General features: G+C 44.7%; 9 protein-coding genes across 17 annotated transcripts in view; 5 read left to right on the top strand and 4 right to left on the bottom strand.

Moving 5' to 3' along the window:
- Window positions 1–1,849, top strand: part of acaa2 (acetyl-CoA acyltransferase 2) — a 4,498-nt gene extending 2,649 nt beyond the window's left edge. The window contains exons 7-10 of the mRNA XM_068704102.1: window positions 475–604; window positions 732–802; window positions 1,415–1,569; window positions 1,692–1,849. Of these exons, the coding sequence (XP_068560203.1) occupies window positions 475–604; window positions 732–802; window positions 1,415–1,569; window positions 1,692–1,773 (438 nt within the window). The 3' untranslated portion in view covers window positions 1,774–1,849. The remainder of the gene's footprint in view (window positions 1–474; window positions 605–731; window positions 803–1,414; window positions 1,570–1,691) is intronic.
- A 1,836-nt stretch (window positions 1,850–3,685) lies between these two features.
- Window positions 3,686–6,264, top strand: rpl6 (ribosomal protein L6). The gene is made up of 6 exons (XM_068703084.1): window positions 3,686–3,832; window positions 3,945–4,043; window positions 4,175–4,318; window positions 5,615–5,663; window positions 5,790–5,974; window positions 6,084–6,264. Exons 1-6 carry the CDS (start codon window positions 3,686–3,688, stop codon window positions 6,234–6,236), a joined length of 777 nt encoding a protein of 258 aa, XP_068559185.1. The 3' UTR covers window positions 6,237–6,264.
- Window positions 6,265–6,401: 137 nt separating this feature from the next.
- Window positions 6,402–8,853, bottom strand: dynll1 (dynein, light chain, LC8-type 1). Its single transcript, XM_068703085.1, has 3 exons — window positions 8,747–8,853; window positions 7,822–7,960; window positions 6,402–7,136 (listed from the first exon to the last, which is right to left on the bottom strand). The coding sequence occupies exons 2-3, from the start codon at window positions 7,951–7,953 to the stop codon at window positions 6,999–7,001; spliced, it is 270 nt and encodes an 89-aa protein (XP_068559186.1). The 5' UTR covers window positions 7,954–7,960; window positions 8,747–8,853; the 3' UTR covers window positions 6,402–6,998.
- A 2,841-nt stretch (window positions 8,854–11,694) lies between these two features.
- Window positions 11,695–15,720, bottom strand: polb (polymerase (DNA directed), beta). Its single transcript, XM_068704082.1, has 14 exons — window positions 15,517–15,720; window positions 15,153–15,210; window positions 14,957–15,023; window positions 14,716–14,790; window positions 14,572–14,630; window positions 13,475–13,524; window positions 13,301–13,352; window positions 13,159–13,213; window positions 12,994–13,066; window positions 12,845–12,915; window positions 12,661–12,747; window positions 12,503–12,570; window positions 12,190–12,329; window positions 11,695–12,095 (listed from the first exon to the last, which is right to left on the bottom strand). The coding sequence occupies exons 1-14, from the start codon at window positions 15,575–15,577 to the stop codon at window positions 12,001–12,003; spliced, it is 1,011 nt and encodes a 336-aa protein (XP_068560183.1). The 5' UTR covers window positions 15,578–15,720; the 3' UTR covers window positions 11,695–12,000.
- A 124-nt stretch (window positions 15,721–15,844) lies between these two features.
- Window positions 15,845–18,706, bottom strand: enkd1 (enkurin domain containing 1). Of its 2 annotated transcripts, XM_068703739.1 has the most exons (8): window positions 18,613–18,706; window positions 18,071–18,161; window positions 17,630–17,854; window positions 17,256–17,428; window positions 17,021–17,167; window positions 16,704–16,846; window positions 16,446–16,582; window positions 15,845–16,356 (listed from the first exon to the last, which is right to left on the bottom strand). In XM_068703739.1, exons 2-8 carry the CDS (start codon window positions 18,153–18,155, stop codon window positions 16,196–16,198), a joined length of 1,071 nt encoding a protein of 356 aa, XP_068559840.1. In that variant the 5' UTR covers window positions 18,156–18,161; window positions 18,613–18,706; the 3' UTR covers window positions 15,845–16,195. The 2 variants fall into 2 exon arrangements, with proteins under 2 accessions (XP_068559840.1, XP_068559841.1); XM_068703740.1 differs by lacking the exon at window positions 18,613–18,706 and having other exon boundaries at window positions 17,256–17,423; window positions 18,071–18,152.
- A 1,108-nt stretch (window positions 18,707–19,814) lies between these two features.
- vdac3 (voltage-dependent anion channel 3) lies at window positions 19,815–28,190 on the top strand. 2 transcript variants are annotated; one of them, XM_068703808.1, is made up of 10 exons: window positions 19,834–19,905; window positions 22,884–23,000; window positions 24,446–24,517; window positions 24,646–24,695; window positions 25,660–25,812; window positions 25,913–25,965; window positions 26,062–26,289; window positions 26,465–26,615; window positions 27,073–27,130; window positions 27,212–28,190. In XM_068703808.1, exons 2-10 carry the CDS (start codon window positions 22,886–22,888, stop codon window positions 27,301–27,303), a joined length of 972 nt encoding a protein of 323 aa, XP_068559909.1. In that variant the 5' UTR covers window positions 19,834–19,905; window positions 22,884–22,885; the 3' UTR covers window positions 27,304–28,190. The 2 variants fall into 2 exon arrangements, with proteins under 2 accessions (XP_068559910.1, XP_068559909.1); XM_068703809.1 differs by lacking the exon at window positions 22,884–23,000 and having other exon boundaries at window positions 19,815–19,905.
- An 80-nt stretch (window positions 28,191–28,270) lies between these two features.
- On the bottom strand, window positions 28,271–43,149 carry ikbkb (inhibitor of nuclear factor kappa B kinase subunit beta). Its single transcript, XM_068703806.1, has 22 exons — window positions 43,011–43,149; window positions 41,638–41,759; window positions 40,377–40,471; window positions 37,673–37,793; window positions 36,918–36,987; window positions 35,342–35,430; window positions 33,829–33,918; window positions 33,574–33,698; window positions 32,852–32,959; window positions 32,622–32,751; window positions 32,329–32,523; window positions 32,135–32,249; window positions 31,621–31,744; window positions 31,371–31,522; window positions 31,121–31,182; window positions 30,875–30,975; window positions 30,717–30,766; window positions 30,514–30,613; window positions 30,207–30,354; window positions 30,010–30,107; window positions 29,576–29,669; window positions 28,271–29,472 (listed from the first exon to the last, which is right to left on the bottom strand). Exons 2-22 carry the CDS (start codon window positions 41,737–41,739, stop codon window positions 29,413–29,415), a joined length of 2,229 nt encoding a protein of 742 aa, XP_068559907.1. The 5' UTR covers window positions 41,740–41,759; window positions 43,011–43,149; the 3' UTR covers window positions 28,271–29,412.
- Window positions 43,150–47,518: 4,369 nt separating this feature from the next.
- Window positions 47,519–58,924, top strand: plat (plasminogen activator, tissue). Of its 4 annotated transcripts, none has more exons than XM_068703760.1 (15): window positions 47,519–47,590; window positions 52,497–52,579; window positions 53,060–53,102; window positions 53,383–53,517; window positions 54,232–54,342; window positions 55,082–55,256; window positions 55,453–55,544; window positions 55,652–55,826; window positions 55,921–56,006; window positions 56,149–56,217; window positions 56,328–56,532; window positions 56,623–56,759; window positions 57,055–57,195; window positions 57,352–57,500; window positions 57,629–58,924. In XM_068703760.1, exons 2-15 carry the CDS (start codon window positions 52,523–52,525, stop codon window positions 57,794–57,796), a joined length of 1,743 nt encoding a protein of 580 aa, XP_068559861.1. In that variant the 5' UTR covers window positions 47,519–47,590; window positions 52,497–52,522; the 3' UTR covers window positions 57,797–58,924. The 4 variants fall into 4 exon arrangements, with proteins under 4 accessions (XP_068559861.1, XP_068559858.1, XP_068559862.1 ...); XM_068703757.1 differs by having other exon boundaries at window positions 53,060–53,183; XM_068703759.1 differs by lacking the exon at window positions 47,519–47,590 and adding an exon at window positions 51,173–51,292 and having other exon boundaries at window positions 53,060–53,183.
- Window positions 58,925–59,956: 1,032 nt separating this feature from the next.
- The window catches only part of si:dkeyp-117b11.1 (SH2 domain-containing protein 6), a 10,819-nt gene continuing 3,737 nt past the window's right edge, over window positions 59,957–67,038 (top strand). For 3 of the 4 annotated variants that reach the window (XM_068704055.1, XM_068704056.1, XM_068704053.1), the window contains exons 1-10: window positions 59,957–60,046; window positions 60,150–60,225; window positions 65,251–65,276; window positions 65,380–65,414; window positions 65,515–65,552; window positions 65,674–65,770; window positions 65,868–65,935; window positions 66,049–66,100; window positions 66,172–66,273; window positions 66,972–67,000. In XM_068704055.1, coding sequence (XP_068560156.1) covers window positions 60,217–60,225; window positions 65,251–65,276; window positions 65,380–65,414; window positions 65,515–65,552; window positions 65,674–65,770; window positions 65,868–65,935; window positions 66,049–66,100; window positions 66,172–66,273; window positions 66,972–67,000 — 456 coding nt within the window. In that variant the 5' untranslated portion in view covers window positions 59,957–60,046; window positions 60,150–60,216. Of the gene's footprint in view, window positions 60,071–60,149; window positions 60,226–65,250; window positions 65,277–65,379; window positions 65,415–65,514; window positions 65,553–65,673; window positions 65,771–65,867; window positions 65,936–66,048; window positions 66,101–66,171; window positions 66,274–66,971; window positions 67,001–67,038 lie in introns of all 4 variants that reach the window. The other variant, XM_068704054.1, reaches the window with a different exon arrangement.

The raw sequence follows: 67,038 nt of genomic DNA, 5'->3' as shown, positions 1-67,038 counted from the left end.
ACTCGCTCCGTTATCTTAAACAGCCTGGCTGAGAGCGAGCCTGGGAATTTAGGGAGCAGTGTTTCCCCACAGGACTTTTGCAATACCGTGGTGGGTGGACCTCGGACCCCCAAAGAGGGGCGGGGCTCAAGGGGCACGCCTCCCCCCGGAAGAACAGTTAAATGCATCAATCTAGCTCACGTTTTAAACACCCTGGGGCCTTGGGGGCTCTCACACTGTAAGCTCTGGGGGGGGGGGGGGGCCCCTAGTGGTTAGCTCATGCTATAATCACCCAGGGGTCTCTGTGCTGCCCCGAGGGCCCGGTCCACAACCATAATCCAACAGCGCTGTCTTAACTTCAGGTGGTCACTTTCTTTCTTTTTTTTTTTTGTGGTCTGTTTTACTTCATTTGAAAGAAATTTGAATGTAGTTTTTAAAGGACTGAGGACTTGTGTCGGTTCCACAGTTTGATTTACGGCCTGCTTTACTCTGCAGGGTGTCTCTGATGGTGCTGCTGCTGTGGTGATCGCGAGTGAAGATGCGCTGAGTGAACACAAGCTCACTCCTCTGGCCAGAATTGTGGCCTATCACGTTTCCGGCTGTGACCCGAGCATTATGGGAATCGGTAAGGGACACCACTTTGTTTTGGAGATGTAATTGAATCCCTTTGGACTAAATGGAATGAATGACTGTTGTGGTATTTGGTTATTTTAAAGAAATACTTTCACTCTGGTGTCTTTTCATCATCTTAGGTCCCGTTCCAGCGATCACAGAAGCTCTTAAAAAAGCCGGTCTGACTCTCAACGACATGGATCTTGTGGAGGTTTGTTGTCAGGGAAACGCCAATCTTTGTCACGTTCTCCATCAGATCGCGTCGTACATTTCGTCAGCGGTGGAAGAAGCACTCGGACCCTTTGCTTTAAGTAGAAGCACCAATACGCTGTCAAAAAAAACCAAACACATTTCGTTACAAGTCCTGCCTTTAGAAAAGAACTTAAATAAAAGTATTGTCAGCAAAATAGACTTAAAGTTGCAGAAGTAAAAGTGAAATGTGTGTGTGCACCTCTGAGTCTGTCCACGGCTAATCTCACACTCTGCTGCTGCAAACGGCAACATATTTTGGGTGCACAGTTCTGGCTGCGTGTTCAAGGACCTCTCTTGGTTTGCGGTCAGTCACAGTTTCCCAAAACACCTTTTCATTTCCTGTTTTTATTCCTGCCATTGACTGACTGACTCCTCACTCCGCTACTCTTGAATTGGCCCCCAGCCGGTAGGGGCCGCAAGTAGTGACAGAGTAGCCAGTTGTGGGACGTTCATTCGTTCGATCCCACGGTGCAGAAGTGGTTGTTGCAGACACACCTGGGGGAGATCTGCTCTCTACTAAGCGCACCGTTTCTAGTCGTCGTGTCACTGACGTCCTTTTTGCTCTGCGCAGGTGAACGAAGCGTTCGCCCCTCAGTATCTGGCTGTCGCTAAGGCCCTTGGACTGGATCCAGCGAAGAGCAACGTGAACGGTGGAGCTATCGCCATCGGACATCCTCTCGGTGCTTCCGGAGCGCGCATCACCGCCCACCTGGTTCACGAGCTCAGGTCATTTTGTCTTTTAGTAATTACAGTCGTTGCGGCGTTCGCCCCACGATATGTGGTTTATTAGTATCAGGTGCTACGTCTGCATATTAAGTGGCTTTAATGACGATCTTTGTTTTTGACAGGCGACGAGGAGGCAGGTACGCTGTCGGCTCTGCCTGCATCGGGGGTGGTCAGGGTATCGCCATCATCCTCGAAAAGTACTGACCCAAGAAGCGGCCCGTATCAGAAGAACTACTGCTGAAGAATGTCTTGTTGTAAAAAAAAAAAAAAAAACATTTCACGTACACATGAAATGTCAAATGTTACAGTTAATTAAACAAAACCGAAAGTGTAATAAATGTTTCAGTCCAGTGTTGCCTTGGAAGCCCTGTGAAGACAAAGAGCTACTGCACAGAGCTGTGTCACATTAACGTGTGTAGTATATTATTAACTCGTAGAGGACAATTTGTGTCGCATTATATTAGAGTCAAAAAGGGACTCTGAACTCTGTTTGCTTTAAGATCGTCGCTTATCACTCCATTAACGGGGATCATTGTTTCCAGGACGTATGTGTGTGTGACCTGTGATGGCTCCAGCAGCAAAAAACTGATTTTGTATATCTGCGTCAAAGAATTGCAATAAATAACATTTTCAAAAAAAGTGTGTGCTTTTGAAGTTTTCATGATCAGCCCTTGACAGCAACCAATGCTATTTTTTTTTCTACATTAGGAGGGAATTTTAAGATTAAGATTTTCTTGTTTTAGTTTTATTCTAAAGATAATAATCTTTACAAAAGTAGCTACCTTTTGATTGTTTTGTTATATATGCTCAAAATGTTTTTTAGGAAAACTGATAACATTTGACCGTAGAGAACGAGGTACTGAATGTACTGAATGGTATTTGATGTGAGACATTCATGTACTTAAAACATGTTTAACAAGTAGACAAAAGTCTGGAATTGACGTGTTAGAAAATATATTTTATGCTTTGCTGTCACTGAGATAGTTTAAGGATTTCAGAAAAGTACGACGTTACATTGTTGTCCTTTTACTTATGTTATTTTTATTAATTTAGAAGCTCTATGCAAGCATTACTGTTTTATTGTTTTATTTATCAGACAAAATAATACTATATAGAGATGAATGTGTTAACTAAAACAACTGGAATCTAACTAGAAAAATGTGTAATAATGTTATTTGTTAAAAAAAAAAGTCAATGTTGATTTTATTTCAAATTTACAGTGAGAATTAAGGGGAAATACACGCAGGACTACAAGGACCAACAACATCCTCGAAACGCGACGCAATTACGTCAGCGTCATCGTGCAGCGTCCTTATATACGTCACATCCCCGGATGTCGGTCTTTTTTCCGTAGCAAAGGTAAGACAGACTCGCCTTCGTGTTTCTGGTGGAATAAAATCTGTGTTCATCCGCGTTACAGAATAAAAATGTTGGTCTCACAATATCAGGAATCGAATCCTTGTATCGAGACGACACGTTAGCCGTCGTTATGGCGGCGATTCGTCCGTCGTGTGTCTGTGATAATGAACAGTTTGGTGAATCCGCAGTCCTAGGCCGCCGGCTAGCCTTCGTGCTGCTGTAACGCTAGCCTAGCTAGCTAGCTCATATAAACGTGTTGTCGTTAGACGCTGTGCTGTTAAGCCATACAGGTCCTCACACGTTACGTTCTCACTTAGAACATTACAGTTAAATGGTAAATTTGAGAAGTAAGTGGTTTGCGTATCGGTAAGGCGACCCGTGTGTGCTAATGTTGCTAATTGCTAGTAAACGTTACAGTTCATGCTTGTTGTGCATTGGCGGTGTCAATCAAACGCGTTTTACTTAAAAACGTAGTCGTTTGACGTTAACCCAGTTATGTTATCTTACTCTTTCCATGTTAAGTAACTTATTGTCAGTTAGGGACACTATTTTCATTAAGCAGTAGTAGTATTAATGTTAAAGTTAGTAGTGTCTGTGATACCAGAACCATTGAACTACAGCATACAATGCACTATCCAATCAAAGCTGGAGTAATATTTGTTATTAAATGTGTATTATTTCAAATAAAATCCATTGACATTGTTGCACACAATATTGCAGTAGTTTACTAACCTCTTGTTCTACTGTTCTGTGTCAGATGGCAGAGGGAGACAAGAAAGCTCCCAAGAAGAAGCACGGGAGCCGGAACCCGGTTCTGGCCCGGGGCATCGGCCGTTACTCCCGGTCCGCCATGTACGCCCGCAGGGCCATGTACAAGCGGAAGTCAAAGACCACTGAGACCAAGGTGAGGGCCCGGTCTGTGACGGCCAACGAAAACGATCGGTGAAAGGACGCGTGTCGCGCTTTCTTCGTCTCGTATTGATGATGATGATGACGATGATGCACTCTTGTTTCAGATGGAGAAAAAGATTAGGACGAAGCCTCAGGCGACTATTGTCAAGACAGTCGGAGGAGACAAGAATGGAGGCACTCGTGTGGTCAAGCTGCGCAAGATGGTAATATTTTAATTTTAGGGGATTATTGTGAGCACAAATGGCGACGGTCGGGTCAGTTCACGTCCCGTTACGGCCGATGGCGTACCGGGTTTTGAAATGCTAACGCGTGTCTTCGTGTGCTCCTGCTGTAGCCTCGCTACTACCCCACAGAGGACGTCCCCCGTAAGCTGAAGAGCCACGGAAAGAAACCCTTCAGCCAGCACAAGAGGAAGCTGCGCAGCTCCATCACCCCGGGAACCGTCCTCATCCTGCTCACCGGGCGCCACCGCGGAAAGGTGAGAACGATCTCGACGCTGGTAGAACGTTTAATCGGCTAAATATACCTGCAAACGCGATGCTCCTAGTTCTTTGGGTGAGCTCAGCGGGTGAATATGTATGATGGAACAGCCATCGTGTCACACAGGATACAAAAGTTTTACGATTAAAGTCCAATGTAGGGTTTTATTTATCTTCAAGGACTAAAACAGGATAATCTCTCTAACATTAGTTTGACAGATCTACAAGTATTGGTAATTATGATCTGTGAGCCATATGGACATCTCCATAAATATGTGAAAGCTGCGTTCTTGTTAGGTTTTTATTATGTAGGATTGTTGCAACAGGAACTCTTGAATGTAGTCAAACGGTTTGTTGACATCTAGTGTTTGTAGCAGAAGAGTCGTTATAAATTAGTGAAACGTTTGTGTATGAATCCCAGTATACACTAAAACTTCTTGCTGTCAAACTATTACTGTTTGGCTCTATAAACTACAACACTGATCGTTTTCCATTGCTTAGGAATGTCAAAACACAGCAAACATATTTTTCATCAACAATAGTTATTAGAGAACCAATACTGTTGGTTTTATTAGTCGCCCACTAAAACAAAAGATTGGGAGAAATGCCACCTCTGCATTTAATCTATTCATGAGACGCTTCATGCTAACAGACGTTGGCGGTATTCTGGCTAATTGTAATAGAGGTGCACTTGATTTTTCCTTTCTTAAATGAGCTACATGACAGTGCAGCTCTCAAGAGCCTCTGAGAACACTAATATCTAAGGCTATTGTGCCCCTTTAAAAAAAAAAAAAAAAAATCTTTATTCTACTTGGAAACACTATTTTCTAGCGACACATCTTTCTAATCGCACACCCTCAGTACCACAGACATTGTCCCTCTCTCCCACACTAACGCTACACGGATACGTTATGGAGGCATGCTAGTGTGCCCACACACACACACACACACACACACGCGCACACTTTGAGCAATAGCTGACCTAAATAATGTTTCAGCTGTGAATCTGAAAGGCAGTGTGCGCTCTTGGTTGAATCAAGTGTCGAGTAGCTGTATTTTTCCTCTCGTCTGTAGCTTTGGCGTCAGAGCGGAGTGCAGCTATTAAATTGTCACGCGTGATTGTGAGGTCGTTACGCGAGCGAGGCCTCGATGCGAGAGCGCCGTACTAAAGACAACGTGTGTGTGTGTGTGTGTGTGTGTGTGTGTGTGTGTGTGTGTGTGTGTGTGTGTGTGTGTGTGTGTGTGTGTGTGTGTGTGTGTGTGTGTGTGTGTGTGTGTGTGTTTTTGATCTGCAGCGCGTGGTGTTTCTGAAGCAGCTCTCAAGTGGTCTCCTGCTTGTCACTGGTAAGGATGACTGTTGTTGGTGGTTTACGTTGGTCAACATGTATGCACACTACCTGTAGTACGGCAAGATGGCCGTTTACTTCACTCCGTCTCTAATGGTTTTTATATTTTTTTGCGTACTTGCAGGCCCTCTTGCGTTGAACAGAGTACCCCTGCGTAGAGCTCACCAGAAGTTTTCCATCGCTACCAACACAAAAGTCGACATCTCTGGCATGAAGATCCCCAAAACTCTGAACGATGCCTACTTCAAGAAGAAGAAGCTGAGGAGACCCCGTCACCAGGAGGGGGAGATCTTTGATACAGAGAAGGAGGTGAACTAGCCCGGATGTTGTCTTAAATGCCAATGATAATGCTCATGCCATTTTTTAATGGTGTTTATGATCCGTGACTCACTGGTTGTCTCCTCGTCTCCGTCTGCAGAAATACCAGCTAACAGAGCAGAGGAAGGAGGACCAGAAGGCTGTGGACGCTCAGCTCCTGCCCCTCATCAAGAAAGTACCTCAACTCAAAGGGTACCTGCGCTCTTCCTTCTGCCTGTCTAATGGCGTCTTCCCACACAAGCTGGTTTTCTAAATGTGTTGTAATAAAGAGTACCACCGTACGATGCCCTCTCCTGCCTCCTTTGTGCGAATCAGTGCCTATAGATAGCTGAAGTGTTTCCTAGCGTCGCAGCTGCAGCCATCCCTGCAACATGGATTAAAATGCATTCTATACAAAGTATTTTGACAGAAACAAACGGCACATTGAACGTTTTTAATGTGTGAATTCATCAGGTTTTATGGCGTCCTGCAGATAAAACCATTCTTTGCAACTGAGATTCTGAAGTGGGTCTTAATGGTGCGGTTCTGGAAAAAGCTCACAGGTGCTGCCTGTGTGATGAAGTGAATAATGACTAACATATTGTAAGACTCCTGATGTGCCAGAGGTTCTATACCCCACGTTTGGCTTTCCAGACAAAGTGTCTGCAAATGTTTACCACAAAGTAATCTATAGACATGAAAACATGACTGGTATCTGGTCCTGGTAGAACTGTCCTGGTTTAAATTAATGTTTAATGGAGCGGCACAACGAAATGACAACACCAGGCATTTGGACCCAGACAGCTTAACAGCTACGCTTTAATTTAAAAAATGACATGTCTAATGTAACAACACAAAAATAAATACAAGTGTTTCATCTCTTTTAACATGGCCACGTTTTTATCCTCAAAAACAGAACAAAGTAGAAAGCAGCACAGAGAAAGGCAGCGGCCCCTTGCCAAGGAATGATAAGTGCCTTTAGTCGAATCAGTCAGTACTGTATTACGGTCAGCTGGTGTGGAGGAAACGCCGTCCCTCAGCCCGACTTGAACAGCAGGATGGCCACCTGACCCAAGTAGAAGTAAATGAAATGCTTGGTCTCGTGGGTCACGTAGCTGCCGAAGTTCCTCCCAACGATGCAGTGCCAGGTCGGGTTGTATTTCTTGTCAAACTCCTGCAAAGGGGAAGTAAAAAACACACAATTGTGTTCGTCAAACACTTGTGAAGCGACATGCTGGGAGGTGTGAAGAAAAGACGAGAAGACGTTGCTTAACGATCGCTAAGCAAGAGCTACAACTGACTATTGATTTAAATGTTACATCAACTAACAATGTTCTGCAGATATTACATTGTAGAAGGTATCAGTAGACTAGTTTCACCTCAGAACATGCATGTATTACTCTTCCAAGTTGAGACTAAATACTATGCGTCACTATTGAGCAAACCCAAAATACTTGATCACTCAATGATGCAGCCTAACTTGAGATGGATGATTTTATTGTGAGAAGTCTAAAATGGTGCCTTCATGGCAGCTCATTCGTTTTGTTACATTTAAATATATTAAATATATTTGCTTGATAAGCTACAGTATTTGAGCCTGAAGAGAACTGAAAGAAGAAACAAATATATATATGTTGCCAATTTTGCAATTATAGGAACTTGAACAATTGTCAACACTCAATCCAAGAGTGGAAACTATTACAAATAGTATCAATTATGCACACGCACTGTGTGTGTGGTCAGTGCGCGCAGCATAGCCTCACATCACTGGTTGCTGCTCGTTTCACTACAGAAAACACTAAGATTTTCCACGTCGGTCGGGTCGGTCGAAGTGACGGGAGACGCGTCGTCGTCGTTACCTTCTTGATGTATGCAGCGATGTCTTTCTCGATGTTGTACTTCTCCAGGGCCTGCGTGGCGCACTCCACGGCGTCCTGCTGCATGTCCTCCGACATGTCGGCGTTCTTGATCACTGCCTTTCTTTCAGACATGGTTGCCCTGGGAAACCAAAACACACCGGAGGATTATCATCTTCACGGACGCATTGGCGCGCACGCACACACACACGCGCGCACACACACACACGCACACTAGACTCTGGCCCCTGAGCATCCCCAACAGTAATCATCGATTGACTAACGCGAAACCCGTTTGGAGCACATAGCGTCACAGGCTTCGAGAATGAATAAATAAATGAACGGTTAATGGGTGACGACGTTATCATTACATAATAACTGACACATAATATGTGAACTGGCCGTTTCTACAAGTGTTGCATAACAACTTCCATCAGCGGAGAACTCGGTGGATGCGCGCTCTGCGTAGTTTCTATGGATACAAGACATTTGAGATGATCGTCTCCGTATTACCGGGAGGTTTAGGGATCCTTTGGCTCGCGAAAGCTGCTAAAGAAAAGCACATTTTTTACAACTGCCCGAGGCTAGAGAGCAGCGATTTAAGAGCCAGCGTCGCTTCGACACGCAGCAGGACCAAAACAAACACCGCATCTTCGTGCCTATAACGTAACGACTGCCGTTAACGTCATCTGAATCAAGCTACCACGGGGTGAAACATCGCCACTATTATACCGCATATTCAGAATGGCGAGCTGTTGATCCGCTAACGTTAAAAAAAAAAAAAAGCTCCATTACTAGCTGCTCATTCATCCCGCGGGAGGAAAAACACCGTCTAACAGTAAGCACGGATGATACCACTTCAACGACACTTACAACTGAACACGTTAACCACCGTACAACTTTCTACATGCCAAATGCTTCCATTTACCTTCTAGTCTTCCGTTTATAGTGTTTGTCTAGCTTTAAACAGACGACCGCTCCTGTAGTGACAACTCCCGCGAAGTGGTTGACACAAAAGTAGTGTGGGTGTGTAGGGCTGAGAGACCGCTGCCTCGGCCTGCTCCGATTGGCCGGTATTCTTGCACGGGGCGCTGCCATTGGCCGGTGCAGGTCTATCTTTCGGGTGTTTCTGCCCGCGTTTTATTTCAGACCGTCGTGCCTTGCGACACGATCGTTGCCGGGGCGACCACTGTAAATAACTTGCTTACGGGCAAAGTTATGAGCGAGATTATCCATGCCTACTATGTTCCGTGAGTCACTGGCGATAGACCGTGGCAGGTTATGGAGTGAATTTGATTTAATATGGTTGTGTTTCGCACACATTGAGCATACTAACTTTATTTTAAATTGTTTTATTTATTAATTATACTTTAAATAAAAATGTAAAATGTAAATAAAGTAAATGAAAACGCAGGTCGACCTCACATTAAACGATTTTTTTGCAAAAAGTTATAAATGACATACCAGCGTATTTCGAACATATAATCTCATTCTCGCATAATATATAATTTATATAGTGTGTATACGGTGTATAATTAATTGGTAATTTCATAATATGGTAGGACATAAAAAGTATAGTATAGCGTGCCATAAAAATAGTATTAAAAAGTCATAATATCATAAAAATAAAAAAAATATTCATAAAAAAGTAATTAAAAAAAGTCAAAGTATAGTGTGTCATAAACCAAGTCATAGTAGCACAAAATTGTTAGCTGAAATATTTGCTTCCTGTCTGGAAAAGGTTCTTCTTACTATCATTTTGCCAGAATAAACAGGCTTTTATTAAAAATAGATTTTTATTTTCCAGTCTTCACCGACAGAATAAACTAATGTATTCCTCGAACCCGATCTGTCAAGCCCCAGAAGTCCTTCTCTTGCTAGACACTGAAGGCCTTGGACCAGGTCCCAGGTTCTAGTGGGACTTTCTTTTCTCTGTTCTCCAAAAGTTTGGATTTGGGGGAAAATTCATCCTCATAGGGTTATGCTATTCTACGTCTCTCCTCTTGCTTTGGTCCAGACCTCTTCCTTCACATCGATATACTGAGACCAGGTTGTCTCCTCTACCCTTGACTATTTGTGCTTGTTATCAAATCACTGGCTATTGCCCTGCGCTCCATAAATGCCAGTGACGGGGTCCTGTGGGAGGGAGGAACAAAGTCTCATTATACGCCGATGATGTATTGTTATACATAACAAATCCATACCACAAAATGACCGAATGTCTCTTTTGAGGGGTCACGGTCGGGTCTCAGGCTACAAGCTGAATTTGTTACAGAGTGAAATATATCCTATAAATACCAAAGCAGGGTCTCTAGTTTACCCACCATGTCGAAAAAGTCAAATGAGCTCAAAGTGTTGAAAGTCATAGTAGAGTACAGCATGTCCAAATAAAGTCATACAAATGTATAGTACAGAATGTCGAAAAATGTCTAGTTTGGTAGATTGAAAATTTGTTTAAAAAAAGTCATAGAATAGAATTTCAATAAAGTATAGTATGTTCAAAAAAGACAAAATAGTTTGTTAAAAAAAGTCGTGAAAAAGTCATAGTGTATAGAAAAAAAGCCGTAGTATAGTATGTCATAAAATGTCATAAAAAAACGTCAGAGTATAGTATGTTTGAAAAACTCACAAGTCATAGTATATTATTTCAAAAAGAGTCATAGTGTAGTATGTCAAAAAAACTCATATTATAGTATGTCTCAGAAGCAATACAAAAAAATCATAGTATAGTATGTCTAAAAAAGTCATGAGAAGAAATCATAAACAGTCACAGCATGTCAAAATACTGCACTAGTATAGTCCTTTTGAGTCTTCTGATCACTCAAAGCTCTTTAACACAACTAGTCATTATTCACCCATTCATACACTGGTGGCGGGGGCTACCATGCAAGGTGCCACCTGCCCATCGGGACTCTAACTAATCACCATTCATAGACCGCAGGAACAGCCTGCGGGAGCACTTTGGGGTTACGTGTATGAAGGGAACATGGACATGGACTAGCAGACTAGTATAGTATGTCAAAAAAGTCATACTTTACTATGTATAGTATAGTATGTTGATAAGAGTAATAAACAGTATAGTATGTCAAAACAAGTTATAAAAAAGCCATTTAACATATTATAGTTATATAGTTGTATAGTATGTTGAAAATGTATGAACAAGTCTGAGTATAGTGAGTCATGTTGGAAATGGACATAGTTATAAAGAGTCGCAGTATAGTATGTCGAAAAATGCAAAAAAAATAAACGGTTTCATGAGGTCAGTGACCTTTGACCCCCAGATTCTAATCCGTTCAACCTTGCGTCCAAATTGACGTCTGTGTCAACATTTTTGAAATTCACTTAGTGTTCCCCGAGATATCACGAGTACAAAACGATCTCCGTCCACAGTGTTTCAGCCATCGTTTCCGAAATGATCTCCGTCCATACTACACGCCTGGAAACGAATATCACGTGACTCTTCACGTACACTGGGCATGCGCCGATGTAAACAGGAAGTAGATTGTTGTACATATGTACTATATACTGTACTATATACTGAAGTCACTATGTAGTACCTTGTAGTATATTATACAACAAACTCTTAAAATTTTAAATTTGATAGTTAAAAAAAAAGTGAAAATTGAAATAAATGAAAATTGTCATTGTATAATTTGGTTACCAATTTATTTTTATTTTCTCAAATATTTCCAGCAATACTTGCAATCCTAATCCTAATCCACCAGTTCTGTTACAGATTAATATCTGTATCAGAGTACACTGTAGTAGTATTTCAGTGACCCTAAAAGCACGGAAAATACGAGTCATCATTTTCACACGACCACATGAAGTCTACCAGTGTAACACTCGTATTCACGTAAACAACAACGGAGGGGGGAAAAAAAAACACTCATTTATTTAAAAAAAAATTAAATAAAACAATGACCTTTATGTCCCAAATTGTAGAAGAACACAGCAAATACATTGAAATGACTTTCATAGTCGCTTTCTTTTCAATAACATAGTTGAATGCTACACTAACACACACACACACACACACACACACACACACACACACACACACACACACACACACACACACACACACACACACACACACACACACACACACACACACACACACACACACGCTTCTGAGATCATTTCCAGCTGCAGCTTCAAATAAAAGTGTAAACATGTGCGTCACTGGCTGCGGTCCTTCGGCTCTCTGTATTTGTAGTGGATGTACTCAAAGATGTCTCTCTCACTGTCCACCAGCAGAGGCTCCCCTGCCACACCTGCAAACAGAGCCACAAAAGAGAAGCAGCGGATGTTAAACGCTTAAAAGCACAAACCATAGAAGAGCACACGTCACGTTTGACTGAGACTCACCGGTGACCCCGAGTGGCCGTATGGTGTACTCATTAAGAGTGAAGCCCTTCTCCAGCGCGTGGGTCCTCATGGTTTTGTTGAAGATGTCACTTCCAGTGAAATAGAGCACGCCACAGTAGTACTGGTCCTTGGGGATTAACCTTGGGGAAACGGAGAGCGGACCGTTAGAGAGCAGGCGCTTTGAAGAGTAAAGACATGGAAACACAGGGTTGTCCTCCATCATAACTGGAGCCTGTTTGTGTGTGTTGTAGTGGGTAGAGGCAATGTTTTCATTTAGGAGGACCGTAGAGCTGAGCAACAGAAAGCAGGGCACCTAATATCAATACGCCTGTGGAGGTATTCTTCCTCTTCTTCGTCACTCTGCTGCAGCTGGCACACTCCCTAGAAAACAAGATCCAGCGCAGAGTGAGCACAGTCACGCACATACTGTACGATCGTTGCACATGTGAAAGAAAGGAGCACGGGCCTCACCATGAACTTAGTGTCTCCTTTGGACAAGGTGTCGGTCACAAACCCAATGGACTCCAGATGTTCCACCACTGCATGGAGGAGCTTGGGCTGGAGACGATGAAGACGAATAGAACACAATATGCATATCAAGTCAAACTGCAGTTAGTAACGTGAACATTGATGCGTGAGCCACAGGAGAGTTTACCTGCTTCTGAGTCTCAGAGGTGTAGTCCGGGTGAGTCAGCAAAATATCGATATCACCACTCGACGCTGCGCCTGGAAATTAGGAACGTGTGAATCAATACGAGAGTCTGACCTGCCGTCATTAAGCGGGCGTCGACGCGAAGGTTTTACCTCTCCTGTAGCTTCCACAGATTGTCCCGATGTAGTCTGCACCGACCTCCTTCAGCTCTCCGACAATAAGAGTCTGAAGGAAAACACACGGCGTAAGAAAAACTCTCCGTAAAACAGCTAATAAGACGACAACAAAAAAAGAAAACGTAGATGCTTCCTCTTCACCTCCATCTGCTCCATTTCCGCACGTGGAATCCTCTTCTCAAACTCCTCAAAGTACCTGAAGGCAGCGAAATGAATCACGACACACAACTCAGACTTAAGATGTTCAGACAGTTTATTTTGGCAGAAATGAAGCTGAACTTACTTGAGTCCGATCTGTTGATGATGGTTGAGCTTGTGCTCGATCTTCTTCAAATCTAAAGACATTAACAGAGCATTTAAGATCTACAGTGAGCACTTGTGTTGAGCGTCGAATCAAACGTGAAGCACCGATAAAGATTCTTTTAAAACAATTCTAATAAAAAGAAACTTAACAAACCTTCTAATGTCTTCACCCCGTCTTCGAAAAACTTCCTGGCGGCCGCGGGGCTGAAGTCAAGAGAAGCAGTTTGTTACACAAAGACACACAAATAACACACAACACAACCACACAAACATCTGGAACCTATTGCTGCTTGCAACTAAATTCTGGAACCTATTGCTGCTTGCAACTAAATCATTTCCCCTTGCGGGATCAATAAAGTTACTATCTATCTATCTATCTATCTATCTATCTATCTATCTATCTATAAGCTCTTAGAGTATATCCACACTACTCCGTTTTCGTTTGGAAACGCATATGTTTTGCTCCGGTTACACTGAGCGTCCACACTACGCCGGCGTTTTGGAGCACCGTAAACGGAGGAGTTTAGAAACGATCCCGAAGCCGGATAACTTTGAAAACTCCGGGTAGCGTATTCGTGTGGACGGGCGGAAACGCATACGTTTGGAAACGATGACGTAACACCCGCGATCGACTACCAGGTTAACTGACAACTGATTGCAGGCATTGCTGACCTTGTTGTCTTTACTAGCAGCTGTTGTCCAGTTAAAGTCTGCATGTCTGAGGAGGAAACAGCTGTTATTGTAGCGATCAGTGAGCGGAGAGAGAGCGAGAGCGAGAGCGAGAGAGAGAGAGAGAGACCCACAGCGCTGTAACTAACGTTAAGTCTGAAAAATAAAACTTATTAAACTTTCCACGAACTGTATCTGTTTGAGTTTATAGAGGAAGATTTGAGAGAAGATCTTAAGTATCAAACACATACTTACGATCATTAAAGACTACTTTATTACTCTGGTTGCTTAGTTACAAAATACGACAATCTACTTCCTGTTTACATCGGCGCATGCCCAGTGTACGTGAAGAGTCACGTGATATTCGTTTCCAGGCGTGTAGTATGGATGGAGATCATTTCGGAAACGATGGCTGAAACACTGTGTGGACGGAGATCGTTTTCGTTTGAAAACGGAGTAATGTGGATGTAGCCTTAAAAGCAACCGGCGCAAAAGACGTCTGTCGCGGCAGCCAATCGGCTGTCGTCTCAGAACTAAGTTAGTCAGGTGTGCGCGTCGGTGGCTAGTGATTTGGTTGATTACCCAATTCCAGTGACTCTGGTGAGGAAATTGATAGAAGAGCTGGTGTCGTCGGTACGGATCTAGATGAAAAAACACAAGAGTAGCGCGTCAGTATTGTGTAATACATTTAAAAACATGTATGTGTCGCCACGCCCCAACGCTCACCTTTTCCAGTTTCCGTAGCGTGCCGGTTTGTAGGAACTCATCGATCTTTTCTGCTATTTTCGCTCCAACACCGTCCTGTTGACGTGCGAGACAAGCGTGAGGGTGCTGAACAAACGTAGTGCTGTTGACAAATCAGTATGCATCTGGACCCTGTGTCACCAGGTCAAACTTCCACATGTCGCGTGATGCGTTTCTTTAAATAAAAAAAAGGCATCAACTGAAGCAATTTTAATGCACGTACCAGTTTCTTGGCCTCTTCGCCATTTTTGATTTTGTTTGGGTACTTGGAGATGGTAGATGCTGCTTTCCTAGACAGGGAATAGGCACACAAAAAAACCACACGTTTCAATCTGAAGTGCCTTGTTTGGACATTATATTACATTAGGTATCACACCTGGCTGTCTCAACCCTCACCCTTTAAACGCCTCGCTGCTTACCTGTACGCGTTGTACTTGTGTATTGCCCTGTTGACGTTCTTCTCATAATTGGCCAGCTCTGGAAAACAGAAGTTAACACACACACACGTCTTACGGCTTCATATTCACCTCGCGCTCCTGCAGTTTATTGACCACAGAAGGCATTTAAATGTCAACTCTCTCTCTCTCTCTCTCTCTTTGAGCTATCAGAGCAGAGAAACTCGGGATAGTTTCAAGCAAACTCGAGTCACAAACGTTATCATTTAGCATATTTAAATGGCGTTACTTATGCAAAGATATTTGGATATTTTGGCTTATAAACGGAACCCGAGCGTCACGCTAGCTACTGTTAGCCGAGCGCAGCCGTCTTCTCTGCTGCACTCACCGACCAGAAAGTCAGTTATTCCCTCATTGGGGGATTCCTGTGGCGCTTTCCTCTTGCTCATGGTGTCTTTGGCGAGCTGTCAAGTGTCCGCTGTACACTTTGAAACGACTTTAATACGCACGCGTGGGAAGTTTAAAACGTGTGTAATCTCGGCTAGCCTCCAACCTAGCACATTAGCTTTAGCACAGGCTGAACAATGACCGAAAGACGTTGAGGGGGTAGGGGGGGCGGGGCGTGCGTCACACGTCATACAAACTCAGAGTTGTGACGTAGTAATTCAAAAATGACTTCTTCAGCACACTGACTGTGTCCACGCTGTACGTTTTAATACACAAGAATGTAAAAATATCCATATACAATGACTTCACAAAAAATATGCATTATTACAAAGCGCCAGCTTTACACACAGACTAAACCAAACACATCTCATCAATGACTCTCTCTTTAACTAGCAGTTATTAACATTAATGTACAGACAAGAAAGAATGCATATTGTTCAGTAGCATGTTTACTGCTCCGTAAAGCAGTTTATAATTTAATGAATGATGATGATGATTAAGTGATCGTCTGTTTTACAAGGTTCAGCGTTATGTCAATAGAAATGAATCTCAATAAAGCGGTGGATTTACAGGACCGTATCCTCCTCCTCCTCCTCCTCCTCCTCATCCCTCCTCATGTGTTAGGAATCTATTTTTACGTAAACTCTGTCCCTGGAGAATATTTTAACGGCCTCCTCGATTTCAGAGAGCCTACAATCGAGATGAGCCCGGCGCGCTCGAACGCTCAGACTGTCGGCATTGAGGGGGAGGGACAGCAGCTCCGCCACGAGGGAGCGATGGGCTGAGGAAACAAACGGAGAAAAAAAACAGCAGAATTAGAGAAGCACGTATTCACTATAGTAGTACTACTAAAGAGCCACAGAGACGTACTCTCTTTGAGGGACTTCAGAGTTTCCTGCCTCTCGCTCTCGCGCATCAGGGTGTGACCCGCTGGGACCGTAGGATCAGGTGCGTTCCTCCTCCTCTCCTCCGCCTCTTTGTGCCACTGCTCCTTCCTTTCCTCAAGGCTGAGTGCGTGTTTTCGTATTTAGTGAGAGGGAGAGCGGAAATGAGCAACGGCGGTAAAAAAAGTCCACCTGTGTTTTCACCAAAAAGCTGATTGTGAGTTGTAGGTGAGTGGGTACTCACTACTGAGGCACCTGTCCCTTGACCGCGCTGGGGACGGGCTTCTCTGGAAGGCTTGTCAGGGACTGGGACCGACGCAGCACAGTTTTTCCCGCCGACCGGGCGTTGTGTTTTACGAAGTCCACCGACTGGCCTTGCACCTGTAACTGCATCCACACACAACAACGCATGGAATCAAAACAACAACAAAAAAAGGAAATGTTGCAGATACACAACAAATTGAGGAAAGCTCTCGCCAGCTCTGCTCGTCAAAATCAATATATTATACCTCTTATTGTCTGATCATGTGAGTCTGTATGAATAAACATAAACATTCTCACTTGCAAGTTCTGGTCCCGGACGGAGCTGCAGGAGGCCGGGCGTCGCAAAGCCACAGGAGAGGTTTTGGAGTGCGACGCTGGCGGGGCAGAAGAAGAGTGGCCCTTCAGAAAGTTTTGACACTGTGGTTTAGAAGTGGGACTGGAAACCTGCACCAAGGAGACTGGGTTAGAAGCGAGCCAGAGGGAATACGGATGACTCGAGGACTTGCGTTCGTTTGCAGACTTGCTTCCTTGCCTGCAGCTGGACCATCACCCGGGACGGGACGTTCTGGTATTTGGAGGAAGTCCAGAGAGCTTTCACTGGAAGCGGGCGGGAGTGCGCTCTCTCAGCCTCCTGCTCCTTGCAGCGCCTCTGAATCTCCCTGAGCCGACGCACATTCTCTTTACCAAAGTCGTGCACCCGCTGCTCTGAGGGTCAAGCGTTACAAAAGTTGGTCTCACTTTTAAAAAATGTTTGTTGGGGCTTAGTGGGCTCAATCAAACTTTGACTCGTTATAACAACTTAAATATGGAAAAAGTAGAAATCATATGTGACATCTGGGACCGTCCTTCAAGAAAAAACACAGCTGCTCTTTAAGTTTACGGCCCTGAACAAATGGATAGTCTTACTCTGTTTGGGAACAGGGGTGATGGCGACACCGTCCAGTTTGAGCAGCTCCCCCACCACCCCTCTCCGTCCTCGTTCCAGAATGTGAGAGGCATTGGGGCCGATACGGGGAGGGCGCGCTGGGGTACGAGCGCTGTAGCAGCCGGGGTACAACGCGGGGTCTGGAGCGAGGGGCCCCGAGAGCAGGGCCACAGTTCCATCGTGGTTCCCCTCTAGACGGCCACGTGCTGGAGAAAGAAAGAAAAGAAACAAAACAGGCTAATGTTTGGAGAACAGCACGTTTGCCCCACATGGGATGGATCCTGGGCCTCATTTCTGATTAGCACTCGTGGATGTCAATAGACTTAACTCCAAAAGATGCAAGGTTTGTGGATGTGACCCCCCCCAAAATCACTGGGATCACTGCATAATGAATACAGCTGAGCCCCGTGACTGCATCGAACCTGAAGCAGGTCGTCTGTAGAACTGAGGAAGCAGAGAAGGATCCGGGGGGATTGGCCCGGATATTGTTGAAGGTCCCTCACACATCTGAAGCTGCAGGGGGGGGGACAACATCAACAACTGTTGAAAGTTGCTGTAGCAGCTAAGCAACAGTCGAACATACAACTATTTACAATGATGATTGGTTAGTGACAAGCAAGATATTAAATAACCAATAATTTACTGTAATAACTGTATTATGTATGTATATAACCAAATCACAGACTGAATGAATACGACTACGCAGAAGTGCAGTTTGCTTTAAGTTTATGTTTTGATAGGTTGGTCTGCGTGGTGCGTGAAATGAATACGTGAATGAATGAATCATTCTTTAGGTTATAGCTGTGAAAACACGCCGTTCGTGCGGCTAACGTACCGCTAGCTGGTTTGTTGTGAAGTTAGCTAACGTCACGAGACGTGCCTTTAATAATTAAAGTAGATTAAATACATAATTTTTTTTTTGTTTTGTTTAAGCTGCATAACGTTATGAAGTCAATCAGCGTACCTGTAATATATCTTCGTGTTTATCAGTTGAGGATTTTCTTCACGAGACTGATGACGCTGAGGTATAAACCGTATTAATGCTTGTTGCAGTACTCCTCGCCATGGCAACGGGGCACCTGCGCACAGAACTAGACGTGATAGAAGAGAAACAGTCACCCACTTCTATCAACATTTCATCCACATTTATCCAAAATAATTTAACTAATAAACAGTTGGGGGTTGAATATAAATTAGACACCGACCGAGCAGCCTACAGCGTGTTGCCCACTAATTCATAATCATTGTCAGTTAAAATTGTGTCGCATTATTTTGGTGACTAGCCTTAAAGGGATTACTGATAATTATAATAATAATAATAATAATAATAATACATATTCAATTATTAATAATACGTAACTCACAAGTTATGATTTAATGGGGTCACGCCGGCACTGACCTGAAGTTTACAGTTCTAGCAGGTGTATTTCTATAGTAATCCTGCTGGTGCCTGTATTGCTGGATATTTAGTTCCCCGAGTATTGCCTTGCAGGTTTACCAAAGACACATTAAATTAAGTACGACTGCCACACCTACACCACAACTATTACCCTGGAGTCAAAATATAACCATTTGATTGCTTGAGCTTTCTGGGGGAGGTAGTCTACACTGTACTCATTCTGAGATATTAATGTCTGCCTGACAGGCTCTCATCAGGGAGTACCAAATACATTCATTAGTGTTATTAGCTGGAGGTCATCGCCCTCGAGTGGTGTAAGAGTCTTATTACACCGAAACAAATGCAGCATTTCCACAGTTGTGTCTCACACTGTTGCTATAATATAATATAACATAATATATTATAACATAATATATTATACAATAATATATTATAACATAATATATTATAATATAATATATTTTTTATATATTATAGCCACTGCCAGTGTGAAACAACAATACACACACACACACACACACACACACACACACACACACACACACACACACACACATACACACACACATGCTTATATGATTATGTTATTATACAAATCAAACACCTTCTGAGCACCAAAGATCTTCTCAATAATTGTGACGGTGTCCACGTGTAAACATGTACGAACAGTATAACTAAGTATACTATATGAGTTGTTGTGTTTTTGCTCAATGTCAATTGCACAACGGCCCCGCCCTCGGTCGGAGGTCTGACTCGCGCCTGCCCAGTTGTGCGTAGTCTCCGCTTTCTCCTTCACTGTGCCCCGCTGCTCCGAACAGCGACCGTCAGACTCTTGCACGCTCCGCCCCACAAATAAAGGTAAGGAAACAACTGACTTCAGCAAATTGTTATTTTGAAAAAAACTTATGCTCTATATGTCGGTTCATTGAGCTGTTGTTAACTGTCGCTTCTGACTGTCGGTGAGAAATGAGTCACACATATAAAGGGTGTGCGTGCAGCAGCAGCAGCAGCAGCCGGGGTCTTAATGCCACTTCAGGCCTGTGTGTGTCATTAGTGTAAACTGTAAACTGGCTAAAAACCCTGAGGGAGTTTTGCGCAATGTATTTGCGTAAATGTGATGCGGAGAGGTGGCACGTGGGGGTCCCACTGTCATGTTGTCTGTTTGGTTTTAAAGTAGCATATAAAAGTAGCATATTTCACCACTGCGGCGAAACACCCAGAAAACAGCTGAGATTAGATTCTGCGTTTGAAAAAAAAAAAAAAGTTCGCTGTTGCAGTGATGGAAACAACTCCGCGCGGACAACCAGAAGTCTCGCGGACGCACGGGCTATGGACAACCAGAAGTGGACGCATCTGGACAATATAAGAATACTGGTCCACTGTATGTTACAGGGCCGCACATGTCTTACTTCACCGTCTTATCTGGATGTCTGGAGGGCACAAAGTCTACGAACGGCTTCTTAACAGGGACCGTTATCTTTGGCCACTGTGGCCATCTTTACGCACGCTCCTCCCTATGCAATTCCATAGTAGACAAAGAGCGGTGTAGGGGACACACGCTGGGTATTTATTAGGCAAATCAAGTCGAACAGTTTTCTAATTGACATTAGGTCATTTACCTGCTTTTTAAAGAGCTTAAAGACACTCTATATCCAGGCTGCTGCAGTGAGCACACTGGTAAACAAGTGCTCTCACACGTCAGTCTGAACTGTTGTCAATAACGGACCCCACTATGGGTCAAATGCATCCCTACCTCACGCTCCTTAAGCTATAAATTGTCTTAGTGTAACTTGACCGCGCTCGACCTTATCTCACAGCCACACATTCCTCCCGTTAGACACTTGCCTTGGTTTCACCTTATCTGAGGGTTCGGCCAGCGTCGGGCAACTGCCTGTTTACACGGTTCTATAGGTGCTTTTTTAGTTCAGCACGCTCATTAGCAAGAGGGAGAGTGTCAGGGTTCGGTCCCATACTGAACCGAGAAAGTCTCGCTGTTCTTCAACTATTGAATAAATGTCAACATGATTGCTAAACCTTTAGAAATTGCAAAGGCGTTGCATAACCAATACCAATTTCTGTTCAGACTATTACATTAAATTAAATAAAAAACATCCAACACACTGGCTTCACCTTCACAAATACAAGACGTTGACAATTTTTTTTACCAAATTTTGTAATATATATACTGTATATATATACAGTATATATAGGAGCAGGTCTCCAATAGATGAGGTCAAAATGTAAAAGTAATAACGTGTCAATACTAAATGACTAAAAGCACATACAACAGTGTCATCGCTGTGAGACCACCATGGACAAATAGCAGACTTTGTCCTGTTTTAAAGACATTATGTGTCTGTCCACACAGTCCACCATGTTGTTGCTGGCGTTGCTCTCTGTTTCCCCCCTCACTCACCGCTGTTGATCACGGGGTGTCATTGTGACCTTTGAGCTCTCAGTCAAGGCCGTTCGGCTGGCTGCTGCCCATAAAAGTGTAAAGGCCGGCGGCAGCAGCAGTGTGTGTGTTTGTGTGTAAATACAGTGTGACGAGTGAGTCTGTCTTCCTACGAGGTTTAATAGGTTGAACCCGGAGGAGGACGCATGCTGTGGCTCCTGGGGGGGGGGGGGGGGGGGGGGACCACACTCTTTTGATTGTGGGCCGCATGCAGAAACACGGAAGGAGTCACGAGCAAAACAACAGCAAATGTTTTCAACCTGATACACTGAAAGAAAAATAGCGATTCACCTATTTATCAAAATAACTGTGCAATACGGTGAAATGTTGGACGTTACAGTTGTTTCCTGGAGTGCCCACATATCACAAAAACTCTGTATCTGCTGCCCCCCCCCCCCCTCAGCCCTAGTCACATGTGCTGTAGTGTTGGGTTCACCTGGGCTAAATTTAGAGCTACGTGTTTGAGACTGACGGATGAAGGCCAGCAGGGAAAGGGTCAAACATGGAGTGCCAGTGTGGAGCGGAGCAGGAGAAGAGGAGAGCATCTCGGGTGAAGTGACAAAGACTTGCACCTGGTCGGCGAAAAATGTAGGTCAACCGGCAACCTTTTGACAAATGAACACTGAGGCAGCAGAGAGACGGACAGGACGGCGTGACACACGCCGTGGGGTTCACGGTCGGGTGTTTGCAACGTGAGAAGGATGGAGGTATTTATCTCGACCAATGAGAGACGGCGTCTCGACACATTTCTGTATTTGTAGTCTTTCTGACTCTTGTTTTTCAATGGCTGCTTTAAAGTGGGTGGGACTTAAAAGATGATGTCCCGATAGTTCAGCAACACGTGAATCAGAATCTGACGACAGCGGTGCAGGAGACCGATATTTCTCCCAGGAGTTGGTAGAGACCAAAATAGAGCTAAAAGAGAGAGTGAAACGTTCACCGGGTGACCGGAAACAAGACGAGCGGATGTGTAAATAAGCAATATCATCATAAAATATGTCAACGTCTGAAGGACTCTGCTCATGTTGCCTATAGGTGACATGTGACGGGTCGCTTTGACGTCTGGTTGCATCACAGCGTGCTGTTGGTGCAACACGCATGGACGCGTGTTCAGGTGGTGCCTTTCTTCTGTGCCCTTGTCAGGGACAGACGGGCTTCTATATTTCACCACATCATCGTTTTCCACCCTTAACGCCAGTAATCAGTGTTCCTTGTCTGATAATAAAAAGCCACCGCTCAGCCTTCATCGCGCTCAGAGCGCACGCGTTCATCACCTGTGCACGCATACGGAACAATAGCCCGCGTATCGTGCACAGCGCTGGACTTCTTGCCAAAAGTGTCCCTTGTTGTCCCCTCCTTGCGTTTCCCGTCCTCTGAGGAGACATGGCAGAGAAAGGAGAGGGGTGCGAGGTCCAGCGGGACGAGGCAGGAAAAGGCAAGCAGGCGGTGAACAAAGGCCACTGTGGGACATGTCAGCACCGCACACCCAAGGGACATGGTGAGTGGTGGACGGGGGGGGGGGGCAGACGACCAATCATCGGGGCCCCTGGATTGAGCTTTGGCCGCAGTGACGTTAATCTCTTGAGGGCCAAGATTTGCATGTGTGTGACATTTTTTTTTTCATCTTTGTCAATTCCAGTGTTGACAGATGTTTAGATTTTCTGAGGAAAAATTTGAGGTTGCATTACCAGAAGCAAAGTCTTCATCCTCTGCAAAATAAAAAAAAAAATGATTATGATTATCAGTTGAGGGAGCGATCAGGACAAAAGCACAGAAAGGAAGGCGAGTCACTAGTGAAACATTAAACCAGCTTTAGGTAATAAGTGATTCTAAATGTTCCAGCAGTCACCTGGTCAAAAATGTCTTCTTCTTCACACACACACACACACACTGAGCCAGGGGACCCTGATGACCGTCTGAAGCCGGTGCAGTGCAGTGGTGTGCAGGACTCGTAGTTGCTGACTAACCAAAGCTGCTGCTGCTGCTTAGGTTAGCTCTACCGCATTGGCTTTGCATATTTCGTAACACAACATACATATACATATATATATATATATATATATATATATATATATATATATATATATATATATATATCTTTTCCCACTCAAGCATAGCATAATGGGGTTGTTGGTCATGTTTCAAGACAGCATGGGTGGCTGTGTGATCGTTTACATTTGGAGTCCCTCTTCCTCTTAGGGAAGGCTTCATTAGAGAATCAGTCGCATTAGTTCAGCAACATCCGCTGCTTGCTAATGGACCGCTGCCAGGCAATCAATAGGGCTTACATGGAAGAGAGGGGGGGGGGGGCTGTAAATCACCCAGGCAGCCCCCTCCCCCCCAAAGATGGTGAGGGTCTCCCAACTGAGGCAAACGCCAGGTAAACATTCGGTAGAAAACGCTGTGGTGCTTTGTGTGTGAGCAAATATCTTATATATTACATATATACATATATACATATATATATATATATATATATGTATATATGTATATATGTATGTATGTTATGTACTTATGTTCATGTCCTCAGAAGTGCTCTCATTGCTCACCTTCCTCCATGTGTCCGCAAGAGGTTTTCAGCTTGTTGGTTGTTTGCAGCGTTTTTTCGGTTTAAAGGGGCATTCCACCGAGTGAGGCAGCACTGTCTGAACATTTCACGCGGTAGGGAACGAAAGGCACTATCGAGTTGCATTATGGGAAATGCAGGATCCAGGATTTTTTTTTTTTTCCCATGCAAGGGACTAAAAAAAAAACCCCCCAAAAAAACGTGATATTTCCTCTGCTGCCGTCAGTTATGACTGTTATTTGACAATCTGTCCTCCAGCTTTATGGAAGCGCATGAATCAGATGCTGGCGTATCCCTTTAACTGTGCTTTTTTTTTTTTTTTTTTGCATTGCTGTGAAGCGTGTGCTCTTTCATAACCCGCACGTCTGTTCCCTCAGGCACAATGGCCGTCCCTCCTGCATACTCAGACTTGGGGAAATCTGCCAAAGACATCTTCAACAAGGGCTTCGGTAACTCCACAAAGTTCTCACATCAATATACTTTGTGCGATTGAAGAGAGCATGCTTGTTTGCCCTGTGTCACTTGGATTGTTCAAGGATGTTGTTTTTCCACTCTTGTCCCTAATTTCCTTTCCCAGGATATGGAGTTCTCAAGCTGGACGTTAAGACCAAGTCCCAGAGTGGAGTTGTAAGTACGGCTGTTTGTCTCCGTCTATAAGCTTCGTCTTCACGGCCTCTCACTCTGAGAATTACCCAAAAAAATAAAGCGCTGACCCCCCACGGCCTTCGCTTCATGTCACAGTGTGTTTGCTGCCTGATGTGTGCTCAGAGGAACCTACACAGTCAGCAGATTGACACCGTCTGCCAGAGTTTACTACTTTTGAGTGCTTAGTTCGCTCCAGACATGTTGTGTGTCTGTGTTGCTGCAAACCTGTTGTTGCCGTGGTGAAACCATAATGAGCATTGGCATCCAGAGTTACCCACATGCCACAGAACTCAAACGGAAAAGTTGTAAATGTCTTCCCTCTGTGTCAGCTTTCTGCTTCCCATTTCCCCAGAGAGCATGTTCTCCTTAACTTTCTCTCTTTTCTCTTTTCTTTTCCCGCTTCTTCTTTGGATCTTCCTGTCAGATGGTAAGAGTGTGTGTGTATGTGTGTGTGTGTGTGTGTGTGTGTGTGTGTGTGTGTGTGTGTGTGTGTGTGTGTGTGTGTGTGTGTGTGTGTGTGTGTGTGTGTGTGTGCGTGTGTGTGTGTGCGTATCGGGACACAGGTGCACCGTCCAGTGTTGCGTGCACAATGGCTTTCCTCTGCAGCGGCAGCTCGTCCGAGCGACACCCTTTTTACCCCCCCGACTTCCTCCGCAGCGACACTCACAGCCAACCTCCCTCCCCCCCCCAACTCGGTTATCCATCTTAAAGTGTAGTTTGTCTGTTAAATAAGCAGACATGCAAACCTGAGAGGGGTTGTGCGTCAGAGGCAAGGCTTGCTCTGTCTTTTCTCCCTGTGTGTTTTCTCTCCCCTTCCCCGCTTATAGCTGCTGTAGTTGAGCTCTAATGTGCCTTTCTGCTCACCTTCCCCACCTCCATCTCCACCTCCATCTCCCCCTGTCATCACTTCATCCTCCCCCCCCCCCCCCCTTTTCTGTCCCTGCAGGAGTTCGCCACCTCCGGCTCCAACAACACCGACACGGGGAAGTCGGGAGGCCACCTGGAGACCAAGTACAAAGTGAAGGAGCTGGGCCTCAGCTTCAACCAGAAATGGAACACGGACAACACTCTCACCACGGAGATCACCATGGAGGACCAGGTGGAGTCCGAATGTCACAATGTTCTAAAACACAAAAGCATTCGCTTTCAGAGGGAGTATGATCAGCTCATGACCTCTTTGTGTGTTTGTCCTCCTGTAGCTGGCTCAGGGCCTGAAGCTCGGTCTGGACGCGTCATTTGTGCCCAACACCGGGTAAGAACAGCCCGAGTGGTTTTCAATGTCTTAATTAAATTAGTCAATGAATACAGATGTTTATAATACATTACCCATATCTTTTCCTTCCTCTAGCAAGAAGAGTGCCAAGCTGAAGTCCGGCTACAAGCGGGACTTTGTAAATGCGGGCTGCGACCTGGACTTCGACATGGCCGGTCCCACCGTCCACGGCGCCGCCGTGCTGGGCTACGAGGGCTGGCTGGCGGGCTACCAGTTGGCTTTCGACACGGCCAAGTCCAAACTGACCCAGAACAACTTCGCCCTCGGATACAAGGCCGGTGACTTCCAGCTTCACACCAACGTGTGAGTCACTGCGTCGCAGCGCGGAGAGAGAGAGAGAGAGAGAGAGGCAGGAAGTGGAAGTGACACATCGCATACGGGAAGCAACACAAAAGGAGTGGAAGCGCTCCCCCCCCCCCCCCCCCACCAGGAAGGAGACATCAAGTTCTCATCGCCACCTTTTTTTCTTGTGTTTCAGAAATGACGGCACGGAGTTCGCCGGCTCCATTTACCAGAAGGTGAACGCCAACTTGGAGACAGCGGTGCACCTGGCCTGGACGGCCGGCAGCAACAACACACGCTTTGGAATCGGAGCCAAATACCAGCTGGATAAGGACGCCTCCCTGTCTGTAAGCAATCACTCCGAAAACATCACGCACAGCTTGGACTCAACAACTGACGTTAACATGCTGCAGTTTAATTAATGTAGTGTAATTACAGTACATTACAGTCATTTAGCAGACGCTTCTATCCAAAGCGACTTACAATTCCGTATCTATCTATAGATCGTAGGCAGCAATTTTGCAATACGGGAGCAATTTTGGGGTTAAGCGTCTTGCTCAAGGACACATTGACATGAGGCTAGCGGAGCAGGAGCCGGGGATCGAACCACTGACCTGGTTGAAAGTTGGCCCTGCTCTCCACTTAGCCACGTTCACCCCTTGGCATCAGTTGTTGACTTGACGCTGCTGTATCCATATGTAATAATAAATGATGTAACCGGGTCCAGCATCCCATCCATCTGCTCTCCTGACGCTGCGCTCACGAGCGTCTCACCCGTCCATGACGTCTCCTTTCTCCTCGCAGACCAAAGTCAACAACGCCTGCCTCGTTGGAGTTGGATACACACAGACCCTCAGGCCAGGTTAGCCGATTGCTGGATTCATTCATTCATTTTTTTTGTTTGTAACGATACAAACGTAATTCTGACTCGTCCTCCCCGCAGGAGTGAAGCTCACGCTCTCGGGTCTGCTCGACGGGAAGAACGTGAACGGCGGCGGCCACAAAGTGGGCCTGGGTTTCGAGCTGGAGGCGTAGAGAGGTCAGCGGGAGGACGGACACGGGAGGGAGGAGGAACGCAACGCGGGACAAGAAAGAGAGAGAGTCCAGATGTGTGAAAAACGCAGCAGACCACGTCAACAAACACACACACACACACACACACACACACACACACACACACACACACACACACACACACACACACACACACACACACACACACACACACACACACACACACACACACACACACTCGTTGGCCTTATCCCTAAAAGCCCAAGCCAGCCTCTAACACCTCCAGTACTGTAGTTTCAAAAGAATCGAGCATTATTTTTGTGACGGTTACTTTTGAATGAAATCATTAAAACAGCTCCCACAGCCAACCTGTGAGCACACGACACCAGAACACGACACAGAACAGACACAAGTGCGCTTTTAAAAGAGCATTTGTGTCTTGAACGTATGTTTTTAAGCACCTTGTAGTTTCTGACTGTGTGGTCAGAATGTTTCTAGACATTAATGTGATTATTAGACGCTTGTTTTCGGTATATTGTGGTTTCGTTGCATGCTTTCGAGGCGAGAGACACGGGTTTGTTTTGATGCAACAGATGCAATAACAGTTGTGGAGAGTCGAGCGGAGGAGACAAAGAGCGGCGGATCCTCCTCGGGTTCAGTGGGCCGACTCCACCGTCTGACCTCGTTTCAACCCGCGGACCTTCGGTTCTAAATGTCGGGTTTTTTCAGGTCAAAATTTTGCAGACTCAGCGTCACCTCTCCGTCTCGTCTGGTGTCCTGTACCTCTTCGACCGTCACCACTACATTTCACTTTATCTGTGCTGTGCTTTGTGTAGAGAGAGTTAAGTCAACAATTAGGACCTCAAACTGATTTCATTGAATTCATGAATAAAGAATGTTAAACATCATCATTTGGAGGTGTGTATGCTTTTAAAATAAATAAAAAAGGTTGGAAATGTAAATGAAGCAAAGAAAACATCACTTGCAATGAAGTCAAATACTGTATTCAAGATGAAAAGAATCACTTTTCACACACAGACAAGATATCACAGATACTTGACATGTGTAACGTCTCTCATCACTTTGTAGGATCTACACAGGTAAAGACTACCAGCAGTTGGGATTATACCTACAATACACTGATTTAAATGTAAGGAGGTTAAAGCCAACTAAAAGGTTCATTTAGTTCGTTTTGTAGCAGTTTTCACAGTCCATCAATTTGACTATTTTTTTGCATCGTTTCAGCAAAACAAAGAAATGTTTTAATCTCACAGTTTAGACCATAAATCATCTCTTTTTAAAACTTAAACGAGTTCAACAGGAGCACTTCAACTTATTGCAGGGATACTGGGCTGCACTGTATTGTACAGGTGTTGTTGTTATTGTGTCCACCCTCTATATAATTAAGAAACAAAGATCACAGTCAGACAGTCGTCCAGCAGAGACTTATGATAGTCACTTTACAGTTATAAACGGCGTTCAATGATCGTCTTACTAAAATAACGTCCGTAATTAAAATACAGGTCCAGAGAGAAGCCGGATACATATTTACATTTAGGCACATAACACACATCTTAAAATAGAATATGGATTTTTCTGATACAACAAAAACATAGTTTCAAAATGTAAGAGAAATATTCTATATATATTGTCTGTCAATTTTGGTTAAAAAAAAGAACAGAAAATGTACATTCGTGCTTTCTAAATTTGAGGATTAAAGTATCTCTCCCTGTGTGTGTGTGTGTGTGTGTGTGCCGGAGTACAGTAACACTGCAGGAATGTATGTCGGTGGGATAAATGGTTTGAGTCATCTGGTTCCATCCGTGATGCCACTGAAGGGCAACTTTACCCCCAAAAACATATTTCATGTTTTGTTAAAATGACAAAATGAGTAAAAAAAATATAAGATCCAGCTTTAATAAATCCCGCTGACGCTGATCAAAGACGGGAGTCCCGAGTAGGTTTTTCCCCACTCCTTAATCTCATAAAGCAAATACATGCCAGCAGCTATATTACTCATTCACATTTCTTTCCAAAAAACAACTCCCACCACTTGCTCCGGTAGTTTGACATCCCATCCACACGGGGGCAGTAGAGCATCACGCGTACGCAAAGGATGAACCCCCAAATTCAGGAGAGGTCGCTGGAGAAGTTCTGCCTGCCGTCCAGCCACGTCCACTCCATCAACACCTGGGGCCAAAGCAAAGCGCCGTTACACATGAAAACATTTTTTTTTTTTTAAATGACCATAAACGACGCAGCGGCTCGGCGTCACGACAACGAGCGTCAGTACCTCCATGCTGCTCTGGGAGTCCTGGATGGTGTCGTGCAGCAGACTCTGGAGCCGCCCCTCGAACGTCCTGCTCTCCGCCACAAGACACTCGTCTCTGCGGACACACCCAAAGTGATTCATGCAGACTCACAACGCCGACTATGGTTCATCTGCGTATGCACAGGAAATGTAATTGTGCTGGGGGGGGGGGGAGATGATGAAGAGCGGTGTGTAGGAAGCTGAAGTAAAGGAGCGAGTTTGTAGGAAGATCGTCGGCATTAAAAACGGCCACAATTTTGACTCGAGTGGCCGGCAGATGTGTGAACGACGACGAGCGGCGTGGTGAATTAAAAACATTCAGAGATGTGTCTCTGGGTGCAGCTTAGTGTGTGTGTGTGTGTGTGTGTGTGTGTGTGTGTGTGTGTGTGTGTGTGTGTGTGTGTGTGTGCACTCACAACTCCTGCAAGCTGTGTCTGGGGGTCAGCAGAGGCGGCACCGAAGAGGGGGTTGGTAATCCATCGGGACTCCCACTCACCGGGCTGCGAACTTTACTCTGCACAAGACAAGAGTGAGTGAGTGAGTGAGTGAGTGAGTGAGTGAGAGAGAGAGAGAGAGAGAGAGAGAGAGAGAGAGAGTGCGAGTGCATCCTCACACAGGCCACTTTGAGCAGGTTCCAAAGCTCCCTCTGTCGTTTCTCCTGCAGACTCATCAGGACCTGCTCGCTCTCGGCCATGCTCTGGACCACGCCCTCCACCTTCGGCAGCAGCTCCATCACGCGCCGACGGCACACCGCGGTCTTACTGCGTCAAGCGCCGCGAAACACGGAGGCACAAGGAGAAAGGAACAGTTTGTGAACAGGGAAGCGCGTCCCAATCCCCGCGGATTATTCTAGACCTAGACCGTCTAGAAATGACTTTACACATCAGGAACCGGCTGGCTTCATTTTTAAAAAAAGGTACCTGAGGTGTGTGTAGAAGTCTCGGAGCTTCCTCTCGTAGAACTGCACGGCCTGAAGCACCAGGCGCACCACCTCCTGACTGTCCCCTGGGAGCCTCTGGTCTGAGCAGGGGGAGGGAAGAGAAGAGGCAGGTTTATTTTATTTTATTTTTACATGGAAACACCGTAGCGCTGAGTGTTACGCGGACGCGCGCTCCATCCAAACCTCTGGGCTTCTCTCTGAGTTTGCGGAACAGCTCCAAGGCTTTTCCTTCGCTGAGGAACGAAAAAAAAAAGGGGGAAGAAGAGAGGAGGGTTCAAAGGTCATCACTTGTTGTTTTTTTGGTTTGTTTTTTTCCACAGTGGCGTTCGGTAGAGACTCACAGCGTGTCCAGAGTCTCTCCGCTCCGCCACGGCTGCCGCTGCACATCCACGATGTCGGGCTGCAGCTGCATCATCTCATCCTCCAGCTCGCTCACCTTGGCCTAGACACCCACACAAGTTTTTGTGGTCATTTTTTTGGTCATTTTAAAGCACAAGTGGATAGTCCTTCACCTTCCACACACACACACACACACACACACACACACACACACACACACACACACACACACACACACTCAACCGTACCTGACCACAGCTGACAGCGGTCTGCTCCATCTCCCTCCACACGCCCATGAGTTTCTCTGACGCTAGAACATGTAAAAAGACTATCATTAGCCAGTGTTCTAGACACTTTCCATCCAAATTTAGCTATAAATAATTACGACTGAAGGGCAGCTCAAAAGCCGTTTTTGCCGGCTGTCGTGTAAACCTGCCCTCTATCTATCTACCGACGTGTTTTTTTTTGTTTGTTGTTGTTTTGTTTGTAACACAGTACCGATCCCGGTGGCCGTCTGCTCCTGGTATTTGTCCATGTCGATGTGAAGGCTGGTGGTGAAGAAGTCCAGCTTGGCCATGAGTCTCTGGTACATGGACACCATCTCGTTCTTCTGTTTGGACAGCGAGGAGTTGTACCTCAGGAGGCTCATGCTGAAAGACAAGCGGCAAAGACGCACGTTTTTTTGGGTTGTCTTTTTTTTTTGTCAAACAAAGTTTTGTGTTTTTGAGAGCGCGTGTGTTTTCCCTACATGGCGGCTTTCTGCCCCTGCTGCAGCCTTTGCCAGTCCTCCTTCAGGGAGCGGATGGTGTGCCACGCCTGGCCGCAGGTCCTCCTCAGAGGGCTGTAGGCCAGAACCTGCTTATGGCAGGACTCTGTGACAAAGACAAGGGCAAAAGGTTGCATGCTTATTGTCGTTCTATTTATAACAGTCTGTAGCTTTCCCGCAGGAAGGCTTATTGTTCACGTCGGCATAAAAACATTCCATTCTAATTATACCTGGAGGTGATCTTAACCATGAATCCGGAGGGTTCTCTCTGTCTACTAACAGTGTGTGGTTTAAATGAGTGTTATTATTCTTAATTTAACAATAAACCCTGAATGAACCCCTTAGTTGGGCTCGGGGACTCAGTTCATTGGAAAAGTGTTCATGGCGTTTAGGCCACCGAGGCAGATTCAACGCAGCTTAAACATAGAAAAGCTTGACACAGAACCACACGTTTTTTTTTAAAAACCTGTTGTCATTGTTGTTGTTGTGTACTCACGGATGAAGCGGATGTTTTCTGGAAGGGTGCGCGGAGCAAACTGAGGTTCATAGCTGCAACAGGAACGATCGAACAGGAAGACCAGGGGGAAGTCTGTCCGTCGCCCATCTATCTCCTACAGACAACACTTCTTCATTATTATTATTCACCATCATTACGTTGACCGCTGTGTGACGGCGCTGTTGAGACGTTACCGTGTAATCTACGGCGCACTGCGCGGCCGGTCCGTGGGGCTCCAGGGCAAGCCCCGCCTCCAGCAGCAGCTCCTGATTGGCCGCAGGGATGCCGGAGTCTTTCTCTATCCTCAGCTGAAGGTCCGCCACGGTCTCTTCGCCCGAGACGGAGTACGTCAGGATTTTAGCGGAGATCATGTTCAGGACATGAACCAGCTGGTGGAGGAGAAGGGCCAAGCACAGTGCAGAAAGAACAAGTCAGTGTGTTGGTCTCAAAATCTAAATGAGACGAGTGACTGATTTACTCAATTTACCTTGAGCTGCAGGATGACCTCCAGCTGGGAGAAGCAGTCCATGGGCGCAGCGTCGGGGTCTTTGCCTCTCTCCTGAGGAGACCACTTCAACATCAGCCGCAGCCACCTCTCCAGCCTCTCCAACAGCAAACTGTCAGACACCAGGCAACGCGTTAGACTGACTCAAGTCCCGGTTTAAGATTTTGTTTTTTTTAGCATGTGTGTGTGTGTGTGTGTGTGTCTGAAATCACCTGTTGAGGTCGTTGGGCTGAGGCAGATGTTTGGAGAAGCGGACTTCCCCCGCGAGGTCCTCGTAGACGACGATGTCATCCTTCTGCTTCATCTTCAGCTTGTTGTGCCTATAATAAAAGGATAAAGATGGATTATATGAGAGAAAAGCACCCCACCCCCCCCCCCCCGCCGCCGCTTCATCCTCAATTTAATCTCGGTGAATTCCAACCTGTGGACGTACGTGCCAGGAACTGAAATTGCAAGTAAGGGAGTGTGTTTTTGTTCCATGTAACCAGACCAACCTTGGAGTTTCACATCTTTTATTCGTCGTGTTAGTGAGGCACAAGGGGGGCACAACCCACATATCCTGCGATTCTTTGCTTTGGCAACCCCTGAGTATTATTATATTCCCTGTGAGTTACGATCCAGTCACGTAAAACAACCGTGTCCTTTCAAAAACATCATTGTTAAGCTTGTTTTGCAAAAAAAATAAATAATGAGAAACATTTGATTTGAGAGGGGAGAAATGTTTGACACTAGTTTTGGAAAAACATGACTTCACTTCCTTTCACGATAACCTTTGTGACATTTAAACAAACCACCAGTGATGTCACAGTGTAGCGAAACAGCCCGACGTTCACTCCTACTTCACTGCAGCCAGAAGTGAGACGTTAGACCACTAGAGGCCACCAAAAAAAAAAAAAAAAGTAAATAAAAAGGAATTTCCGAACAGTGGTACTACCAAGGAACGGGTTGCCAGGTTGGTAAGAAAGGGCGAAATCCCGTGATGCACTCAAACACCAGAGTCCCGAAGCTCCAGTAGTCCACAGTGAACGTGTACTTCTGTCTCTCAATGAGCTCTGGAGCCTGGAAGATAGAGACGAAGATGAGACATGTACTGTCCAGCGCATGGTGAAGAAGAAGATGGTGAAGAAGAAGATGGTGAAGAAGAAGATGGTGAAGAAAATGTCGTCCACTCAGGGTTTTCATCGCTTACCAAGTACTGAAGTGTTCCCACAAATGAGGTGCAAAGGCTGCTCTGGTCCAGCTCTTTGGCATAGCCCAGGTCTATAATCTTGTGGATCAGCTAACATCAAGATAGAGAAGAGAGCAAAAATATGTTATCCTACAATTACAAATGGACAACTTAACAAGACAGTTCACCCCCCCCCCCCCCCCCTCCAGTATAATGGGACTATATGGCATTTACTATATAATAGTACCGATACCAGTACTTAGGAACAACAACACACGTCGCTCGTTAACGGGATCCGGTCGGTAGCGTTGCTGCACACGTGCAAACAAAGTACTGCTCGATGCTACATCAATCTGAAGTTAGACAAATTGTCTCATGAATGTGATTTGAAGTTAGCTCATGCATGCATGCGGTTTTTAAGGGCTTTTATTTTGAAATGCTACATCAGAATGTCCTGGTTCTCTCTGAGTGACACCTTGAGATGGTCTGCTATCAACCTGAGTTGAAAATATATCGTAACTATGCACCATTTCCTCTAAAATCCCATCTGAAATTAGACAAATTGTCTCATGAATGTGATTTGAAGTTAGCTTGTGAATGCGATTTTTGATGGAGTTTTATTTTGAAATGCTACATCAGAATGTCCTGGTTCTCTCTGAGCGAAACCTTGAGGTGGTCTGCTATCAACCTGAGGTGTAAATACATCGTAACTATGCACCATTTCCTCTTAAGACGCAAATGTTTTGAAAGTTTTCAGTTATGTCAGTTATTCTTTAATCCAGCCCTTATTTCAATTTGAAAACTGAGAACAATAATTGTTGAAATATAATTGATGTGTATTTTCTTTATTTGATTTAACAGTTATTGACTACACAGAGACGTTACTACTACTAGACTTCTTGAATATATATATATATATATATATATATATATATATATATATATATAAATAAATCCTTAAGGAGCCAAGAATACATGAGCCACTTCAATGCTTTTCTGTCCATTTGTATACAACCGTTTAGTCTTAACCCTCCCACACAAACCAAAAACTCAGTCTGTACATTGGATTTACTGTTTCTCTGGTGAGCCAGTTCATGCAAAACTATAAACTCTGTGCAGATAAGTCTGTTTGGTTCAGCATAAACATGAATATATAACCTCTTTAATATGTCTGGCCTCAGTTATATAGCATTCTTCACTTCTTCCCCGTGTCGTACTGCAGGCTGGAGGACACAATGAACAAAATGAAAAGGGAGGCCCAGAGCAGAAGGTAAGAGCAAGTCAATCCCAAACGCTCCCTGAAACTGCAAGGATCAGCTGAAGGGTTGTGTTTTCCACATTAAATAGTCAGTTGTGAGTCGTGCTCGACTGGTGACGGTAAACATGTGAACTTGAGAGAGAGACCAGTCTCCTGCACTTAATCCAACAAAACCCACAAAAGAGGAGGGAAAGAAGCCTTTACTGTAGACGTCCTCTTTGTTGTGGTTCGGGTGTACTGGTCATAACAAGAAGGTTCACAGGGTATTCTACTCACTCTCTTCTCTCCCTGCTGCAGCACAATGTTTTCTGGTTTCAAATCTCTGTGGATGATCCTCTTCTTATGGAGGTAGGTCAGAGCTGACGCTGCAGGGAGAGGAGAAGAAGAAGAAGAAGAAGAAGAAGAAGAAGAAGAAGAAGAATGCAGAGTTAGAGTCGGGCAATTCAGTATCATCGCCGGACGGTTTATATACTGAATAACCAGAATCAATGCAGCAGAACCAGACATATCATCTATTCTATGTCACACATTCTTCTTTCATGTAAAAACCTGGCGCCTACATTACCCACAATGCAACTTGCCCTCTGCCAGATTGTGGGAGATTCAGTTGTATTATGCTAGCGGTCATCAGACCTTTGCTCGGTTCCCTCTGGATCCGCGAAAAAGCTTTAAATTTTCTTTTCATATACAATAGTTTCCCCCCCCCCCCCAAGACCTGTAGACAGACTCAAACCCCAGGCTGAAAAGCAGTGATTCACTGGTTGAAAGTTTCACTTTCACTTTCACATGGACGTCATCAGAAAGTGTGCTCCGTTTCATTAAACAGTGATGTCACAGTGTACTGAAACAGCCCGAAGTTCACCTCTACATCACTGCAGCGAGAAGCGAGACGTTAGACCACTAGAGGCCGGCAAAAACAAGACTTCAAGCTGTAAACGTGCGCTTTTAAAAAAAAAAAAGGTAAATAAATCGTGTTTCTAACTGCAGTGACTCCAGGACACTGTGACATCACTGATGGGTTGGGTAGTGGTCAGAAGTAAAACGGGTGTAAAAGTCTTTAATAAGAACATAAGAGCATGAGGCTCATATTCTGCAGCCTTTAATCTGTAGATTGAGTCAAATAGTTTGTTTTTCCAATTTACAGCTGAAACTATAACGTCGCTTGATTTATGCGTCAACAGGGTGACTAGTGTGTGTGCTGGCAAAGTAGGTTCAACGAGACGGAACTCATGACCTTTGGGCACCTGACTGCGTGAGTGTGTGTGTGTGTGTGTGTGTGCATACCTTTGTCTTTACCCTCACACCCATAAAGCAGTTTAAAGAGGATCACTCATTAGGAGGAAATGTCCACCAGTGGGTAACAGGAAAAGGAGTTTCTCTCTCTCTGTGTGTGTGTGTGTGTGTGTGTGTGTGTGTGTGTGTGTGTGTGTGTGTGTGTGTTCCATACCATGTGTGTCCTCTCTCAGCCTTGTTTACACTCGGTGTAATATACAGTGCGTTGTTGATGAAAGCGTTCGTACATTACGTCAGCGGTCAGAGCGTGAATGCGTCCGACTGCTGACGTAAGCCTCCCGTTTTGAGTGTGCACCGTCGCCGTGGTGACTAAGAGTTTGGTGGGTCATCGGTGACGTCACGATACTGGTCACCGAGACCATTTCCCCATTTCCTCCCCACTACAGGAAACTAATCACGCTGCCAGCTCACTCACTCACTCAATCTATTGCTCACACACACACACACACACACACACACACACACACACACACACACACACACACACACACACACACACACACACACACACACACTAAAGTGGTCTCACAGTGGAGACAGGGTTTAAAGGGATACTCACAAATGTCCAGTAACAGGATCAACACGGAGCCCTCCCTCATTCCACAGCAGTTCTCCAAGAGGTTCAGATACTGCAGGGAGCACAGACACAGTGAACAGCATCAACCCGTCTTCTTCATTGATGTTCCAGAACTTCACGCTCTTCGATAACACAGATCGTTCCATGAAGAACATTGTGTTTGGAAGGAATCAGACGTACAGCGGAGGCATTTTTTGCACCGTTCCTTTTTAAAGGGGCATCCATGGCAGCGATTTTAAACTAAAAAGAAGTTTTTTGCAAATTGGCAAATGAGCGCTTTGCTGTAAATCCTTCGATTTGTTTTACTTAAAACAATGAATTTAAAAGTGTTTTCTACTGCTGGAAACTTGAGGGAGGCCCCGATAATAGAGGCAACCGCTTACTTTTTGGGCCATCTGGGATGCCTTGAAATTTTAATGACGCTGCGGTTTTTTTTTATGACAGTTGGCATTTTCCTCCTCTGCCACGGCTGCCTGTATGCCAACATTGTCCATCGCCTCGAGGCGACACACTCGAAAAACTAGAAAACGCTCCAGATTTCACCCGCAGAAGAAGTGCAAACAAGTCGTACTCACGGGCGAAAAATTGTGAAATATAAGCAAAAGTGACATTTGTGTGTTCTTTGTTTCACAAGGACTGTATGTGCGCGCGCACACACACACACACACACACACACACACACACACACACACACACACACACACACACACACACACGAACATAAAGCAGACGTTTACCCTCCTCAGGTCTCCTCCCTGACAGTACTCCATGGCCAGCAGCGGCAGGTCGTTGATGGTTATCATTTCTTGCATTCCCTCAGGAACCTCTCTGGCCGCGACGACGTTAACGTGATCCAACCTGCGCCGAGTCAAAAAAGGAGCAGATAATCAGTCGGCGGGGCGGAACGACGTGTTCTATCAGATTTGTTCCGGTGGATGACAAAAAGACAATTAAAGAAAAATGTAGAGAAATCTAAATCTAGACCAGAGTCTGTTGGGAGAGCGAGCCATTCAAATGAAGCGACGTCTGCTCGTCAATAAGTTGGCAGAAGTTCACCTCCTCATTGGTGATTTCTTTCCTCGTCTTATTTGTTTTAAAAAGGCCTGAAGACATAAAAGTATCCAGTAATTCACAAGAAAACCAAAATGACTGGTCGTCAACCAAACATGTTGCAGTTGTCCGTAGAAAGAATAAATAAATTGTTGTGCCAAAATTTGAAGAAATTCCCTCCAGATGATCCCAAGAGAGTGGACCAGACGGACGGACGGACGGACAACCGCTTTTATGATTACTGAAGTGCGAATGCAAATCGGCAGCAGTGAAAAGCGTTAAGCTACACACAAACTACACCACGGTCACATGTACACAACGAAGGCTCGTCGCCGCGACGACGTTTTGTTTGGGTTCATTCGAGCATTTTATTAAGATAACGTAAAAAAAAGCTTCAAAACTCTTGACGTATTTCACGTTGTAGAACTAGATTCTTTATCTTGCGTAAACCACAGACTTCATTTGAGACATCTGACCTACGACCTCATTGACTTTGGGACGTGTGAAGTGGAAGTGGAAAAAAAACAAAACAACTCATTTCCAGGTTTTAGGACTCATTTCTACAGCACTCTATTAAAAAAAAAAAGACACAAAAAAGAAAAGTCTGAAAAAATCAGCAGCATGTTGTGCAGCAAAAACACTTTTTCTTTCTTCTTCCTTATTCTGTTAATCGACATCCCAGAATTATCTTGAGGCCCCTCCCCCGAGTTGGGTCCAATATATCCAGACTTTTTTTTGAGGAAACCCAACACAATATTTTGTTATTTTATAATATATATATATATATATATATATATATATATATATATATATATATATATATATATATATATATAACAAAATAATGTAGAAATGTAGATCAACACTGTGTCGCTGTTTCATAACTCTGATTGAAACGGCGTGTTTCTGGTCGAGCCCTCTTTATAACACAATAGATGACAAACTCAAACTGATACCAGATGCACCAGGAAAATGACTGGATCCGCGCCGTTGAACAACATGCAGCGGTGTGTCAGAACGGCTGCAACAGCAGAGAGGCGTGCGATCATCGTCACTAGAATAATAAGGCGTGGTTATTATCATCCATTAACGCGTCATTTTCCCCTGAAAAACCCGACCGGAATGACGCGGGAAATATTCCCCTGATCTTTCTTCTGCCTCTTTTCAGCAGAGAGTGGGCGGGAACAGCAAAAACATCGTTGGATACAAATATACTTTTTTTTTTACTAAACCATTCAGCAGATGAAAAAAGTGATGCAATGTAACTTCTATAAACGGATCATAACAAACAAAAACATTGCGAAAGTTGTTATAATGTACGTCTGAGTTAAGTAGCGGTAATAATGCAGCAGCAGGTTGCCGTGGACGTGTCCCCTGCCCTGTGGGTTCCCCCCCCCCCCCCGAGTTGAGCGTGGGAGCTGGAGGGCTGTGGTCGAGACCAAGTCTGTCTGGAAACAACACACTTGTTAAACCGGGATGAGGAAAGAAGTGGGTTTTATACTCGTTTGCACCAGCAAACGACTAAACACACACACACACACACACACACACACACACACACACACACACACACATCTGACAAATAAAATCGAAACCCGCATGAGCTGTCAATTCAACTCCAGTGACCCAAAACCCAAACTAGAACTGCTAATAGACGACACAGACGCGTGTGGAAATGAAATACTCACTCCAAAGCAAACGCAGAATGAGAAGGCGGCACATTAACCCGTCCAGAATAACCACCAGCAGACCAGAATAGCCCAAAACGCCAACGCCGTTCTAATGATTTAATGTCTTGTGTGATTTTTTTTTTTTTTTTTTACTATTTCGGGATGCAAATTTAGTATTTTAAGAAAATTGGAGAAACAGACGGGTGGATTGAAGTCAAACGTGAGACTCTTAAGGGCACCGCTGATCATGGAATGTACCACGGTGAGTCACAACACGTCTCCCAAAAAGAAAAAGAGCCTTAAAGGAAACGCATGAAAGAGTCGGGACGGGAAAAAAAAGAATCGGGGGGGGTAGAATCAACTTCTCCAGCCGAGTTAAGTGTGTCTGTGATCTTAGCATGACCTCAAGGCTGGTCTTGTTTTTGGTTTTTTTTGTACTTGATCCCGAGGGCACAGGGCTGTGTTGAAAATCAACTTTATGGCTTTATTATTGCAGTAAATGTCTCGCTCATACGGTACACGGTCCCACCTAAATCTCTGTTTACAGCACAGGATGCTTGCGTCCTACTGGTGGAGACACAAACGCACAACAGGGAACTTGGTTCTCTCCTCCGCGTTGCAAATAAATGGCAAGAAAGGAATACTGGTTGTCATCTGGGAGGGATAGAACGAAGCTGCTCTGTGTGTTCCTGCAGGGCGGTGCGACTCGAAGGGAACTGACCTCTTCATGATCTGGATCTCCAGAATCCATCTCTCTTTGTTCCTCTCGCTCAGCTCCTGACGGCACTGCTTTATGGCGATCTGTTCCTCGGTGTCCTGAAAAATCACACACACACACACACACACACACACACACACACACACACACACACACACACACACACACACACACACACACACACACACACACTTTCTTTATAGTTCATTCTCAAAGCTCGTCATCGGTACCATCGCGTCGGATTCTGGCAAAAACCAGATGGAATCATGCAGGTTCACCAGAAAGTCATTCAGCTCAGATTCCAGTTGGGGAGAGCAACACCGACACCGTGCTGCTGGAGGCACGGGAGAACCAGAACCAGGACAGAGAGGGGCAGACTGTCACAACCTGGCTGCAGTAAAATGAGAGGCTTTCTAAAAAGGGACTCTGGTGCTCGGAGACACTACCGCTTTCGTCCACAGGGGCCGCCAAAATCGACACAAAGTAAAAGTTACTTGTAAGTAACTAGTGATGATAAAGAAGGGAGAGTGAATGGAGCACAAACCATGACACGGACGCATGCCGATGACTTTCCCAATAATGATGAGCAATCTCACGGCTCATGGCGTCACCCGGGACAAGGCCCCCACCCTGCTTCCCACAACTCCATCTACGAGCTAATAATAGCCCCGCGGCGCTGTCGTTAACACAGGAAGACGGGACATTTCCTGCGGAGGAAGTTCAGCCGCACGCCCTCACCTGCCGCGGCGGCGACGACGATCAGCGGCACAATACATCATTCACTCCTTCCTTGATTACTAAATAGTGGAATTACATCATATGACAATCTAACTTGTTTCTGACTCTCCGTCGTTTGTGGATCCAACACTCCCACGATGACGCGGCTCCGGCTCAGAGTGAGTAACGCAACTAGAGAACAGTTCTGAAGAGAGGAAGAGGAAGGTCCACTAAGCGGGCGTTGTTGCTATTCACCCACAGTGTCCCGATGCAACTGTCCAACGCTCTCATCCTGGGACTGGGAGTGAGTGGCGGAGGTGCACAAAAGAAAAGACGGCTTCCTGGACTGATGTCACACAGTTTGGTTTTCAGTTGTGAAGTGTTGTTGTGTCATTCCGATTTATGTACGACTGATTTTTTGTTGTTATATCAATTCCAATTCAATGTAAACAAATATACTAAGTGGTTAATTTAGAAATGGGGAAAATAAAGTATTGTATTTGTGATTTGTACTTATATTCGGTATTAGTTTTATATATTAGTTTACCTTGTTTTGCCATCGCATGACGTTCCCAAAGCCTCCGGTTCCCAGTCGCTCCTTCAGCTCCCAGGACCCACAGCTCTGCTGCTGCAGGGGGACTCGCTTCATGGCCTCTCCTCCGCGGGGCCCTACACCCAACACAACGAGAATGAAGTGACGGTCTGCAGAGGTACTGGATGAGTAGAAAATGGAGAATACAACTCTGCAAACTCTTAGATCTTTACAACACAAACATTTTAAGGCATTGTAGAGAAATGGCTTGTTGTTGTGAAAAGGGTTAATGGGAGTTAGATCGCGGGTACAAGCGGCCGAAATGGGTTTCCTCAGGAGGGTGGCGGGCGTCTCCCTTAGAGATAGGGCGAGAAGTTGGGTCGTCGGTTAGGGACTCGGAGTAGAGCCGCTGCTCCTTTGTCGTGGAAAGAAGCTGGTGGAGGTGGTTCGGGCGTCTGGTGAAGATGCCACCTGGGCGCCTCCCTAGGGAGGTGTTCCAGACACGACCGGTTGGGAGGAGACCCCCGAGGGAGGCCCGGGACCAGGTGGAGGGACTATATCTCTAAACTGGTCCCGGGAGCGCCTCGGGATTTCCCCCCCAGTCAGAGCTGAGCTGATGTGGCACCGGGAAAGGGAAGTTTGGGGTCCACCTGCTGGAGCTGTTGACCCCGCGACCCGATCCCAGATAAGAGGTTGAAGACGAGACGAGGCTCAGCTCTACGTTGTCGACCCTTTGCCCATATTTCATCTGTCCAGGCTGTACTTTGTGCATTGCTAACATCGTTACCGTGCTTAAGAACGTTAACGGAAATTGTTGTGATGATGTGCTACTAATTAGCACAGATTTATGAAGTTAATTTCAGCATGTTAGCAGTACTCTTGTGTCAAAATTGAACACCAAAACAATTCTAGTTTCAATAAATAAGTATGTATCAAGCTAAAAAAAAACAACGAAATATCCTTTGCTTCAAACTTCTAAAAATGTCTGTTTCAGTTTTATATCGTAAGATGAATTTCTTTCATTTTTCACCACGTTTAGTTAATACTCCAAAAAATATAAATAAATAAAATATATTATAAAAATACAATGATTTTCTCACATTCAAACTCATTCAAAGTTTGTGAAACAAATAATCAACGGATACATTGATTAGTAAATTACATGGGGTGTCTGTGGAGGCTGTATGAAGCGTTCCTTGTATACCTAACGTTACACACGTTACTGTGTACTGTAGTTACAGGTTAAGCACAGAAACGAAATGAAAGCACTTCTGTTTGTGTTTCCTGTTGTCTGAAGTTATCACAATGCACAGCAAAGCAAAGCAACGCAACGTAACGTTACATGTTTTTGGCTGCAGAAAAAGCGTATTATTTCAACTAAAACCTACCTTAAAACCTCGCGGGCAGCTGTAACACCTGGTGTTTCTCTTAAACACGGCGCGTGTCCGCTCTTTGACCGAGTTAAACTTGGTTATTTTAGCGACACAAAACAAATCTCAAAAGAACTTTCTACTTCCTGATACTTGTATTTCCTGTAAACCTGGCGGGACCCGCCCACGAGGAGGCAGATAGTTCCGTCTTGCTCGAGTCTCGAGCGTCGGCGGTCTCGAGCTTGCTTAGCATTCACACGTGATTCAGACCGTGAGTGACGAAATCTGTTTCAAGACGATTTTATGTGAAAAACAGGAAAGTGTAAAAATGTATTTTAGGCTTTTGTATGGGGAATTTATTTAACCTCTAGTCTGCAGTTCAATTTACACAACTCAACCTGATGAAACTATTTCGAATAAACAATTATTTAAGTTGAAGAAATGCTACTAAAAATGTGTATTTGAAAAAACAACAACATTCATTTACTTAAAATAAAAATACCATGCCATAAAATGATATATATTATATTATATTATATCTTATAAAATCGTAGAATGCGTCACTGTTGATAAAATACATTCCCTGCTTCTTGTAAAAATGTAGAATGTCTTTAAATCGTGTCCCTATGTTGCTGTACGTCTGTGTCGTGGTGCCCAAACTTTAGCTCGGGGGGCTTCTTAATCGTTGTCCACCGTGCTTTAGCGGCTCCCATGAGCATTATAGGGAGTAGTTTAACTCTTTTTGTTTTACAAAATGGGAAAATTAGCAAATTATATATAGACTAGGATGACCACCAACCATGTCATGTTGCAGTCCACATCCATGTCTGTCCAGAATGTCGTCAGCCCTAATTATTTTATCCTCTCGGTTCCTGAGACGTCGCATTCACGACAATAGGACGGACGAGAGGTCATAACTGTGGACATGTGGTGAGGACCCACTCCATTGAAGGCATTTGTGGACTGTTTCGAGACAATAGGAGACGCACACTGGGGGTTGAATGGTTTATCGTTCTGTTAATTGGTCTCAGGTGTAGTTATTGGACGTCAGGCCTGTAGATACAAACATTTTATTAGTTGGTTATCTTTACCAAAAGGATTGAATATAAACTATCAAACAACATGCATGTTCAAAGCACTTACCTCTGCTGTGTCTCCTCTCCAGGAGCACCATTTTATAGTTCTGGGAGGTACCATGTGTTAATTAGTAGAGGGGTGGTAGTGAAATTGAATTCCCTGTTTCGGGCCGTATATGATCTCTTTTGTGATGTGTAACCACAATAGAGATCATATGGACAACTGACCGTAGGATGTCAGGGATCCATTTTAATGTAATTGTGATAGTTTAGGTAGTTGTGTTGTCAGGTAAGGGGCATAGTTACCTATCTTGTAGTAGGGTCGAGGTCCTCGTTAGTAGCAGGATATATAAGGCTGCCAGGACCACATGCTGCCAGCGGTCCGCCATGTAAGGAGCTGTGTGTTTGTCGTGGTTGTCGGTGAAATAAACACCTGGTTGGTTTGCACATAATCTCTGTGTCGCTCCTCCTGCTTCTGAAGTCCAGCCGCTTTGTGACCAGCCTGACAGGAATGTAAAGTGGCGTTAAAGCTTACACGGTGACGTTGTTACGGTGACTGTTGGCTGCCACTGTTTTGGGAATGGACATAAAACAAGTATAGGCTCAGTTTCACAACGTCTCGCTAATAGCTGGAGCAACTTCCCAAACCATCCGGGACACCACAGTCACCCGCCTATCTGCTGTCATGACCTGACCAAAAACAGCTTTTTACAATTCAAGAGGGAGACGTGTAAAAAGCTGTTTTTCAATTGTGCTTTTTAACATCTTTTCGCGGTGTGTCTTGTTTTGTAGTAGTCGTATGAATTTATATTACACAATAGTCTCAAATGGTTTGCTAACACCATGTTGTAAATCAGATATTATTTTCTTAGTCAGGTGTACCACATCTATTCATATACATTTCTATGTAGACTGAGATTTTCACAACATCAAACGTCTCAATTAGGTTAAGATATTAAAACCAAACGACATTTCTTTGAGCTGCTTGATATCAAATATTTTCGTCGGTCTTCAACATTCCCTAACTTTGCGGCGTCATCGCTGACGATCCAGCGGATGTTGTACATGGGGGAGCACTTCAGAATTTCCAGAGAACAGCGGGGTGATGTTCTTTCATTTCATCACCTGTTATTCTTGGACATGCTCAGGTGAAAGCCTGATGGCTCACTCCGACTCAACCCACCACTTTCATCTGTGTGCGTTCACTCGTGTGCCTCTGACGTTAACTGTGGGTGTGTAAAAACACACGTTATCAGATTGTAAATTGTTTGTAAGAAAACTTTCCTGTTTATGCTATGGTAAAAAAAGCATGCTTCCTGATCTTTTCCCGGCGAGGACGAAAACAGAGAAGTCAAATGGAACTCATAATGAAAGACCTTTGTTGTCTCATTCAGTCACGTAAACCTAGCCTGTGGACACGCTTCAAATGTTGTCCTCAATTAGCCTCACAACTGTTTATTTTCCGTGACATTCAGGCATTTTTCAGCTGAACATTCTGCTGTAGCAACCGTTACTTGCACAGTTCCACGTGTAGACGGGTAGCCCTACATTACATTACATTACCGTCATTTAGCAGACGCTTTTATCCAAAGCGACTTACGATTCACTATCTATCTACACATCGTAGGCACAGCTACGGGAGACATTTTGGGGTTAAGTGTCTTGCTCAAGGACACATTGACATGAGACTAGCAGGAGCAGGAGCCGGGGATCGAACCGCAGACCCTCTGATTGAAAGGCGGCCCTGCTCTCCACTTAGGCCCTGCTCTCCACTTAGCCACGGTCACCCTACTCCCCGAATTCCCTGCATCATCTGTACGTACCAAATTGTGACCTGCTAACCAAAGCTATAGCCACTAGGCCCACGCTAGCCATGAGGCTAACGTGTCAACTAATACAGAATTTGACGTCTATATTATTTACTGGGATATGTGTTAGTTACTAGTGTGATATGTGATATGTGTGTGATATAGCCTTTGGGCCTTTATGTGTATCGTCCCTCTGAAAAACTCAAGCAGGACAGATTCTTGTACATTCGTTACAGTTTGTTTATGAATATGAAGAGTCTGAGTCCGAGGAATTGTGAAAACATTCACCCACACACATTAAGACAGCAAACAAAAGTGTTTAAAACTGTGGTTTGTCAAGTTTCTGGAATGCCTTTAATTACCAATCATTGCATAAGTAGTGGGCAGTGAAAAAAATAAATAAAAAAGGGATAATTGAAGTACTTTTTACATCATTCAACACAAAGGAGGAGGCTTAAAGTACATGGACAGTTGTGTTTAATGAGTTCGATAGACTCCTGGCTGTGTTTTCGGCCATCTGTAATAGATATGTAATACGTGTGTGTGCGTGTGTGCGTGTGTGTGTGTGTGTGTGCGTGTGTGTGTGTGTGTGTGTGTGTGTGTCGTTTATTTGTGTGATTTTCCTCATGAAGGCTTTAATCTGACACAGATGGAAACAAAAGAGAACAGGCGCCAACCCAACAACCACCGCCCATGACATCCTCGAGTAACGTTCTCAGCTATTTAATGCCGAGTTAACAGACGGTAAAAAAATAAATGATCCAATGCAAATAAAATCTAAGAAAGTGGGTTTTACTGAGAAAAGATGGGAGCTATTCTCGGGAGGCTAATTGTGACCGATTTCCGGAGGAAGGGGACGGGTTGGATAAAGAGTCTTGCGGCTGTAACAGGTGGTTAACCTGCACAGACGCAGATACAGCGTCACCCACAGCCCCGCCACAGCCTGTCGTTATGTCACTGCACACTCATCGGAATCCGTTTAAAAGCTGTGGTGGCTGTGGAGTATAGTTTGAAAACACGACAACGCGATACATAATCAAATAGGCTGGATAATCATAACGTAGTATTCTGAGATTGCGCTACTTATCCACAATATGCATCGGTTTTGTACTTCTTTTTTTGTTTGGATTTTATTTTTACCTGTCATAAATATGCTTCTCACAAATGTTCCATAGAATAAACACTATAAGAAAAACCTGAAACCAAATTGACTAGTTTATTTATAATTAAATCAATTAATTTAAATGTAAGACTATTTATTTATTTTTCACAGGCTGTTTGTCCTCTTGAGGAACAAACTATCTCTAAAAGACATAATATTAATAATACAAAATATATAAATACTGTCTGAATTATGAATTCCACAGGTCTATTGTCTGAAGGTTTTATTTATCTTGCCCTTTTAAAGACTTCCTGATAAAATACCTCAGAGTAGATCTGGTCCACTTAAGTGTGTGAGTCCCCCACCCCCCCCCCGATGTGCACCTCCTAGGGGGGGAACTCTTGGGACGGTCCGCCCAGCGGGCTGCATCATCGTCATCCGGCCGTGCAGCCGCGCTTCCCCGCTGAACCCGCCCCCTTTTACGCACCGGCACAACCGGAGCGCTCCGATAAAAAGCTGAGAAAGCAGGGGGCCACCAGTTCAGTCCGAGCCACGAGTCCTGCTGCAGAGACACCGGAGGAGAGGTCAGCGATCCGGGACACTTTTCATTTGGTAAGAGCTTGTTTTTCGTAATCTTTTTTTTTTTACGGATCCACACAGAGCTCGTGCATCGGGCTGTTTTTCGGTTGAAAGCTCTTATTGTGTTTCATCCTGAATCGCACCATCGCAGCTTCATTATGATGCGAGGCTGTGGAGTCGATGGGATAGACTCAGATGATGACGCCTCAAACATTTTTGCATGGTTGTTATGTGATGTGTCACGAGGAAATAGATATTTTAACCGATAAGACCAATTATTATGACTGGATAATATTCTATAATAATGTATTTAACGTATTATAGTTGAATCTCACACAGTTCTCCCACCTCATCTAATGCTAAATAGTTTAAATCAATCAATTAATACAAATACAGTGGGGATATATTAAACATCACGCTGTGTAGAGTAACTCAGTGTGATTCACTCAATTGATTCATAATGACACACACACACACACACACACACACACACACACACACACACACACACAGTGTATATGGATGATATTTATTGTGGTTATTGTGACATTCATGTGCTCATGAATGTCATGTGTGGGGAGGTGAAACTGTGACTTTGGATTAACTCGCGCTCACTCGCTCATTTGGCATCCCAACGCTTTTCTCACTCTGACATCAGCAGCTCTCTCTCTCTCTCTCTCTGTGTCTCTCTGTGTGTGTCTCTCTCTCTCTCTCTCTCCCTGTCTCTCTCTCTCTCTCTCTCTCTCTCTTTCTCTCCACATCCACCTGTTCCACCCTCCGTGGGAGTTACCTCACCGCCGTCACACACTCGCTCTTCACTCCTTGGAATGCCAAAAGTTTGCTTCGCAACACAAAATGTTACAAACGTTGCAGGAACGCAGTAAATTTGTGCGCGTGCGTGTGTGTGTGTGCGTGCGCGTGTGTGTGTGTGTGTGTTATCGAGGAACATATTGCGATACGGTGCTTCATCTTAGTACACGTGTATATGTGTACTACTCTGAGCCAAAACCTGCACAGGATCACTACCATGCAGGCTCTTATCAGGCTAATGAGTTGGATTCTCCCCCACAGGAATCCGTCAGCGCTGACTCTCTCCACCGCACTGATACTCTGTTGCTGGTCGTTATGTTGAGAGAAAGTAGAGTTTGTATTTTCAATATCTGCTTTTCCCGGCAGTGTGGTCAGCTGTGTTTGCGTGACTCACAGGATCAGACGCTGTAACGTTAATGCGCGGGTCGACTCGGAGGGAGGATGGTATCTGTGGGAACAATCGGTCCAGAGGAGGACATTGAAACCCGACTCTGAGCTGCAACTAAGCCAAGTTTCACTCCAACCGAAAAAAGACCCTCTTTCACTCCTCCATTATTCCTGCATCTTTCATCTAATGGCCTCGATACCGGTTCTAAATCCCATCAATGGCTCCTTCTGTGTCTCTGTGCAGTCCTGGGAGCTGGGGTGACTCAGGACTACTCATCGTCTTTCTGCTGACCTCTGGGATCAGACTTCATCTCCTTCCTCTCCTTTTTTTGTTTGTCCTCTCTCTCTCTCTCTCTCTCTCTCTCTCTCTCTCTCTCTCAATCCTTTCATCTCCTTCCACATTGCTGTCATGTAGGCCTACTAAAGTTCTAACGTCAACACCTGCTCACTCTGCCTCCCGTACCTTTTGTGAGTCTCTGGTTTCTGTCCGATAAGGAGTTCAAGGCTCCGTGTTGCGCACAGAGGGGCAACAATGCGGCCCTCTGTTCGTTGGGAGTTGCAGCTGGTTGACCGAAGCTTGGCTGAAAAAAACCCCCCCAAGAGTAAAAGAATGCATAATTCCTAAGCGGCTTACAGACAAGACGTCGCATGCCATACTGCATAGTCGGCAAACACGCAGACCTCTTAGCTGAAGGAACCACACCTAAATTGATGCTATTGTGCAGGTTGAATGCGAGTTCGGGGGAAATCTCAGCGGCTCGAGTTCAGATTTGCAGCCAACCTGCTTTTCACAATCCGATCCCACGAAATGTCGAGGTCTCAAGGAAGTATGGTGAGGAAACGAACGTCGGCGCTCACAGGAAGTGAGACCGTAAAAGAGCTACAATGCTCGCTGTGAAGGTGTTTCCTCCAGCCAGTCCGTCCCCCTGGGTGCCAGCGCTCTCAAGAACTTTAGGAAGCGTCAGTGTTCTTGACATTTTTGCATAGAAGAGAGGACAGGAAACGAGTACAACCTCAGCGACGCATGAAAGTGTGCAGTGAACCACAACTTGAACTTCACAGGCAGACGCAACTATGCGCGGCAGTGCGCCGTCGAACAGCTCTCACCGTTCTCACCGTTCTCACCGTCGTCGACTCTTTTTTTTTTTTTTTTTTTCGGGCCTCGTTACTGGAAGAGCAGAATGTCTCACCTCCGACCTTCGCGGCCTTCAGCGCGCCATCATCATCATCATCATCGCCGTCCCTACACATCCTCGCTAATGTTTCCGGCGAAATTCACCGCCAAGGTTTGTCGGTCAGCGCGTAAAACACCGATTTCTTTGAATACACTAATAGGAAATGAATGGCGTCGGCGTGAAACATGAACTTTTTCAGCCTTTTTGGACATATAAAAAGCTGCACGAGTTGAAGCGGCGCGTCTCAAAAGCTGCAGCGGTGAAGCTGCTGCTGACTCACAGTCTGGCTGCTGCTTACTTTAAAAAGATGCTTTCATTTCTTCCATTTCTTCCATTTAAATTTGACCTACTAACCACGCTCTCCTCGGGCTGCATACATGTTTCAACTATTAACTGGCAAACGCTTTAACCCCATCAGTGCCAGCGGGACAGGGCTCATTTTTCTTTTTGGGGCTATTAATCATAAAGCTTAGTGACATAGCTTGACTTGAGTAAAACCTGAATTATTTTCGGAGTTAAATGGTTGTTGCTGCACTTCACCAACACCCACAGATCAACACTGTTCTCTAAAGAGTCACCATTGACATCTTCAATTCTAATAAACATAACTTCACATCAGTTATTTCCTCATTTTCAAATAGCCCCACATTCCTGAATAAGAACGCGTGCAATGCGTCAAACGGTGACGCTAGTAGGAGATTATATAGAAAGTCATATAACGGCAACAAACAATATGTTTTGCCCGGCGATTCCAAGAGCCGATCGCCTCTTAAGACGTCAGCTCCACTTTAAACTACACACATTAGAAGAGAGGCCGCGGTTTGATTAGACGTTGTCGTGTTTATGTTGTTCACATGCATTAAACAAAAAAAAAAAAGGCTAAAACTCCTCGGACTAATTGCACTGTGGGATCGTAAGAGGAGCGATATGTTGAATGGCGCCCAAACAGGGCCTCTGCTCCTCAGATACCGCAGACTTGGAAAAAAAACAGAAGAAGAAGGAGGGCGTGTGTCTCCATATCTGACGGGTGCATGTTGGCGTGTGCTTTTTTGTGCGCGTGTGTCGATATGTTCGCACGTTTCCGAACCCCACGGGGCCCCCGCGCTCGCAGGGTTTCAGCAGGAAACATGTGTTTTTAGCTGACAGGGCCGGAGAGAGAGAGAGAGAGGGGGGTGGGTTGGGGGGGGGGGGGGGGGGGGGTGAACAGAGCTGAGCAGCTGCACAAAGGAAACAAAACTGGTGTGTTGTTATCGCCCTGCCAGTGAGGCTCGGTCAAGGGGGGGCGTTTAAAAGCGCAGGACAACTGTGTTCTGTGTTTGTGTGTGAGGTGAGGACTGCTTTCAAGGGACCCATCCTCTTAATGGTGAGTGTGTGTGTGTGTGTGTGTGTGTGTGTGTGTGTGTGTGTGTGTGTGTGTGTGTGTGTGTGTATGTGTGTGTGTTTTACAAGTCAAATCCTGAGAGGGAGCTTATTTTTTGCTCCATTGAACAATGAGAAGTCAATCTTTGTGTGTATGGGGTTAACGATTAGCTCCACGTTCCTGAACACTTTGTGGGTGTGTGTGTGTGTGTGTGTGTGTGTGTGTGTGTGTGTGTGTGAGTGTGTGTGGTTGCCAGCGTGGCTGCTTTACTGATATATCAAAAACACAACCTCTGTTTTCTATTTGGAGACTCAACCACAGCCGGAGGTGAGTCAGTGGAGGTAGAGCATGTATGCACATGGTTGCTGCTGTACGTCTGGGTCTTTGAATGTCTGTAGAAGAAGTCTCTGACAGTAAACTGTCTTTTCTTCTTCTCCGTCTCACGTTCTTCTCTACTCCCTCTCCGTCTTCGGTGACTCACACTTTGACTTGGGAGCGACAGGCGCTCATCTCCGTACCTCTTTTGACTCCTTTTTTTAAAAGCAAAGAAGAGGAACAGGTTTCTTCTCAGACTTCCTTATCCAGGAGTGGAAAAGGGAAATATGAGTTTCGTTGACTTTTTCTCGCTCTGGGGGCTTTCCCTTCTGTTTCCCTCCTGAGTCACTCCATCGTCCCACAGCTGCTGCTCTGCTCCGTTAGAGAAGGAATGCTCTCGCTGGGCTGCAGAAGCCCTCTGCTGTGTGAGCGTGCTGTGCTCCAGATTATGGTCGTTTGAAGTCTCATGTTTAGCTTGAAGTGAAGATGACCTGCTTTCTGATGGTTCCCAGTGGGGAAGTTATAGATTCATTATCGTAATAAAAGGGACATTAATTGTCAAAATAAGTTGTCTTATCAGGCTAGACGGGGTTGTGAAAACTTCCTGTCTTAGTCAATAAGTCAACACAACTTCAAGAACCTAGAAGTGACCTTCCCCGCCCTTTCCTCTCCGGTGGTCTCCTCGGGTGTAAGGGTGGAGGAAGGAAGGTGACCGCCGTCCATCGCTTTCCTGCAATTGTTGGCTCGGCATTAAAACAAAGGAGAAATGACAAAGGATTTAGATCTGCAACAATAAAATCCAGACTCAGTCACACATCTTCTCTAGGTATCAGTGCTTACATATTGCCCTCCTTTGTTTGTTTCTGATATGTATTTTTTGTTCTACCTCCAGCAAAACTGACGACCACTCGAGAAGCCATGACCAGAACGCTGATATTGCTCCTGTCTGCTCTCTGCTGCTGCCTAGCGGACAATGTAGGTCCTGCATCCTCGTCATTTCAGCCCGTTAACTATACAAACCCTACATGTGTGCTGGTTTACAATCCACATGAGTCTGTTTTGAGTCTGTTATTTTTTTTTGGCATTTGTTGCATGGCTTTGGTTTGAAAATGCGCCTAAAGTTAAGAGACTTTAATATGCGCGGTTGGACAACATTTTAAATGCAACACTTTAAGAAATTTCCAACCAAATATAAATATATATATATATATATAAATATATATATATATATATATATAAATATATATATATATATATATATATATATATATGTTTTTTAATGTTAACTTGATTTTGAAACAGCTCATAAACTCACTGTTGTCCTGCAGCCAACTCAAGCCTCTGCAAGTTCTGTTTTTTTTTTTTTTTGGCTGCCTGGGTTGGAAAACCAACACCATGCAACCACTTCCCATTTTACTGCTGCTCTGTTTAACCCGCATCTCGTCTCCGTCGCAGGTGGAGCTGCTCCGCTCTAAGAGAGGGACTCGTTTTTACAGAGGTGAGCCCGACAGGCAGCCAGCCAGACGGACGCTTTTGATTATTCATATCAAGAAGTCTTCACCCTCCTTTGACACCTCCCGTGAGCCCCATCACACTCCTGTTTGTCTTTTCCTATTAACACCACCACCACCACCATCCTCAGATTCTTTAATTCACGTGTTCCTCACCATTAATGCACCTTTTGTGTTTGTAAACCTCTTTTCCGTGTGACAATGATTTCAGTTTGCCGTGTCTTCCTGAGTGGTTTGGCCGTAGACTCACTGCTTGTGTCTTCTCAGTGCACTGTGTGGACGGTGAGACGTCAGCGGTGCGTAGTTTTGGGGACACTTGGCTGCGATGGAGGGGACAGCGTGTGGAGTATTGCCGTTGTGCGTTGAGAGGACGAGAGCGTTGTCATGTTGTGCCCGTCATCAGTGAGTGTGTCTCTTTCTAATCAGACTTTTTGTTTTTTTGTTTTGTTGATTTGTCTGTCGGTCTGCTTGCCCTCGCTAACCTCTCTGTCTTCCATCATACCTTCACGTTGCCTCTAACTCGCTGCTACAACCTCAGATGATTATTTTTTTTGTCGGACCTCAGATGATTATTTTTTCTCGGCTCGTCTGTCACGAGTCCCCGAGTTATTCCGGTGCGTCCGAATGAGGAGCCGTTGGGTTCCCTGTGTGTTTTTCGAGTGGGTGTAGTTTAGTCTGAAATTGTTTGAAATACTCTTGCCAGACGAGCCCTGGTGCGCACTTTCACCCCCATTGACGAATTATGTGAAGCTCCGCCCTCAGACAAATTACAACCACATTTTTTTTTTCTAGCTGGCCAAACTGCCCCGTCTGTGAGCTCATAGGAGTGTGGGGTGCTGTTATTCTGAACGCACAGACTTTTAAGAAATGTTGAAATAATAAATGAAATGGGGACGGCATGAAACCAGTTCTGCTCTAGAAAGAAACCCGTTGGCTTTGGAGATGGTTGAGAGACTCGTGTGTCGCATTTCTGCATAAATGTGACACACGAAGGCCGAACCCACACATGCAATTCTCTCTATCAATCATGTACGTGATGCTGGTTGTATAATTAGTGTTCTGAAGAACTGGGTGACGTTTGACTGACTAACCCGGCTCTCTGTCCGCCCCTCCCAGACTGCTACGTGTCTCAGTGCTACAACGGAGGAACCTGTAAGGAGGCCGTGTACACTTCGGACTACATCTGCCAGTGTCCGCCGGGCTTCAGTGGGACCCAGTGTGAGATCAGTGAGTGCTCAACGAACTCTTCAATCCACGGCGCAATTACCCCTGCTTCTGTCGTGCTTAATCGATTCTTAAGAGGAAATCCAGTCCGGTCCAAAAACCCCAAATATTTCATTCACAAAGTCTAGTTTGGGGTGTTCAAAATGTACACCCCAGATCTTTCTCTCTGTCTAGTATCCAATTTGCGCGTCTTACCTCAAAGCCCCCAACGAACCCAGTCATGTCCGGTGACACAACACTGATCGAAATGATCCACGTACTCGCCAATGACTCTAGATAAGGTCACAGTCCCACCGTGTGACTCACGCAGTAGGTGTCGTGGGCCTGTGGTTTTGGAGCGAGGAATCATAAACCATGGAAAGACATTCTGGGATGTGAATGTTTTTGTTTCCGCGGGTGACCCCACCCTCCCTCAGTGGGATCATTATGCAAACCCCCACTGGTCACAGCCAAGTGACTGCAGCCAAAGAGTAACGAGCTGCGATTGGCCAGACTCAATAACTCCGATGGCGTTTACGATCATCATGTTGGGTCGTTGCTTCAAACCACTAATTGGGAAGAAAATACTATATAAACAGCATTAGGGCATGAGTTGTGAGTTTAATGTCTTTTATGAGAAATAAGAATTTGTCCACATTTTTCCAGATCCATTTATTGGGTCACAATAAATTAATTAGTCTCAGTCTCACATATAAACGAGTGACATTATATCCAGTTAAACTCCTGTCCTTTTCCCCAACAGACTCCAATGAGAAATGCGTTGTGGGGCAGGGCGACGGGTACCGTGGCACATGGAGCAGCAGCCATTCGGGAGCGGAGTGCATCAACTGGAACTCCACGTCTCTGCGGGGACGGAGGTTCACCGCCAGGAAAGTGGACGCCAGCAGCCTTGGACTGGGCAATCACAACTTCTGCAGGTGCGTTTTGACCCGTTTAGCGCCGGATAGAAACAAAGTTTACCGGGTCAAAGAGGCAGAGGACAAGCGACAGGCAGGAAACTGAAACGGGTAGTCCAAGTGGATAGGCGATCTGAGTTTAGGACATGCCGTTTCACTGAACCATGAACATGCCTGCTCATTGTCCACGTCTTTCTTCCCCCCTTCTTGCCCCCAGGAACCCTGACAACGACAGCGCTCCTTGGTGTTACATCTATAAAGGCACTCAGATCGCCTGGGAGTTGTGCTCCATGCCCAAATGTCCAGAAGGTACATCTTTACCAATAAAAAAAAAAAAAAAGCTAAGCTGAAATAGTACTAATCAAACAACTGAATTGCTTAAACAACTTGGTTTCTCTGCTTTGTTTTGGGGTTAGACCAGTACCAGGAATGTGTGCAGGGCTCCGGTCAGTCGTACCGAGGCACGACATCCGTCACGAAGAGCGGCTCTCGCTGCCTGCCGTGGGACTCTCCCGCTGTCAAGCGCAAAGTCAACAACGCTTGGCGATCTGGCGCGTTGGAGCAGGGGCTGGGCAGCCACAGCTTCTGCAGGTAGACCCGCCCGCGCCATCGTTCACCGTCATAGGTTCCCCTTTGCGTGCCAAGAGATCGTAATAACTCAAGTTATCTTCCTTTTGTCGAACAGGAATCCAGACGGTGACGCAGGTCCGTGGTGTCACACCTACAAGAGCATGCAGCTGACCTGGGAGCTGTGTGATATACCTACATGCTGTGAGTTCCTGTATTCATTTTTGCAGCAAATGTTAAAACATGGAAGTGAGATTATCGAGAAGTTCTTTTAGTTTAGCAACTAAAATCCTCCGTGCGTCAACGTTGCTGTCAAGACTGACTTGCGAATAATCGTCTCTTTTAGCGAGACGTCCCTCCATCATCAGCACTCTCGGCCCCCGCGCCCCCGCCACCAACAACAATAACAACAGAGGTAGGAAATCTTCGCATCCGATGGAAAATCATTCCACTCCTTCTGATGTGTTCAGGGTAAACTTGCGGTTATTTAACCGTCATCCTGCAAAATCTTTTTCCGGTCCGCAGCGACATGTGGCCAGCGCTTGGACAACACGCTGAATCGCCCGGCGTTCCGCATGTTTGGGGGCAGACAGAGCGACATCACGGAGCAGCCGTGGCAGGCGGCCATCAACGTTTACCAGGCCCGTCACAGGAAACACTTTCACCGATGCGGAGGAGTCCTCATTGACTCCTGCTGGGTCCTTTCTGCTGCGCACTGCTTCGAGGACAAGTAGGAATGACGCACAAAATGCATGATACAACATGCTTGCCATGCAACATACAAATGTATTCATTGTCTCTTCTTCGGGTTTTTTTCCAGCGATAAAGCAGAAAAATTGGAAGTGATTTTGGGAAGAACGTTCCGGAAGCAGAATTCCAGCAGCGAGCAGATTTTCAAGGTCGAGAAGTACTGGAACCACGAGAAATTCAACAACGAAACATTTGACAATGACATCGGTGAGCAAACATTTCAAGAGACAATGATGTCATTGCTATTTTTTTTTTTTTTGAGCATAACGATCACTGTTGATACCGAAAACAGCATTTTTGAAACAGAGTTCGGTCACGCTATGATGACGGTAATTGACCGAGACACTTTAGTTGCCGTGTCCTCCCACCAGCGGTGATGATATGGAACCGGAGGTGGGCAGCGAAATGCTTGTTAAACCACTAAAATCATCCCTCAGCCGCCGTCCCTCACTTTCCCCAATGCATTACCCTGACTTTTCCTCTGGTCACTTTCCACTTGCAGCTCTCTTGAAGCTAAAGACGGATATTGGCATCTGTGCTGTAAACTCTCCAGAGGTTCTTCCTGCGTGTCTGCCCGAACGTGGGCTGGTGCTGCCCGACTGGACCGAGTGTGAGATCTCAGGCTACGGAAAAGACTCCGAATGTAAGCAAAACATCTGGCGACTCCTTAATTCCGCATTGGGCCTCTCTCTTGACTGTCCAACAGAGGGCGGCGTAAGCTTTTCCACCAAACCTTTTAACTGTGTTAGGTTGTTTTCTTTGGGGATTGGAGACTCTAATTTGAACACTCTCTCCACAGTCGCTGCAGAGTTCTCCGAGCGCGTTAAGAGAGGTTACGTCCGCCTGTGGCCCAAAGAGCGCTGCGTCCCAGATGTGCTGTCCCAGCGCACGATCACATCCAACATGCTGTGCGCAGGCGACACCCGAGGCCTGGACGACGCCTGCAAGGTGAGGACGCCTCGTGTTTTTTTGCGCTTCGCCTCCTCAATTAAATCAATGCTGATTTACTCAATCTAATTTCTCTCTCTCTCTCTCTCGCTGTCTCTCCATTTGGCTTCTCGACGTTCATCCAACAGGGAGACTCTGGCGGCCCGCTCGTCTGTCGGAACAATGACAAGATGACTCTGATGGGTGTGATCAGCTGGGGCGACGGGTGCGGGCAGATGGACAAGCCCGGGGTCTACACCCGCGTCACCCATTACGTCGACTGGATCAACAGCAAAATCAAGGCAAACCCCGTCTAAAGCGAGAGAGAGAGGCTGCAAAGACAACGTTGATGGATGACCGTAACCTCCAGCGGACGCAGATATGTTGATCATTGTGAAGATTCACGAGACAGAACCACGGGACTCTTTGATCCTGTTGTTCGTCTGTTGATCTAAATCCAAACTGATGGTGAGGTTTTTAAAACCAGCGGGACCACCCCAACAGAGGCGCAAAGGGTCTCAATCAGGAGTTTTCATTCTCACCGTTCTCAAGCGTTCTGGTTCTTACTGCGTTGAACGTAAACGTGCGTTTTCTGAATATTTCGTCCTCCAAAACTGGCGGTTCGGGCAGCGAACGGGAAAAAATGGGGAATATCTTGTCTATTCCTCTGATCTTTCCGGCTGCCTTTTTGTGTGCTGGTTTATAACGAATGAGTCACAGTTGGTAGACCTCAGGTCAGTAGCGCTTTGAATCCAAAGGCACACTCCAGCTCAACACTGGCATTCACTTTGCACGTCACAGTACGTCACATAGGATTTTAGGTTGTTTTTTTGTGCAAAGATCGTGTCTTCTAGATGTGAGGTTTACGTTGCCTCGATTACAAATGTTCTGCATTTGCTCTCTTTGGGGCTTTAGGGGTTCCAGACCAAAAACATAAAAAAACGTATCTGCTGGTTCAGATTCTGCTCGTTTGAACTCCTTCAGCTCCCCGCTGCCTTGTAGAGGGGATTAGATTTGGACGGGCGGACGCTCTGAGACGCTCGCTCCACTCAACAATCCCGGGCTCCGTTCCTGTTTCCTACCATTTGTTTTTAAATGAGCATTTCTCCACCAGACACCTGGGTTGAGCCCAGCATGTCTATCACATGTATATTGTCTGAATATTACTTTTTATATTGCAAATGACTCGGGACTGTTCTCTTATGTTCTACATTAAAACTGCTTATTGACTGCAAAGCGTTATCTCCTTAACAAACTCACTTTGTTCTGTGACTTCTGTGGTTTTAGATGTGTGTTTTTTTTTTACTAAGTTAATATTTATGTGTATTTTATTTTGTATTGGAGAAACTACTTTCGTAGTGTGTAGTTTGATAATTTATTGTCTCTGTCATTATAACCACATCTGGCAACATACTCCTTTGTCAATAAATAATATTTGGAATAAATCTTTTTATGCTCTGTGCTTTTTGACCTGTGGAATTTTATCACCCTCGAATAAATTAGTTACGACATGACAGTTTAACTGAGGTCACTGAGGTGGAAAGGAAAAGGCCTCGACTGACGAAACTCTGCAACGTGTTACAAATTACGTAACAATGTTTTTCGGTATAAATTGAGTAATTATTACTTTTATAATATAAATTACAGTTTACGTCCTCCAAACTTTCTGGTTCTTTTGTACGTAAAATAGACCATTCACCATTAACTTATTAATTCATCCAGTGATGAATAATAAGGTGCATTATTGCCATTATTGATATTAAAACCTACACTTGGTTTGCCAATTTTAAAAAGCTACACCTGGCTATAACTAATGTAGTCAAATACAACAGCGCCGCAATAAATAAAATGTTTTTCTTTTTTTAGCGAAGCTGTTTCAGAAAGGCGTCGATTCAACTCTTCGATCATTTTGGAGGCCGAAGTTTGTGGTGCTGGTGAATAAAAACTAAGTGTATACGTGGCTGTGATTATTAGCGCTTTTAGAACATAACAAACACAATCAGAAAGTAACATTTTATTATTATGATCCCCTGCTTTCTGCTCCCTCTCAACGAGTCATGGAGGCGGAGCCAAGTTCGAACGCAAACACCAACAAACAAATGTAACATATTACACCTTTAAAGATGTAAAGTCAGAGTCAGAGCCAGTGCACGCTCACATGCACTAAAAACAAAACATTTTGATGCCCAGATAACAACAGAGACTTCATTCTCTGTTCATGCAGACATTACTGCACTATATCTTTGCACAGCATGTCGCTGTATTAATGCTCTGAATGTCGTATATTTATTGCTCCTCTAATGACTGCAATGACCGCAATATACGACATTTAGAGCTTAGCTCTGATAGCATAGTGTGTGTGTGTGTGTGTGTGTGTGTGTGTATCAAACGTTCATGATTAACTTCCCCTTCTGATTGCAAATGGAATATAAATGAGATGTAATTTACCAGTTACAGTGGATGATGTCAAACTCAGTCGGTTATATGGTTATGAAGAGTTTGCGGTAGGGAAACCTGGAGACATGTTTGAGCTGTGCAGTGGCAGCAGCTATATTTAAAGGCAGCAGGTGAGGCTTGTCTGTCTGTCACAGGTAGGAAATGCAAATGAGATCAGTAAGAGCTGCTCTTCACGCTCCCTCCGTATCGCTCACTTTCATTTTTCCAAAACAGTCTGCAGCCGAAAAACAAAAGACCTTTTCCTCGCGGCTTGAGCTGAGAGACCCGGACTCCCAAAATCATGACAATGGTGAAGTACTGTTTTTTGGGTTTTTTTAAGTCACACTTTAGTTTACGTTTGTGATATACACAGTTGGGATTGTTTGGGAGTGTGAAGGCAAACTACCACAGCTATCAGCATCGTGCTTTACTGTAGAATAAAAGCTCAACCAGGTTTGCTGAACTGCTCCATAAAATGAATTTCCTAGTTAAGTTGAATTTATTACATTTCACTCAAACGTGCGTCACAATTGAGTCACAGTTGATACTCGAGCAGGGGAAGTTTTGTCTGAATTTTAAACAAAGTACTACCTGTTTTTGTTTTTTTTAACACCTGAAATGATTTGAACTATATTCTTATTTGAAATGTAGCTACTTTTTTATACAAACACTGTATCTGATTCTGAGAGGAGTTTGTTTATTTATTTTAACTTGTAATGTTAGTGGTGATCTTTTTGAATAGTTTTAGGCTGGGCAATATATTTATATTATGTTGTTATTGTGATATGAAGTGTTGTCTTTTCCTGGTTTTAAAAGCTGTGTTGCAGTAAAGTATTTTTTTCTGAACTTACCAGACCGTTCTATTATTTGCTGTATTTAGTTATTGTATCCAAATAATGATGATTATGTATCAAAAATCTAAAATATATCCCCCTTAAATATTTATCGATCTATAGAATTGTGTGTTTAGGTATACACATTGTTTGTGGTGTTAGTTTAAAAATTGTCACACATATAGCTGGTTATTATTTCCATTTTGTGCTTGTGATAATACAGATACACTACTTCTACTGTCTGAATAGATTTGAATGACGGTCAGTGCGTCCTTCTTCGCATCAAACCTCATTTCATTTCATGGTGACTTGTTCCTTCAGTCCTCCAGCTGGCCTCCTGGGACACTGAACCCTCTTTTCACACCTGAGAGGAGAAGTTTGTAAACATCAGGACAGTAGCACGGTTCTCTTCGGTACTTTGTTTTAAAATCTCTTGCTCCTCGTTTATCAGCAGTACAGCGACTGTGACGCTCTTGACATTTTGCGTGCCGAGATAGAAACTCTGCAGTCCCTCCCTCCGTCGCTCTCTGTCCACCTTTTAATAATTTACCTAACGTCAACACTTCCTCTACGGCTCTACCGGCACTGTGGGAAAACAGAGATACCGTCTCTCCACTTCCTGATTTTGCTTGAAAGGGTGTGTCTGACTCCGCCTCCTCCGCCCAACCTCAGCCACATCCCTGCAGGTGAACTAACAGATAAGAGTTCACGAATCTCTGCTTAAAAAACCCCACTGATTGTGAATGAACTGTGGCAGCAACCAAAGGTTTCAGGGATACATCACGTCTAAGTTATAATCAACTTTAATCTGGAATGATGGGATTTTTTGGCTCCCTAGGGTAGCTACCAAGAAGGTTTACCAAATTTGGTTGAAAATGTCGACACAGTCAAACGTTGACAGTTGATCTATTCACGTTGACTATGCTCTATTTTAAATAACCGACCCCAGACATGGGAACGAAAGGGAATTGACAGTTGGAATAAAACAAAAACACAAATAGCACAAATTAGACTCCTTTTAAAGTAAATAACAAATAATAACCCTTTGAAATGATGTATTACCTCTATTAAAGTTGGCAAATCAATTAATTGCTGGAAAACTAAATGCAAAGAGATGCCGATTATGAATTTTGCCGATGTTCTTGCAAAGGACTATAATTGACAGCATACGTGAACGACCTTCTCTTACCCTCAAACAAATCTCACAATAAAAGTGTTCCAGCTCACCGGTGAAAAATGAAGAAGAGCTGCTGGTCCACTCTTCCACGGAAAGGTTCAGAATCCGCATTGCTCCTCCTGGATCGGAGGTTTTGACGTCTCCTTTCCGGGATCTTTGAATAAACTTTCCCGGAAAGGCTGAGGAATGTGATACCCCAATAATTGGGGCGCACTCTCCAGGTTCCCCTTTTGAAAAATGGGAACAACCAGCCCGGATTGCCGTTCCACAGGTACTGTCCCCGACCTCCACGCAACACTGACGAGGCGTGTCAGCCAAGACCACCAATGTCCTTTCAGATTCTCAGGGAGAATCTCATTTACCCTTTGTACCAATGCCGCCGAGGAGCTTTTGGACTACCTCAGTGGTATGATGGGTCTTCCCCGAGACTTTAAACTCTCCTCAATGTAGGACGTGTTGGTCGGGTTCAGGAGTTCCTCAAAGGGCTTTTTCCCACTGCTTGACAATATTACCAGTCCAGGTCTGTAGTAGTTCTCCTCCTGAGCTAAGCCTTGCTTTCCCTTTGTGAGTTTGTCTAACAGTTTGCCATAACTTCCTTGAGGCCAACCTTAAGTCCTTCTCCATAGTCTCCCCCAACTCGTCCCACACCCAGGTTTTGGCTCCAGAGATCCCTGAGCCAGCCATATAAACGAAAAGGCCTTCTTCTTCATCTTGACAGCCTCCTTCACCACAAGAAGGGTTCTTAGGTTGCTGCAGGGATGACCTTCCAACTTCTAACGGCTGATTCCACAATGGAGGCTTAGAACATGGCCCACCTGAATTCTATGTACCCAGCTTCCCCCGGGATGCACGATAACTTACACTGGAGGTGGGAGTTATACCTCAGCCAGACATTCCCAGTTGAGCCTCACTGTGTGTTTAGGTTTACCAGGTCTGTCCAGCAGCCTCAACCGCCATCTTATCCAACTCTACACCATGTGGTGATCAGTCAACAGCTCTGCTCCTCTCTTAACCCGAGAGTCCAAGACATACAGCTGCAGATCCGATGATACAACCAGAAAGTCAATCATCGAGTCATTGGCCTATGATGTCCTGGTACCAAGTAACCTTATGGACGGCCCTTTACTCGAACACGGTGTTGTTATGGCCAATCCATGACTAGCACAGAAGTCCAACAAGAAAGCACCTCTTGGTTTCAGATTAGATAGGCCATTCCTCCCAATCATCCCAACTCCAGGTTTCTCCATCATTGCCCATTGAAGTCCCCCCAGCAGAACTATAAAGTCACCTCTTCGCACCCTTTCCGGGACGCCATCCAGGAAAAGGCTAGAGTCCAGCCTTTCTCCAGAAGTTTGCTATGTCGGTTTCCCCGCGGACGTTTTCAGTTGTTTTTGTCAATGCTCCAGGCGAGTTTCAGGACTCTCACACGCGTGTTACGTGACTTCATTGCAGACAAAGGACAACGTGTGCAGGGCAACAATGCAGGAATCAGGACACCGTTGATATCCTAGCTTCTTCAAATCTTCTGGTTATGAAACTATGATCCTTAATATACAGTTAATACATGTTTATGTATTTATGTTTATCTATTCAGAAATCCTGAAATCTTCCAACTTAGGTGCTGACAGCATGCTAAAATGACAAGTAGAGCTTTTAACCGGTTTCAGACGAGATGAGCTCCTCGTCACAATGCACACTAACGGTCCTTTGCGGTCAGAAATGGGGTCATCCTACCTTGTAGCATCTGAAAGGCCCAACAGGCGTCTTCATCAGAGGACCCGCACTGCCAACACGGTCACTTACCCGCTAGTTACACAAGCTAACTAAAAGACACAACACTACTGCTAAACCGATGCTAGCAATACAATAAATTAGCAGCCCGTACCCGAGCAGCTAGCATCTTTAATCCTGATAGTTTAGCGGCTAACTGCCACGCGATGTGTGACTCGGGCTTGTGTACACAAACAAACAAAAACTAACATTCAGGTTAATTAACCGAGATTGAATATGGATAAATGCATGCACGGCTATTGTTTTCGTCAATTTAGCGTCACTCCACCGAGCTCTTTTTTCTTAAATCTGCGTGTCTCCTCTTTTTTTTCTCTCTCTTTCTTCCCTCGTGTTCTTTCTCCCGCCCTCTTCCTGACCTACGACCAATCACCACACTGACTGATACCTACAGTGACCAATCAAACAACAGTAGCCGAAACTAAGGCACAGTCTACTCTTTAGTTTGGCTTTTAACTACTTAATGTACTATTTACATCCCACCTTGTTTATACCTAATTCATCTTAATATCGCAGTCTATTTTTCTCTATTAAACAAAATTACTTTCCGCTTAATTGCCTTAATGAATTATGTTCATCCAACTTTATTTGGGACCAGCTTGTTTTCATCCCCTATTTTTACAAAGTAGGAAATACTACTTTTTCTTAAGTAAAAGTAGCAATACCACAGTGTAGAAATACTATGTTACAAGTAAATGTACGTTATTAAATATACTCGAAGTAGCAAAAATAAAAGTAGGCTATGTGCCATTTAAGAATAAGGTATTTATATATCGTAATGTTTGTATTACTTTAGTTTATTAGTTTATATACTGCCGGATAGTGTGTGAATGTCTCCCTGGAGGTAAATGAAGTCAGATTCAGAATCAGCTTTATTGGCAGTATTTGCACATACAATGCTCTCAATCTACACAAAAACAGACATAACAGTCGAGAATAAGGCAAAAAAAAAAAAGCTGGACAAATAAAGGTACAATAACGATCATAGCCTGTAAATAAACATCATCGTTTATTTGTTTATTGTATGCAATCTGCGTAGTAACCATGACATTTTCCAGTGATTAGTAATGTATTTGTCTACAACTATTAAACGTAAAACTAATTTCTAAACAGCTTTAAAGTCACTTGAGAAGGTTTTGTTATATTATTTTGTATATTAAATTAGGAATTCATGGAAGAAGCCTTTTTTTTGTTATTTTAATGTCAAAATAATTCCACTCACTATATAATCACACACTGTATGCACATAAAATAATGTACTAAACCATTTAATACGTATTCCAGCTCTCTTTACACCCACTCTTGAATTATGTGCACACGTATGTGCACCTGGCGGAAACATTTTGGACTTATGTGTTACCTAGTAGGTGTTTTCACCTGGTGCACTAAATAAAGCTCTATTGTCCATCATGGGGACCTTCCCCCCAAAAAAGCAGCCAGTGACTCATGCCTGATGATAAATGATTACCAGCCTGACATGCCGCTACGTTCGTTTTTGTCCGTGTCTGTACTCACCTGAGGTTTCTGTGTTTCTCAGAGCTTCTTTGGAAAATGGAAAAACCTGTAAGTATTGTGTGCATTATAAAAAAAAACAACAACCCCATTAGCGTTGCTGTTAATGTATTATGCATGAAAAGCAGCTTCTCACGGCTCCTTTTTCCGTCAGACACAGTGGACCTCCAGCTCCACCCAGGAGGACAGGTGAGCTTTAACCTCGCCTACGAATGAAGGGTTCACCGTTTCCTTCCTGGGTTCTATACATCGATATCTATTATTGATGTATTTTTCTCCCCCCCCCCAGATGACAATGCAGGCTTTGAGTGGCCACAGGAGGAATTTGTAAGTATACAGCAAGGTCTTGAGGTATCAAAGCTGCCAAATGAGACATTTTTAAAGATCTTTATCTTTATTTTTACGCCATTATTATTACGTAAAAGTAGTTATATTTCCTAAATGGCAGGATGACGACGACGACAGCGACATGTATGAAGTGCCTCCCTGTGAGCGCCCCGCTGTGAAAGTCCCACAGAGAGAAGCGGAGGACAATGTCTATCTGGGTAACAGCACTGCAGATATTAACGGACGCCTCGGACACCGTTTCACCTGAAAGTGATGTCCCTCGATCCTGCTTTTTTTCGTTTGTTTTGTTTGCAGAGAGGCCGTCCAAACCCGCGCCTCCGCAGAGGCCGGCTGTTCTCCCGCCCAGACCGCCCAAACCCTCGGTAACCACACAGCTCAGTGTCCCGGAAGTCTGTTTGTTTCTGTTTGTTCAAGACATTTAAAATCTGTTTTAAAAGATAAGGCATGTCTGTTAATTAAATTGTCCGTCACACAGAAACCTCAACAGCGTGCGGAAGATTTCTTCCCTGATCCCAAAACCAAGAAAGGTGAGTTATCCTTACTCGTGTGCAGCCACTGTTCGTTTCACTATATAACACGCCTCTCTTCATCTCTTCAGCACCTGAGATAAACAGAACTGAGAAACCCGGGAGAAAGATGATGCCTCCTCCACCGGTCCGCCCCGCTCCCGTTCCAGAGCCTGCATCCAACACAGAGGAAGGTGCCGTAGTCACTTCTACCACAAACAGTCCTTTCATAGAAGTACCTCATCGGCCTGTGAATGACGTAAATGTATTAATGGCAAACCACATATTTGATTTTATTAGCCATGTGGCCGTTTGTAGGAATACAGAAGCTCCACATGAGATTTTGCATTTGCTTGTTGCGGCAAAAAAAGCAGTCATGGACTGGTGTGTTTAGGGTTTCCAGCAGCAGCAGTTTGTGAGGAATGAATAGAAGAAGTGGGTAGTGAAGCTGCGACCGGAACAAAGAAGAGAGCGCCACCTGCTGTAGTGCCGCTGAGCTGCGCCTCGAGTGACGCAATTTCATTGGCAAAACCTATGTTGGCCGAAAATTTGTAACATTTAAAAAGACAAGGAACTTGTCACAATGTCAACAGAAGATTATCTCCACGCTCTCTGGGTTGACTGAAACGTCTGGTCGAAGGTCATGAGTAATCTATTTTTGTGTCCCAGACGTGTCTCTATTACACATTTCTGAATACCTGAATACCTTTCCTGTTCATCCCACTGAGTGGCAGCTACAGTCAGAAGACAATGCGACGAAGCTGGGAAGACCAGAACTAAATGATGTGCAACGACAGATCGTTCTAATCCTGATGAAACTTACAAGACGACGGGAAAAGTCCTTTTGAAAAACGTGGCGTACTGTACAGTGTTTTGTCTTTCTGCATTTCAGATGTGTATCTGGATCCGAACGAGGAACAGGTGAGATGAGACACACGCATCAGCAATACCAGAAAGCT

The sequence above is a fragment of the Cebidichthys violaceus genome, unplaced genomic scaffold, assembly GCF_023349555.1.
Source record: "Cebidichthys violaceus isolate CVI_PGR_0920_01 unplaced genomic scaffold, fCebVio1.0.p SCAF_9, whole genome shotgun sequence".
NCBI lineage: Eukaryota > Metazoa > Chordata > Actinopteri > Perciformes > Stichaeidae > Cebidichthys > Cebidichthys violaceus.
This window is presented reverse-complemented; position numbering and strand designations above follow the sequence as displayed.

Excerpts from the sequence above, each read along its gene's own strand:
- rpl6 (XM_068703084.1), top strand. The coding sequence starts at position 3,686 with ATGGCAGAGGGAGACAAGAAAGCTCCCAAGAAGAAGCACGGGAGCCGG. Across the intron at positions 3,833-3,944 it reads CAAAGACCACTGAGACCAAG|ATGGAGAAAAAGATTAGGAC; the intron begins GTGAGGGCCCGG and ends CTCTTGTTTCAG. Across the intron at positions 5,664-5,789 it reads TGGTCTCCTGCTTGTCACTG|GCCCTCTTGCGTTGAACAGA; the intron begins GTAAGGATGACT and ends GCGTACTTGCAG.
- dynll1 (XM_068703085.1), bottom strand. The coding sequence starts at position 7,953 with ATGTCTGAAAGAAAGGCAGTGATCAAGAACGCCGACATGTCGGAGGAC. Across the intron at positions 7,137-7,821 it reads TCGCTGCATACATCAAGAAG|GAGTTTGACAAGAAATACAA; the intron begins GTAACGACGACG and ends TCCCCTTTGCAG.
- polb (XM_068704082.1), bottom strand. The coding sequence starts at position 15,577 with ATGAGCAAGAGGAAAGCGCCACAGGAATCCCCCAATGAGGGAATAACT. Across the intron at positions 13,214-13,300 it reads CATCAACAGATCGGACTCAA|GTACTTTGAGGAGTTTGAGA; the intron begins GTAAGTTCAGCT and ends CGCTGCCTTCAG. Across the intron at positions 12,330-12,502 it reads CACAGGCGTATTGATATTAG|GTTAATCCCCAAGGACCAGT; the intron begins GTGCCCTGCTTT and ends CGTTTCCCCAAG.
- enkd1 (XM_068703739.1), bottom strand. The coding sequence starts at position 18,155 with ATGTGTGAGGGACCTTCAACAATATCCGGGCCAATCCCCCCGGATCCT. Across the intron at positions 17,855-18,070 it reads CTACAGACGACCTGCTTCAG|CACGTGGCCGTCTAGAGGGG; the intron begins GTTCGATGCAGT and ends TTCTTTCTCCAG. Across the intron at positions 16,357-16,445 it reads TCTGAAGTCCCTCAAAGAGA|CCCATCGCTCCCTCGTGGCG; the intron begins GTACGTCTCTGT and ends TTGTTTCCTCAG.
- vdac3 (XM_068703808.1), top strand. The coding sequence starts at position 22,886 with ATGGCAGAGAAAGGAGAGGGGTGCGAGGTCCAGCGGGACGAGGCAGGA. Across the intron at positions 23,001-24,445 it reads CCGCACACCCAAGGGACATG|GCACAATGGCCGTCCCTCCT; the intron begins GTGAGTGGTGGA and ends CTGTTCCCTCAG. Across the intron at positions 24,518-24,645 it reads CATCTTCAACAAGGGCTTCG|GATATGGAGTTCTCAAGCTG; the intron begins GTAACTCCACAA and ends TTCCTTTCCCAG.
- ikbkb (XM_068703806.1), bottom strand. The coding sequence starts at position 41,739 with ATGAAGCGAGTCCCCCTGCAGCAGCAGAGCTGTGGGTCCTGGGAGCTG. Across the intron at positions 33,919-35,341 it reads TGCAGCAGGGAGAGAAGAGA|CTGATCCACAAGATTATAGA; the intron begins GTGAGTAGAATA and ends TCTTGATGTTAG. Across the intron at positions 31,183-31,370 it reads GCAGACGGCCACCGGGATCG|CGTCAGAGAAACTCATGGGC; the intron begins GTACTGTGTTAC and ends TACATGTTCTAG.
- plat (XM_068703757.1), top strand. The coding sequence starts at position 52,523 with ATGACCAGAACGCTGATATTGCTCCTGTCTGCTCTCTGCTGCTGCCTA. Across the intron at positions 55,545-55,651 it reads CATGCCCAAATGTCCAGAAG|ACCAGTACCAGGAATGTGTG; the intron begins GTACATCTTTAC and ends TTTTGGGGTTAG. Across the intron at positions 55,827-55,920 it reads GGCAGCCACAGCTTCTGCAG|GAATCCAGACGGTGACGCAG; the intron begins GTAGACCCGCCC and ends TTTGTCGAACAG.